Source organism: Pseudochaenichthys georgianus, chromosome 5 (assembly GCF_902827115.2).
Source record: "Pseudochaenichthys georgianus chromosome 5, fPseGeo1.2, whole genome shotgun sequence".
Lineage (NCBI taxonomy): Eukaryota > Metazoa > Chordata > Actinopteri > Perciformes > Channichthyidae > Pseudochaenichthys > Pseudochaenichthys georgianus.
Window position 1 is genome coordinate 41,540,310 of NC_047507.1, and position 65,112 is coordinate 41,605,421.

Here is a 65,112-nt window from a genome sequence, read left to right on the forward strand (position 1 = left end):
CTGAAAGCATCAATTATACAATATATGGCTCTGACAGAGAGTCTCCAGCTTGCAAATGCTGGACAAAATGAATCAAAAGATGTGGTGAGAAAATTAGTTTCATTTATTGAAACAGTGCAAACTGTAGCTTACAAGCCTTTGAAACGTCAGTACATAAAGTGCAGTATCACAATGGACAATGGAGAATGAAAAGGTGCAGCAGGTGGCGGAACACGGGGGATTTGAATGGGACTTGTTAGAAATTAAAATCAATGTTTTGATGGCATAAAGTACCATAAACATACCGTCAGTTTAAATGCTGTTTTATACTGAAAAACCAGAAGTTGTTGTGCACAACCAGTTGTTGAGCTTTTATTCTGAAAATCCTTCATCTCCGGTTAGCATTTAGCATGTGGCTAATATACAATTTCCTATAGAGGTGAATTTAGTAGCGATATGACACGGAGTGTTGCACACCGAAACCTACTGATTTCAACACTACAACTATAGACGTCGAGATATTATTATTGCTGAATATTAAATGAAGGTACAGTTTATTTGAATACGTTTGTTTACAGACGTGGGTAGCATGAGACAACATTCGGAACTACCGGAAATGATACCAGCCGTGAGGTATTTTTGGAGTATTGATTACAGCGTTTAAAATGTATTAAATGAAAAGTCATGAAAGAGATAAGGAGGAGAAAAGGCGTGTTTAGTTATATATTTAATGTGCAATGTCTGAATCCTCTGTAATGCGCAACAACGAACATTGGAGACGTGGAGGGCCGATCCCCAGCAGCGCCAACCGGCCCACAGGGAGGAGCCAGCAGAGGGTATTTAACAGCTGGAAAGGTGGAGCTCGCTCTCTTCCCTTCGCTCACGAGAGCCAGAACACAGCTGTTTTTCTGACTGAACCATCTTCTGCTTGTAACATTACCGCGCTGTTTATTAATTAAAGTATACATTTGAACCTTCTCAGAGACTCAATTAGTCTCCTTTTTAAAGCTTCTCTCCTGGACGCGAGTATAACGAACACAGTTATCAGACTTAATGTATCGATACCCGCGGCTGAAATATCGATACTTTCTCGGAAAACTAAATATCGATATATATCGCAAGATCGATTAAATTGCACAGCCCTAGGCCCAAACTACCTCACCCATTACACCCAATCTGTTTTTCCACCTTCAGCTTCTTTACCCAGGTCCACAACCTAGGAATCATCCTGGCTAGGGATGTCCCGATCACCTTTTTTTGCTCCCAATCCGATTCCGATCATTTGATTTTCACAATCTGCCGATACCGATTTTCCCGATCCGATCTTTATGCAATGCATTAAGAGAAAAAAAAGGAGGAAAGTATTAAAGTTGTCCCTTAAGGTTATTTTTTTATTTAAATGACAGTACCCAACTACCCATTCTATCCAACATGGATATAGCTTCTTTTTTTCACAGCGGCATTGGATCAGTTTAGTTGTGCAGCATTGGATCAAAACAAAATAAAGCTTATCAGTGGTCCACCACAAAATAACCATGTAAACAAATTGAGTGCAGATAGTGCAGTAACAAAACAAAAATAACTCTACTGGAAAGAGGTAGCTTGACTAGCTTCACAAGTTCACATTCAGTCTAGGGGTGCAACAACTAATCGACTTAATCGATTAAAATCGATTACCAAATTAGTTGCCAACTAATTCAGTCGTCGATTCGTTGGTGACGTCATCACGTGCGTTTTACGCGCCGTTAAGCTACAACGTTATCGGTACTGGAGACATTTAAAAAATATATGTCATGTATTATTGATACAAAAACATTATATCGCAGTCTTAGTTTGGCCAGCTCGTTTATAATATGTAAAAAGACAAACAAATGCGTCTATGATGTATTTTCGATCAGACGAGATCTCTCTCCCTGGTCTGTGTGGGAGGGGGCGGGGCCGTTTACACACACGCGGCTGCTACATGCAGCAACACACTGCGGAGGTGGCGGAGAGAACGCCGCTCCGAGGTGTGGTTAAACTTTACCCATCTCGATGCTCGTTGCCAAAAGTGCAATAAGAGTTCAGCATGTAAGGGAGGTAACACGAGCAATTTGTCTAAACATTTAGCAAAAGTGCTCCAGATCCAGACGGAGGAATGCACCGGGTTCCACTGTCTTCTAGTAGCTCTGTAGCCCCATCCACGAGTAACGTTTCCACGTCAGGTGTTATGTATGCTAGCAGCAACACACGGAGTTAACTACATTATATAAACATGGGGTAATGATTTGAAGTAACTGAATTAGTTAGTTTGTTAAAGTTTCAGCTATTCTGTTTACAATTCTGTTATCACATTTATTATTTGCTAAAACACTGTTGTTTCTTTTGATGTGAAATATTGTTTATTTAATTTAAATGAAAAGCAATGTTCATTTTGTAAACAATTTGTTTAGTTAATATAATAATATGTATTTTGTAATCAAGTATTCATCTTTATTGTCTTCATTGTTAATTTCCACATGCCTAAAACAACCTCAAGCTAAATCTAAAAGTTGATGGCTAAATAAGAGCGTTTGAGAAATTGTGCAAGGCATAATAGTCCGAATAGTCGATTAATCGTTTCATTAATCGATAGATTAATCGACTATCAAATTAGTCGTTTGTTGCAGCCCTACAGTCACAAATAATAAAATAAAATAAAAATGTGGCTTAGTGCAGAATTCTAGACTTAAGACCAACTAGTCTAGTATTAATGCAATGAACAACAGCAGCTTAATATTTCTTTGGCCTTTTCACTGTTCTGGGGCAGTTTCTCTTTCCTTTTAAAAGTCTCTGAAAGTGTCGGTTGTTTCAGTGCCGTTACCTGAGTGGCAAATTTGATTTGGTATTGTGGTGCATACATAAAAGTAAAACAAAAATGAAAGACTATTTTAAGAAAACTATAATAACATTAAAAAATACAGTAAAATATAGCAGTATTTACATTGAAATAGAGTTTGAATAAATTATGTGTAATGATAAAAAAAAAAAAACATATTGGGTACATTGTGTGCATTGTCTGCCTCCAACACTCCTTCTCTTTTGCTGCTGCAAACCCACTCCTCCATGCCCTGAACACTTCCAGAATTGACTACTGCAAGTCCATTCTCTACTGCTCATCTCACAAAATCACAATTTAACTTCAATACTTCCAGAACTCCACTACCCGCCTGAATACCACCACTCACTGTAAACACCCTGTAGACTATAAGGACCTTCTCCGCAGCTGAAAACTCCTTCAAGCGTATCAGACGGATAAACGCCTACCATCCAGTATGATGTTGAGCTCTGGTCATGTGTCATTTCTTGGTTACACCTAAATAGTAAGTAGTTCAATTGATCATTTATATATCAAAAAACAACAACATCAGAAGCCTGCTAGGTTTAATACCTTCTTCTGACGATCCTGACTTCTCACATTTTCTTTGACTGAAGGATTATTGGGCCCACTACAGCAGTGCTTCTCAAACTTATACCAGTAGTGTACCCCCTTTGAAACATTTTCTCAGCCAAGTACCCCCTGACCGACCCCGAACATTTTTGATAGAAAAAGCCTATATAAATAATTACAATATAGTGATGTTCCATCAGTGTGTGATTTATTAACTTCTTCATGCATGCATTACAACCAACTAAGGATATTTTCATCTTTATGCATGAAAAAAAAGAACATAACAAAAAAAAAAAAAGTGTTTCAATTGAAGTAATATATGTTTAACAAACCAATGAACAAAATTCTATTTTATGAAAAACTATAAAATACAATACACAAATTTGGCATGTGTATATATATACTCCCTTGGTGGTTTTAGGAATATTTTATATAAAAATGTGTTTTCTATTTAACTTATTGTACGTACAATAGGGGTCCGGTCCGCGTACCCCCATTTGAGAATCACTGCACTATAGGTTGGAATAAATTGTGACCATTGTTTATAAGACCGTTTTAAAGCCAACTGAATCATTTCAAAGGGCATGGCTTTTCAGCTTGCATACCTTAAGCTAGGTAAGGTGCTTTCAGACATCCCTGGAACATTGTTCTGTACTAGTGGAGTCCACCAGCAGCCGAGCAAGGGCTTGAACTTTTAACATGCCTGTCCACCATTCATCTTGGGCTTTCCATAGCAACCCCCTTTTCCCAGGACAGAGGGTCCCTCCCCCAAGGGTGTTTAAAGGGAGTGAAGGGGGGAGGTGAGTCAATTTAGTGGGAGCTGTCTTGAGAAAAAGAGCGTTTCTAGGGTAACTGAGCACTCACTGTTCTCCAAGAGCTTTCATGGTTGCCACTTGGCAACAGTCAGCTGTCGGTATTTCAAAATGCTTCTTTTCACGCTTGCCTGCATGCCTCGGAAAGCCACACACACACACACGAGAAACAAAATGTGGCAAGTGTCACCAAAGCAGATGCCTCTTGTATTGTTGCCTCTGGTGTCAAAAGCCAAAGCTAGCTGCCTGACGTCATGTAAATGATATTCAATTTCAAGCGCGCTTCTAAGTCCATTCATTTTAAATCACAAGCCAGGAGGAATTGGCCACCTGTCTGACCGCGCAATGCAAAGAACAACTCAGCAGAGCAAAAGTGAAGCCCATAAATCTCCAAGTTTCCTAATTAGAAAGAACCACATTGGCTGCATTTCAGGATAACTTCAAAGTTTATTTTCTAAAGGAGTTGTTCGGATGCCGAAGGTTATCTTCCAGATGGTGGACACTCCCTTTTCCGCCACACCCACTCACCTGTCCTTCCTCAGAGGAGACAGAAAAGGAGTCTGCAGTAAACACCAGCTGCTCCCCAACTGATAGACAGGGGAAGAGACACTCTCCCTCCCCCTCTGTCGCTCTCCTCGAGGTACGACGGCTTCACCTCTCTAAACCTCACAATCCCCCTCTCTGGTTGGCCGGTCTTTCCAGCCTCCTCTTTAACAAAAGAAACAAAAGGAGGCAGGGACACTTTTCCTCTTCCCCCCCTGCAGAGAGAAGGGGAAGGGAGAACAAGACCTGCAGACCACCCCTACCAAAGATGCAAAGCACAGCAAAAGGTGTCCACAAGAAATAATGTTGCAAGGCATGCAAACAACTTTCCAGCTTTTGACAGCACCTCTGAGAAGTACATGGAGGAATGTGCAGGTGCTGAACCGTAACCTCCGCTTATGTTGTCTACCGCCACCTTGTTTATACCTTGTTTGAATGAAAATGGTACCCGAGGATGCACGTGTGTGGTATGTTGTGTACTAAAGCTGTGATAACTGGTTGGAGTTTGGACCTTCGGAGAGAGGATGCTTTTGTGGGATGGGGCTTGTATTTTGGCAGCTTTTCCCATGCAGTCATTTTCCAGTGTAAGGCTGTGTGAGGTGGTCACACAGCCTTACACTGTGGGAACTTAAAACACACACAACATGAAGCCATTGTCTCTCGTTGTGCTTTCCTCTCCACTGCTCTTGCCCTACTTACATGAAGAGTTAGTGAAACTAACTTTGGGCTCTGCTCAAGAGGTAATGTCTCGGATACTTTCTGAGGTCGCTGACAGAACTGTTGATTGTGACTATTGAGCAGATGTGTTCCAACATCACAATGACTGCTACAACAACATTAACAGCTATACCATCCATTTCTATACTGCATCTGCATCAAGGAGGTCAACCCATGAAGATCAATGGATGGTCAAATGAAAACCTCCAGTCCCTCATTAGTAATGGAAACTGTAGCCAACGGTTGGATAATAAGAGAGATTCAAAACAAAGATGAAACACAATTACAGAAAATGAAGGATCACCGTGGATACAGAGGAACAAAGACCATAACGTGTTTGAAGTGGCAGTCACTGTTTTGGGCCCACCACCCCTTTCAGTGTCAATGGAGAAGCAGATCACCATCAGCTACACTTCTACCCTTGTTGTCTGCCCCAAAACCACTGACTTGACCTACCAAAACAAAATCACAATATAGTTATAGTTGAATAGATTATTTTTGAAGTGACAAGTGCACGATCCTTATTTCAAACTACAAAATTGGTGATGGAATGTTTTTTAATCATCTTTTTGGTTAACAGGTTTAAATAAGGTTGTTCTTGTATTTTCAGTCACAGTACAACGCCTGAGGAAGAGCTCGGAACCAGTTGTCTTGCCTACCTGCCTGTCAGCCTTCCATCTCGTGCACAAACTTATCCCGTGCCCTCATTGGTCTTGTGTTGGAGGAGGGGCTCTGTAAGGAAGTCTGAAGGAAGGGGCAGATTTTTTCAGTTGCTACTTTCAAATTTTAGCTTACTCCATTCTTAAATACCCTACCGTTAATACAGAACAACCATGTGCATGTCCAGTGTCCCCTCCACCCTCAACGACCCCGGGTGGAGGTCTCGTCTTCTCATCACAAGTGCGTTAACAAAGCTCTTCTCATCAATGTCACCCTATCTCACTAGCCGGGCCTCTTTCTCCCAGAGCTTTTTACAAACGGCTGCTTCAGCTCTGCAGGCAGAAGGGACATGATACGGGAGCATGGGTGAGCATCAATGCAGCAGCGAGGGAATACTGAGAAAATGAGAGCTGCGGGAAGTGTCAAGTTTTGAGCTAGGAGCGGTGAATGTGGAAAGGAAGGATAGGATTGAATTGCTAGTGATGTAAGGAGCTTTTAGAGGGGTGTGAGGATGCATGCAGGAGGTGAGCCAGAGAGAAGTGAAGAGAGGCTGATAGAAGCCACTAGTTTGGGAAGTGTCCCCTAACTACACATTCACATTTCACTATGATGTTATCAATGGAAAACAATAACAGACATACAGGTGACTGCTTTTGGCTTAGTTCTCTTTATCTCAACTTCATTCTTTCTGATTGGTACAACGAATGGCTCTAAATACAACCATGTCCAAGAACCTCAAGGTCAGGATGTAATCAAAATCCCACTCAGATACGCACTTCTTTTAGTACACTGGGTGTCTGCATTCATTGCTGCGGTCACGCGTGTTTGGCGGTGCATACAGTACATGTTAAAGTCATAAATCTTGTGCTAAACACAGACATCCTGTGCAGAAACACACACTGTGTGGGGGGGCGTACATTTTTAGAATTGAGCCGCCCCTTTGTAGATACTATCTCTTTACGTTTTAGTAGAGATGTCCCGATCCGATCACGTGATCGGGGATCGGAGCCGATCACGTGATTTAAAAAAGATCGGGGATCGGGAGAAAAAAAATCGGGGATCGGGTTTCTTTTTTTTCTAGAAATTTTTTTTTTTTTTTATTTAATGTTACAAAACAAAAATGACCATGTTCACGTCTTAAAGTCATCCTGAGGACTTAGTAGCAGTAAGCTAACGAGAGGAAAATGTCAGGAGTTTGGAAGTATTATAAAATTGAAAGCGAAGGCAGTGTAACAGCCAGATGCAATGTTTGCAAGGCGGAGGTTCCGCGTGGTGGAAAGAACAGAGCTACGTTCAACACGACCAATCTAATACGCTACCTGAGAAACAAACACCAACAACAACACGACGAGTACACAGCGGCCACTCAGGTGACGGCACTGAAACAACCAACACTTTCAGACACTTTTAAAAGGAAAGAGAAACTGCCCCAGAACAGTGAAAAGGCCAACACAATAACAGCCAAGATAGCTGAATTCATCGCGTTGGATGACCAGCCGTTATCTGTTACCTTTTTTTTCTCTTAATGCACTGCATAAAGATTGGATCGGGAAAAATCGGTATCGGCAGATTGTCAAAATCAAATGATCGGAATCGGATCGGGAGCAAAAAAAGGTGATCGGGACATCCCTACGTTTTAGTGATGGGAATTCCGGCTCTTGTTAGTGAGCTGGATCATTTGGCTCGGCTCACGAAGAAGAGCCGGCTCTCTCGGCCCCTAAATGGCCATTCATTTTACCACTGTTTACCACGGAGCCTCAGCCCCGGCGCTCGCCCCCCCGTCAAGGCTCGCCGGCAGTACACTTTCCGTCACAGGAACACACTTTGCTGGCGGAAAAAAGAATCCCACCACACTCCTTTGCCCCTCCAACAGAGGGATGTCCTTGTCCTTCATTTCAAGCGATAAAAACTCTCGATCTTCTCTGAATGCCCAGGCGACACGACCACTGACACTGACCTTAGGCAAACACACCCGCTTCATTCATGACGGAACAATTACAGAGCAAACGCACACGCACACACAAAACATGGGCTGCATGTGGTGGGGGCATGCAGCGTACCCTAAGGAGTTAATAATTTACACTTGTACACTTGCTTCTTCAAAGAGAATTCAACACTAATCTATTTTACAATCCTCGGCAGGGCATATATTCTGGGTCCACATTTACATATCTGAATAATGAACAGGCTACCCAGTCTAATTAAGCCCTCAGAGAATCCTGAGCAGCGTTATCACTGTTCTTGTTATCAAAGAAAACCCTCAGTCCAAAGTGAATTAAGCTTTGCTGATTCAGATAACGGACAGAAAAAGACGGGAGCTTCCTTCGGACCAGTTTGCGGCTAAGATTTGCAAAGCAGTAAGCAGAGAGATCTGAGGGAATCCAAATGTGACTTCAGCCAGTCACGTCCGAGTCTCCAGGCACAGCAGAACACCTCGGAGCAGACTACCCAGCACTGAGATGTCTTTAAACAGCCTGAACACTACATCAATATGCAGAAACCTAAATCAACCCGGCGTCCGAGTTGCCTTTTGTATCTCAATGTTTGCATGAATATGTGCATAATCACGCGGCATGAATCTTTCACAAATGTCTTGAAGTACAGAACAAATGTACAGTGAACCACAAAGCATTAGATGATGCATTAAACACACTCAAATGGAAGTCAACAACAGACACTAAGATTCAGACTGCTCAAATTAGGCTATATTTAATAAGTGCTATCTTGAGGTCTCCTACAGAGTGCTGGGGGTATGTGTCGGGGGGGGCTCGTATCAGATTCCATGCCCCTCTTTTATCCCTCGTCTCAAGGTTTGCAGCACCAGCATATTGTCCCTAATCTGTGTGCATCTGTTGGTTCTCAAAGCCACATTAAACAGCCAAAGCACTCTGATAAGGTGACTGACTTAATGCTCAGTGACATCATTAAATTGAGTATGTAATCTGGTCATGGGAGATGAGGAGCTCTTGACCCCCTGGCGGGCCAGAAGAGCCGGGTCTCTGGTCCTTTTGGGGTGATGCTTTCCAACTGGCAAGATAAAAGCTGGCTGCAGAGAATGTTCACCAATATAGAGTTACTGCCAGGTGAGCTCACCTGGTGGTTTCCTGTGAAGCCATCAGAACGTAAGATGTCCGTGGGGCCAAACTACACATCTCTGTCGGTCTGTGATGTCATGTGGGCCGAAACAGATTTAAACAAGGCAGAGGTTGCGCTAGACTTTTTCGCTGCCCGTAGGCAGGATTGTAACATTTCCGTCCGGGGGGGCGCACGCTCGTGAACTGTTATCGCCGTGTTATGCATGCCCACTGCACCTCGCGGGAGCGCTCACAGCGTAAAGCCAAAACGGCAAAGTTAGGTTTGGAAACGGTATCATTTCCTTTTTGGCGGGCATGCATAACACCGGCGCCTCGCTGCGGGGAAACTTTGACGCTGTTCAGAGTTTGTTCTAATCTCTCAAAAATGACAGACTGCTTGCAGATTTTTCCGTCCTTGTTAAACAAAAATCTGTCAGACGGAAAATATTCTTTTAACGCGACCTCTGCAAGGCCTAAACAAAAAAATTCAGATATGATCTGGGGATTCTTGTTCTGCAGTCAGGCCATTTTGGCATCATGCGCCACTGAGCAACTTTGATCGTTAGGAACAGGCCCTCACCGCCAACACTGTTTCCAGTTCTTTACATCCATGTTTCTGGTCCATAGTTATCCTTTAAGAAAATTAAATAACTTGAGATTCTTACAGAATAAAAAAAAATGTGTAAAAGATGGGGTATGCTTAAAAAGTGTAAAGTGTAAGTGTATATTCACCCTTGATGCGATGGAAGTTAAACACTGTTCAACCCAAACACTTTGAATTAAAGCAAACCGTCTGCTTAACACTTGGAGGAACCATGTGGGATGTGTTCCTTTTCATAATGAGACCGTTTATCACAGAGGCAGGTGGAGTAAGCTGTCAGAATGCTTCTACAGCACTTCTTGTCCAATAGTGGTCTGGAAACCGACTCCCCCCACAACAATCTGACATCAGAATTGGTGGGGGCCTATGTCCTGCAATTTCTATTACTTTCAGAGACCAACAATCTCACATTAATGTTAACTTCTCTCCATGATTGAGAAAGGAGCAAGGGTTTTCACAAATACAAAGCTATACAAGTCGTCCAGGACACAACGACTGAAACATCTGCAAAGTTATTCCCACATTTAAACTAATTCCCGTCTCCAGTGTAGCTGTCTGAATATCAATAAACACATTTCGATTTCAAACCAGACACCACCGTTTGAGCCTGACCTCGCAACAACAGCTCTGTCCTGGCTTCAATGTTAACAGCAACTTGGTCAACAACCATCTCCTCCCCAGCCAGTCACACTATCAAAGCCTCAGTCCATCCTTCATGTCTCCCCAGCTGTTTCTCACTAGAATAACTGCATGAATGTCAAATTGGATGCCAAACAACACAAATCCCAGAAGTGTTTCCGTATCCTCTCAGACACCGGGTGCCCTCGCTCGGCTGATGACAGCAGATAACTTCATGTTGTATTAAGGATGTTTGTTTGGTTGGAAAAGGCAGTGATGACAGGTTTGGAAACCACATTCTCCCTGCAGGCCCTCCAGCTACCAGACAGAAATGGACACGTGCACCTTTTGACCTTTGGCCCTTTGACTGTGGCAGAATTTGTGAGACGAGTCTTGTTTATTGCAGAGCCACTTTACCACCTCTGCCGTCACAAAAGACTATCAGTTACACGCTGATATCTGTGAAGGTAGTTGCTACTTATAAGTCAATCGAAATTAGTTCAGGGTTTCCACACAGACTATACTTGGGCGGGCCGCCCAGGTATATTAACGGCCGCCCAAGTATATTTCGCGACCCATTTAGGGTTTTTTTAATTTTTTTTTGTATTCGTCCGTGACGCCATCTGCGATCGATTAACTTGTGGACAATGATCCCTCACTACCTTGCACTAATCTCGCCTCCTTCTGGCCTGTTAAGTGGCCTGCCTCACACAGGGTGACTGGCTGTCCACATGATGTGGCCTGCCGACATGGCCACTGTCATACAGATCATAAATCAAAGCCCTTGATTGGTCTCCGTGTGTCATTCAAGCTCGGGATAAGCTCAGCTCAGGTGAGGTAAAGGACTCTCTGAGTGTTTAGATAGTTAACTTAGTCTAAGTTCTCAGTGGGTCTCAAACGGTGTGGTCACCATTTATGTAAACACATATTTCCATTTGAGAGGGTAGTGATTGGTCTAATCAGCGAGGTGGGCTGAAGATCGGAAGGCTGTGAGTTCAGGAACACCACCACTAGTGTGCCCTTGAGTAAGGCACTTAGCCCTTAGTTACTCCAGGGAGAATGTCCTGTGATCGGTCATTATAAGTCGCTTTGGATAAAAGCGTCAGCTAAATGAAATGTAATGTGATTAGTAATATATGCATGAATAAATAAATAAAAGTTAACTTGGTGAAAAAAGGTAAGATACACTTTTAAAACTTGTTGAGAGAAAACTAGTCTTTGCTGCTGCCTCAAAGAGGAGCAGGGGGGAGAGGAGGGAGACAGGTTTCAGTGTTTTTTTCATATTGGAAATGGTATGTTATTGGTTATGGCCATGATTTTATGATTATTGAAATGTATACAGTTCTGTTTAATATAGGTGTTTCCATAGATCCAGTCTCTTTATTTTGCCCTCAAAATGCACCAGATTGATGCATTTAACTCAAATAAAAAATAAAATCTTACCCTGGACCCCCATAGAGGATTTGAGGTCGACCCCCTCTAAAAATCACATGGATAGGTTCCTAAATACATTTATAAATAAAATAAAAAAATGTAATAGTAACATATTTCCATATGTTCATGTGTGGGTAATAGATTTAAACTATAGGGCTATCATTATGGGCCCTGCTTGTACCTGTTCGCTCTGCCATCGCGCTAACAAGCGACCAACAGAAAGGTTAATGTTCTTGCACGTCACCTCACCCCCCCCCATATACAGGAATGAAAAGTCAATAAATAAACATGTTGTTAACAACTACAACAATAAACTCAACTAATCACCCATGTTATTCCAATGAACTCCGCAGAAGATAATATTACCGTTGTTGATTCTCGAAGAACCAATATCCTTCTTCATTGAACTCGCACCATTTAAAACTAGGGATGCACGATATTGGTTTTTTGAAACCGATACCTTCCTGCTTCTCAAGACCGATACCGATACCATAATATATATATATATATTAAATGTACCTGTAATTTTTGCACACCTGGTGGTAGAAAAAAGAGCAAATGACATGAGTATTACTACTATGAACAAAACAAAGCCAAGAACAGTTTTGACTCTTCAAAGTGACCATATTTATTTTCCCAAATAAACTTCTTGCCTTTTTCAAAAGCCTCGTCGATAGGTAAAAGCCCCGGTGCCTTTGCAGCTGGCTTTGGATTCGCCGTTAGTTTAGCAGCGCAGGCGTCTTCGTACGCTTTTAACACACCATCGTAGCCATGGCGATGTTTCAGGTGACTGATCAGGTTGGAAGTATTATAGCTCGTTGCCTTTTTCCCTCCTCGTGGAACTTCTGCATTGCATGTGTTAATACAAATAGCAAGCGAACTATCTAACTCTGAAACTTTGAAATAGTCCCATTCTACCGACGACATGTTTGTTTACTGTCCTGGCTTCACGGCCGCACACCATTTACGTCACAGCCAGGCATGAGTTAGGGAGCGCTGGATTTGTGAAAAACTCCCCTCTTCCTAAACCACTATACCACACTACTGGCAAAACGGGAGGAGCCGAGTGAAAAACAAGCGCCCCTCATTCCAACCCACACCGCAGTATTTTTTTCTTTTTTTTTACCCAAAAAATATATTGTATATTATCGGGGCTATTAATACTTTTATCGGGTTTATCGGGATGACGTCATAATTCCTAATATATAATTATCGTGCACCACTATTTAAAATGTCCTCTTTTTCCATCTCAGGTCAAGCCTGTAAAAGGTCAAATGTGCACACCATAATGATGGCATTTATAAACGGGGCCAAAGGTCATTAAACAAGTCCAGGCAGCTCTGAGACCTGGGGTCTGACTTTCACCAGGTACAAGAACATGCCGGCAACTAGCAGTCATTCACTTCGGGGGAAATTAAAACATGTGCTCCACTTAACACTCAAACATCCATCTCACTCAATTGCATGCACTCAGATTCTGGCATAAACCACAACCTTCACTTGAGGAAGCACTTGAAAACTGTACTCATACGTGTCCCGCTTGGCTGTTTTTCAGTAGATGCAGCCTATCTTTACTCTAGAACTAGAACAACAACAAACTAGGGATAGTTTCATGTGGGTCCAACACAAAACTAACAATGTGACAATGCACCAAATGACATTCAATGATATTGCTACAAGGGCTCTGTGCTGCAGTTAAAAGAAGCTTAGCCTCCACAACTTGAGAAACTTTAAAAAGGCAATGCAATGGCCAAGTGGATAGGTTCCATACCACATGGGTGAAAATGCCCCTGACTCTCTTTTACCATCAAATGAAGGCTCAAACGGCCCCAAAACTAAACATGTTAAATGAGCTTCCATTAAGATGTGCAGACAAATCATTCAAGTATGCGCAAGAGCACCATGTCTGGGAACAGGCTTACTGTATGTTCACAATGCCACCAACAACCTAAAGTAAATGAGCAATCATCATCATCAACGGGAGGGGATATTCCACATCATTTCCTGGCTTATACTAAGCCACCAATTCTGTTATGGAGGCAAGAGGAGCAGATGGCCATGGGTTAAGAAGGCACTTAAGTGTGAGCAGACCCTCAACCATGGGGGAGAAAACCACAGAGGTCGCTCACTGGCAACCCCTGTGATTACCTTCAACCAGGACACTTGTAAAAGAGTTAACAATGAAATACAGTTACGGTGTTAAGAAAATAACAAGAAGACCCCCACCTGACCTTAGATCTGGAGGAGCATGAGCATGAGCCCAGCAGGAGTTCCACCTGGTCCTTTCTCATTGCTTAATAAACTCACACCAATATGCAATGTTTGCAGTTTAACGATTATGAATATGAGGGTTTAGAAAATGATTAAGTATAGCACTAAAAGAACCTTCCTCCTTAATGGCGATTCTCTACAAATGAATAATGATTTTAAAAGATAAGGTATTTGACGCATTATTTAGATTGTGAACTTATTGTATTAGGATGCTTTGACAAACAGAATATATCTCATAATAAAAGCTGGCCATTTATGTTTTGTATTTTATAGAAAAAGGTTATGTTACACATTTCTTCTCTAGTACATTTTGCAAACAGATGATACAGACATAATAACATGATTTACATTGATGTAAATTAACTAAGTAGATTTACATAGGTACTGTACAATATTGAGGTAATGTTGTACTTCTACTCCACTACATGAATTTAATCCCTTTAGTTACTTCACAGATCTGGATGAATGATGTGAAATATAATCAAGTGTTGAATCAGACTTTAGTTCCACCTGGAGTAAATCCACAAGCTACCCTGCAGTCTACAAAGTACTTCAGACTAGCTGCACCTCCACCAGCTACCCTGCAGTCTACAAAGTACTTCAGACTAGCTGCACCTCCACCAGCTACCCTGCAGTCTACAAAGTACTTTAGACTAGCTGCACCTTCACCAGCTTTGAGAACACTTTCATGATCAATCATTATAAAACATATCATATATATTATTCTGAGATGGACCAATCTGCACAATCACTACTTTACTTTTGGTACTTTAAGTATATTTCGATGCCAATACGTTTATATTTTTACTGCAGAATCCTTTACTTCTAACAGAGTATTCCTACCCTCTGGTACTTTAACTCAAGTACAATATCCGAGTAGTTTTTCTACATCTGATGATTTAAAAAATGGATGCATGTGGCTGGCGCGTTAATCACACAGTCCTGGTTCATCTCCATAGTACATCGCAGTGTGTTGGAGCGGCTGAATGTGACCGCTTTCAAGGAGAAGGCAGCTTGTTTTCGGGAAGGTTCTGTTGGATAGACTGGAGTAAGGATTTGATTTGGTTGTCTGATCTCTGAGCTGTTGTGCCAGTCTATAAAGACATGCTGACCAATGTTGTACTAACAGTATGCCTCTATCAAAGAAGTGTTGAACCGCTTCGCATTACATACCGTCACACCTCATTCTATCAATGATAGCTGGTGCAAGAGCGCCTGGGTGTGTATTGGACAAGTTAGCCAACTATGAGAGGCACTGAGAAGTTCAACAGAAAGTCAGCTAGCTTTAACCAACTCAGTTAATGGAGTTATTCACGCAAAGCCTGGAGGAGAACACAGTGGCAAAGGGTTGGAAAAGCGTCCATTGATATCGTTTTAGACATGATAGAGAAACGGAGCACGTGGAAACAGAGGCAGTTTAATCCGAACAGATAAAAACCTGAGTAAAGCGGAGCGGAGGCGGATACACTACACCGGCCAGACTGCACTCACCTTGCCCGGTGAACAGCTCTCAGTCCCCGGCTGCTCACTCCTCGTTTCAGCGAAGCTACCTCCTCTTCACCGTTTCACTCAGTATCCCATGTATCTGTAACCGGTGCTTGTATGCGCAGACACATTAGCTAAACGTATTTTAAGGTTATTACTCGTCGTTACGAGATAACAGATTCCATTTTCGTTTAGTCCAGACTTGCAACTGTCCACTTTCAACTTTCACTAGTTCACACACCTACCGCCGCCGGGAAAATCTGTGCAGTTATTCCATGCAGTAAAAAGTAGGCTACTGTTAAGTGTAGTTTCTGTCCTCCTGGGCTGCTGCTCCGGCTCTCCCCCACATGTAGTAGCCGGTGAGCGGTGGAAGGTTTGGGGCTGCGCTCAGCTCTCAGCAGGGGGAACGAGAGGGGATATATCAGGCTGCATTCAAGTGCTCCTCGTTTTTTCTATAACCAAGCTAGAAAGTAAAGTAGATATACCGTTTTCTTTTCGAAAAACAGGTAAAATGTGTTTTAAAAATAAAATGAACACGAGTTGTGTTTATATATCTGCTTGTGTGTAAATGCATAAGCTATAATGGTCTAAGATGCAAACTGTGATATATTAATGGCTGTTTAAAAACTGCAGTGGTGTTACCAAGTTGGCAGTAAATACAGTATATTTTGATTTGATCTAAATTTGCCAACAAACCACCGCGAGCACACCTCATGGACCATGGCCATGGAGGGAAACACTAATAATGTAACTTAATCTAATCCACGGAAAGCTTTTTTAGCTCTATTTATTTTCCAAGACTGTTTAGGAAATACGAGCATTTACGGAAATCAGTTCCTTTCATAAGCTTCTACACTTTTCCACTGTGTCAATATGGGCTGCGATGTATCTGAAGTCTAATATTTCCCCTAGCACATGAAGGCAGCATTACCCACAGGAGAAATGGCTGGTGCATGGTAGACCCCTGGTGGACAGCTGGAGACACGCAGCCCACTTTAGACTGTTAATCACAGCTGGGATGGCTTGATTCCCACAGCTTTGTCACTTCACTGACATTTAATTACACGGGCTTACAGTCTTCTACCTACCCGTCCAACAGCATTGCCTTTTATTAAGAGAGATAAATTGTATGCCTCATTAAAAGGGTGAACGCTATGATGTTAATACTGGTTGAATTGATTACCATTAACATATCCCTCAAGCACCCTTGGGGGTGCATGCCCCACAATACATCCCACTGTGAGTTAGCTAAAACAAAGAAACAAAGGAGTCCAACAAAGATAAGGTTTTGCTTTTTTCAAACAATCACCAATCTATAATGCAGGATTACACAAGATTGTTTTAGCATAAGGCTGGGATGGCTGGAATGAACATTTTCTGTACGCCATGCAGTGATGGAAAAACTGTTCACATTTGTTACCTGAGTGATTGTACTTAATCCTGATTGTTTTAATACTCAACTTCAAGTAAAAGTACTGCATCAAGAATCATATCCAAGTAAAAGTATTTAAGTATGATTAGGAAAATGTATTATTTTATTCAAGTAGTCATTGCAGAAAAAAAAACCTTTAAAATATTTTACAATTTTTTTTTAAAAACATTCTAAGCACAAGCAGCACATGTTCAGATTTAAGAAGCTGGAACCGTAAAATAATATTATTTTTGAACAAAAAACCTGTTTGCAAAATGTCCATGGGAGCCTGCCTGCAGACCTCCACTCTCAGGACAGTTCCGGTGCAGACCTCCACTCTCAGGACACCTCCACCATAGATATATATAAACACTAGATGGCTCATGGGAGATTTTCCAGCGTAGCTGACTGGCCGCCATCTTGCTACAGTCAACAGTTACTCTGATTCGCGTTATGGTAGCTGTTGTCAGGTGAGTGATCGGCACAAAAATACTCTTAACTCGCTGAAATCTTGACTGATTTACAAACGGTTTGGTTTATTATAAACATTATTAGCATGGCTATGATACAGGATGCTTGGACATGTTGAAATTGCAGCTTTTCTTTGTGTATGTGGTTGTATTTATTAGCTGGCTAATAACAAGAGGCTGTCAGTGAGACCTAGTATTACAAAGTTGACCCAGCAACTTTACACCAGTGGGAGAGGCAGAACTGCTCTTTCTTTTCAACATAACTTAAGTTACACATGATTTCTTCCAAGTGGTTTGGCTTGTTAAAAACATCTTGCATTATGATACAGGAATTTGCTGGCTTTGTGTTTACAGAAGTACCTGACTATGCCGGACTTTTGTGCAGCCTCCGGATGCTCCAATCGCCGCTGTCTGCAAACAAGAACCCGTGGGATCACCACATATGTTTATGTTTGCTCAGTCTAATAAACCCATAATATGGTTGTGAAATAATACCAAAGCTGAGGCTGGACGATGATTGATTGTTAGTGTGCCATGTGTCACTGTGTGTCTTATTGGTTTTGTGGTATACTGTATTTTATTTTATTGTGTGCAAGACACATTTAAAACAAATAACCTTGAAGCCCCATCTCTCCCCACCTGCTCCTGCTTCCTACATCCCCTCCACACCACACCAAGTTGTTCTTCTTAATAATAATAATACATTTATGTTGGGGGGCCGCCTTTCATAACACCCAAGGACACCTTACAGGGGCATAGGGGCAATATAGGGAACCATTTAAACAGTGGATTTTGTGATATATCAGCCGGGGTGAGTCAAGACAAACCACACATGGACTACAGAAGGACATATGGTACAGTTTATATTATTCTTGGTCTTTTTTCAATAACATATTTCAAAGGTTCTGGATTTGTTTACAAATCTAGAAACTAAATACAAAACTAGGATGATATGAAGATCTCATGTCAAAAATAATTGTGATAAATTAGACAGAACTGGCCTGTCTGTGAGCACATTTTATGTTGGTTTGGTTCTTCTGATAAAGGTGTGAATATCTAAATAATATACCAACATATGCTATTGTCATTAGTTGTGTCCCTGTTCTTCAAGCTAAGGCATTGCTCAATTAACAACTCTTGGTTTACAGAGTGGTAACATGAGACCGATTTTATATATAAAATATAAATGTATTTTAATTTTATAATTTATTTATAATTTATTTTAAATATTGACAATATAATAAAATAAATGGAAATATATACACCGGCAAATATTTAATATAAATACCTTGTGTGTGTGTGTGTGTATAGCTATTGCTTTATCTGATTAATGTTATTTTCATATGAAAGTCCATGATTATAAGTATGCAGTATCATAACTACATCTTTGATGTTTATAAAAAACCAAACCATTTGAAAATCGGTTGAAAATTGAGCAAGCTATGGTTATTTAAATAGTAAACCATAATGTTATGAATGAGAGCACTGCCTGTAGCAAGATGGCGGCCAAGTGGCAACGTCGGTCTCCATTGGCCAGCAGCGCGTGTGAGCCATCTAGTGTTTATATATATCTATGACCTCCACTGTCAGTACAGGAAGTGACGATTCTAACGCGTTTTTTTTCCCGCCCACCGAAGGACTCGTTTGATGGAAGTTTTCAAATCACAATGGAGACTCATCACGGAGGTGATGAGTCCGCCCACCGTGCACTTTGGGTCGGCCTTGGTCAAGCCCTTTTGACCCCCCCAGCCTGGTTCTCGTAAAAGTTTTTCGCTCAAATGACACCATGGAAGAATTTAACGGGAGTTGACAGGGGACTCTGCCTGCATCACGAGTGCCTATTTTCGGACACTTTTTTTCACTTTTCCCCGGTTTTATTATTTCTTTGGCTATTTCACCCGGTTTCTACCGGGGACATTGCCCTCGGGTGTCCCCCCACGGCCTGTGTCCATCCGGATTAACGGATTTTGACCATTTTTGTTGCATTCTTCTCCTCTCACTGATCGAATGGCAAACGCGACCCACTGTCGGAGGGCCTCCACGCCGGCCCGGCCTAGTGCCGGTGCTCTGGCGGTCGGTTCCTCCGAACTGCGGGTTCGACTCTGATGGCCGGGAGGGTGTGCTGCGTTGGGGTGGGGGACTTCCCCCACTCTGCGTGTCTCTTCCTTCCCGGGCCGGCCGATATGAAGCGTGACCAAGACGAACTGTCCCGGGGTCCCACGGGTCCCGCAGCAGGGTAGAGGTTCCCAGCTGGAACCTCCCCACTTCCGCCGCGGTGCACCCGGCAAACACGGTTGTTTCTCGAGTCTTCCACTGTCGTATTTATATATATAAATAAATATATCTATACATATAGATAATAAGTGTCAGTACGATTTTATTTTGTATTTGCGTGCATTTCCTGTTCGGAAAGTGGCGCTGCGGCTGTACTGATAGTAACAACAATACAAGGTGTCCGTATATATCTATATATATATATATATATATATATATATATATATATATATATATATGGATATATACATATGTATATAATAAGTGTCAAGATCCGTCACGATCCGATTTTATTTTGTATTTGCGTGCATTTCCTGTTTGGAAAGTGGCACTGTACTGATAGTGGTGATTTTATTTTGGAATTCTTAGCGTGCACTTCCTGTCCTGAGAGTGGAGGAGGTGTCCTGAGAGTGGAGGTCTGCACCGGAACTGTCCTGAGAGAGGAGGTCTGCAGGCAGACCCCTCTCAAAATGTCTGCCAATTACATTTCTTAACCCACTCATGGTTTTAGTTACTTCAACATACTGTTGTATGGTTTAATCTATAACAAATTATCCTATTTTAAACGGTTTGTTTTTTTCAAGTATTGTGTTCCAAAATCTGAATACGTTTTAATTCATGAATTCTCCTCCATTTACAGAGGACATGTCATGCCATGACATTAATATCAAAAGAGACCACACAGAGATCACAAAGGCTGCTGGTGTATCTTTGGTCTCTCTTGTGAAAAGAAGCCTTTTATCGCCTCGCTTCATTCTCCTGTGAGGAGGACTGACGCTCCATAATCTTCACTCACTTCAAAGTTTACTCAGCCCCCCTCCACTTCAAAGGCAAGGTGACTAAAGGTCTACTCTGGAATGAATGAATATTTTATGATCACACATGTACACAACACACACATTGAAGTTCAACCCATCTTTGTAGCAGCCTTATACGTGCAGAGCCAGGGGCCCAGAGCCTTGCTCAGGGACACCTCGGCAGGCCCCAGGAGGTGAACTGGCAGCTCTCCTGGTTTCCAACTCCCTATAGACTGAGCTACTGTCCTCCTGTCCATCCTCTCCACCGCTGAGAGCTTCTTCATACACACTGATGTAGCTCCTCTCTCATTTTGTTTAACCAGACTCCACTCTGTTTGGCTCCTTCCATACTTTGTACAATTTGCACGTATTTAAACTCACTATCACACTACTGCATTTAAATTAAATGACTAAGTAAAAAAAAACACTTTGCAGAGTAGGACATAATTTATCTATTTACACTGAAAAGAATATAACCGCAACACTTTTGTTTTTGACCCCATTTTCCTGAGCTGAAATCAAAGATCTAAGACTTTTTCTATGTACACAAAGGGCCTTTTTCTCTCAAATATGTTTCACAAATGTGTATAAATCTGTGTTAGTGAGGACTTCTCCTTTGCCGAGATAATTCATCCACCTCACAGGTGTGGCATATCAAGATGCTGATTCAACAACATGATTATTACACAGGTGTGCCTTAGGCTGCTCAATGAAAGGCCACTCTGAAACGTGTACTTGAGTCTCTTCTGGTGTGACCACCGCCTCACACAGTGCAACACGTCTCCTTCACATAGAGTGGCATGTTGGTCCACTCCGCTTCAATGGCTGTGCGAAGTCTCTGGATATATGCAGACCCTCAATGGGTCTCATGTCCTCAAACTGGGATGTTTTCAGCCTCCAGGAATTGTGTACAGATCCTTGCAACATGGGGCCGTGCTGCAACATGAGGTGATGATGGTGGATGAACGGGACAACAATGGGCCTCAGGATCTCGTCACGGTATCTCTGTGCACTCAAAATGCCATCGATAAAATGCACCTATGTTCATTGTCCATAACATACACCTGCCCATACCATCAACCCCCCGGCATCAGCTGACATCAGCAAACCCACAAGGCCCCAATACACGCCGTCTGCCCTGTACAGTGAAGTCCGGGATTCATCCGTGAAGGGGACACCTCTTCACGGATAGAAAGTGGTTTCTAACCGATTGTTGCAGCATCTGACGGGTGACTGGTCTCAGACGATCTTGCAGGTGAAGATGCCCGATGTGGAGGTCCTGGGCTGGAGTGGTTGTTACACTTGGTCTGCGGTTGTGAGGCCGGTTGGATGTACTGCCACATTCTCGGAAAGGCATTTGGAGGCAGCTTACGGTAGAGAAATTAACAATCAGTTCAGGGGCAACTGGTGGACATCTGTCTGTCTGTCTGTCTCTCTATCTATCTATCTATCCATCTATCTATCTGTCTGTCTGTCTGTCTTTCTGTCTGTCTGTCTGTCTCTCTATCTATCTATCCATCTGTCTATCTGTCTGTCTTTCTGTCTGTCTCTCTATCTATCTATCTATCCATCTATCTATCTGTCTGTCTTTCTGTCTGTCTGTCTGTCTCTCTATCTATCTATCTATCTATCTATCCATCTGTCTGTCTGTCTGTCTCTCTATCTATCTATCTATCCATCTATCTATCTGTCTGTCTTTCTGTCTGTCTGTCTGTCTCTCTATCTATCCATCTATCTATCTATCTTCTTAGTGTTCATTATCTAATATTGTATATGGTGTATTTGAACTTGCCTGTGGGTATGGTTGCATATGTCTCAGTGTGTAATATCAGGTATTAATACAGCATATAATATGAGAGGTATAGAAAGCCAGATAGCTAAAAGCAAGTGAAGAAAGCATGATAACCCAAATTCCAGTATCAGAAAACCAAAGGACACTCAAGTACACACTAATGGATACACACAGTGTAAAGCAACTAAGTACATTTACTCAAGTACTGTACTTACATGTAAGTACAATTTGGAGGTACTTACATTTTTTGCTATCTGTACTTCTACCCTTTAATTCAGAGGTAAATCATGTACTTTTCCTCCACTACATGTATTTAATCCCTGTAGTTACTTCACAGATGTGGATGAATGATGTGAAATATAACCAAGTGTTGAATCAGACTTTAGTTCCACCTGGAGTGAATCCACCAGCTACCCTGCAGTCTACAAAGTACTTCAGACTAGCTGCACCTTCACCAGCTTTGAGAACACTTTCATGATCAATCATTATAAAACATATCATATATATTATTCTGAAATGGACCAGTCTGCACAATGACTACTTTTACTGTCGCTACTTTCACTATATTTTGATGAGAATACTTTTCTACTTTTACTTGAGGAACATTTTGATTAGAGGACTTTTACTTGTCACAGAGTATTCCTACACTCTGGTACTTCTACTTTTACTCAAGCAGAAGATAGGAGTACTTCTACCTTTACTTAATTACACATACATTAGCTCGTAATACAACAGGGCGGAGACTTGCCACCATTTGTCAGCTAAATAAAAAACACTCTATGTGGGTACAGACCGTCATAAGAACTCTGTGGGGACCCCTCGGTCTGCAGTGTGTGTGTGTGTGTGTGTGTGTGTGTGTGTGTGTGTGTGTGTGTGTGTGTGTGTGTGTGTGTGTGTGTGTGTGTGTGTGTGTGTGTGTGTGTGTGTGTGTGTGTGTGTGTGTGTGTGTGTGTGTGTGTGTGTGTGTGTGTATATTTCTCAGCACAGGCCTGTATTCATAGCAGGGCCAGGGTGAAGTGAGTCTGAAAAGTGTCCATTCATGTCCATGTGAAAAACACTAAGCCATTCAACCCACCACCCAACACACACCCACTTATTTGAGAGGAGAGGGGGGGGGCTAATAGGAGGCTGGGAGCAGAGGATTGCTGGTTGGCAGTGGATGGTGGGGGGAGGTGTGGGTCAGAGGATAGCAACACCCCCCGCCCTTCAGAGAATCTTCTTCATCACAAACCCGAACACAGTGACACACTCCCCAGTCTCAGCTCTCATGTGCTTTAATACATTACTGATGGGAATTCATTTAAAGGGGCCCTTCAAGAAGCTGTTTCTCACCACCTTCTGTCCCTGAAGCCTCCTGGAGAACTTTATATGGGGAAAAACTTAGTTACAAGCAATACATCAACACATTTCTAAGATGCCCATATAGTTTAAGAAATCCCTAAAAATGCTGGACAAACATCTTGTTAAATTGTAATTAAATCAGGCGATCCAATTTATCGCGAAAATGTATAACACCCTGCTAACCTGTCACTTACCTTCAAGGTCAAAATATACATACATATATATATATATATATCTTTTTTTTAAAGATTCAATAATTTTCCAAAAATGAAAAAGACATTTAAAAAAATCTACCTATATCCCTCAGTTGCTTTTTCCTGTGCTCCAAGCAGATCTGATTATTATATTCTAAACTGGCTGGACGTCCAACACTGTTGAAATGGTAATCACCAACACTACTAAAAATTAAGATCAATAATTCACGTCTCAACAAGAATCCTATAAACATTGAAAAGCTCTTCCAACATGTGGCTTATTTTCTGCCAATGAGTGAGCGTTACCTTCCCCAAAATGCCAGATAAGATCCTATTTTCTTATGAACTAATTTACTTATTATTTGAACGTTCATATTCTGACCTGAAAGTTGAGTTTTTTACCGCGGTGAATTTAGTTTTAGGTTGGATATTCGACGGACATTCGCGGACCCGCCAGCAGCGTCAGTTTAACGGGGAGATCTTCTCCGCGAAACGAGGCTTTCACTTGGGGACCATCAACAAATGACTTTTACAATTACACAAGAAAAATGTTCTTTTTAATAAATCGACAGCTTCTCGATCGAGTGAATGTGAAGCAAATTCACTCTAGAGCATACATTTATTGAACACACCTCTTTTTATTGCATTTTAATACTTTAAATATGTTTTATTAATATTTTGATGGAAACATTTGCATATTGCTTCAATACCTTCCAGGTCATGTGACCTAATCACTCAAAGCCAGTGCTGGGTGAAATAACTACACTGGCTGCATAGGACACACCTCTTTTTATTCCATTTTAATCCTCTAAATATTTTTATATTAATATTTCTGATAGAAAAATTAAGAATATGGCACGACATTTGGTAAAGATGTGAGTTTTTTTTAAACATTTGTGATAGTAAATACATTTGCATTTATTTTAATATATTTTCATACAATCATCTTATATATTGGGATTCACGTTTGGACCGTAGGGTGACGACGAGCATAAGTTTCACTTCACTTTTTTATTTCAATTCCAACTTTGGTCATGAAGAATATGTTTCTCTGTTGTCCACGTTCATAAAGCATAAAGCAACAGCATCCGAGCACGGTGCAGAGTCTCTAGATGCGTTTACAGTAGTCCGCTGTTCTTATTATACATCCATGTAGTCATAGGACACACCTCTTTTTATTACATTGTAATTAAACAAGTGTAAGTGTAATCAAAATAGTGACTTTCAGATCCCTAGCAACAAAAATAAAAAAGAAATGAACATTTGATAATTATGATCAGGACTGAATTGGGTTAAAAGATGTTAGTAATTGAAAGTATAAAAAATATATTAACATATAATATCTTTATTACAGTATTTTTAGATGCGGACATTTTAGTCGTTAGTGTTTTCAGAGTAACATTTTTAAAAGAGATGCACAAGGGTTAAGCTTCAACTTAAAAGCCTCTGGGGCAGAGTCCTGCATGGGTCCAGTTTTGCAAATCCGCACCCACCCGAACCCTCGCAGCTCAGTACCGCGAACCGACCCGTTACACGCAAGTATCTTCAATTCAAATCTGGACCCGACCTGTTGATATAAGACCCACGACCCGACCCGTTAACAGTACCTACTTGAAGCACCTCAGTCCGGACTCCGCGTCGGTCTTCACCCCAGATGACCCTCAACGACTTAAGATGCTCTTTGTTATTACTTTTAAACACTGTAAGTGTAGCTGAGGACCACTGCTCAGGTGTAACATTAACTTCACTAAAACCATGAGAAATGAAAGACCTGGTGATGAAATCTCTACCTCCTGCTTCTTGCCAGAGGTCTAAAGCTTTCTTTTTCTTACCTTTTTTGAAGTGCACCATTTTTAGATCAAACCATGTGATCTGGTTTCTAAAATGGCTTCTATGTCACATGACAGAGAAGCTGTTAAAACAAAATTCAGTGTGACATTCGGTCACATGACAGAGAAGCTATTGAAAAAATAAACAGAATTTTCCATACAAATATTAATATTAACCCTTGTATGGTGGTTCATTATTTATGTTGAGCATACAAGGCATCCCCCCCATTCAAGGCGTCCCCCCTCCCTCACATTGGCCTCTCTGACCACCTCACTGTTCTGAGGTTTCAAAACAGGTACGGGTGTGGTCAGAGGACAGCACAGCTGCACTCAGAGACTGCTTTGACACTACAGACTGGGACATGTTCAAGCAGGCAGCCACATACAACCATCACACCAACATACAAGAATTCATAGAGACAGTCATGGGCTTCATCACCAAATGCATTGACGATCACCATCCGGGCTAACCAGAAGCCATGGCTGACAGGGGAGGTCCACATGCTGCTGAAGGCCTGTAACATCGCCTTCAGAGCTGGAGATCCAGCTGGGCTGAAAGCAGCCAGGACTGACCTGTCTCGTGGCATCAGGAAAGCAAAACAAGTATACACCCAAAAAATGACAGGACATTTCAAGGACAGCAGGGACTCACGGAGCCTGTGGCAGGGTATAAGGACCCTAACGGACTACAAACTACCGCCACAGACCTGTGACAGTCACACCTCCCTGCTCAACAACCTCAACTGCTTCTTTGCACGCTTTGAAGCACAGAACAACACACCTGCGCAGAAAACCAGCCAGTGTGAGGAGCACACTACTGAGGATTAACCCCCGCAAGGCTGCAGGACCTGACAACATTCCTGGTGGTGTGCTGAAGGACTGCGCAGAAGAGCTCACAGATGTCCTCACAGACATGTTTAACATCTCCCTGAGCCAGGCTGTTGTTCCCTCATGCTTCAAGGAAACCACCATCATTCCAGTGCCAAAGAAGTCATCTCCATCCTGCTTCAACAACTACCGCCCCGTCGCACTAACTTCTACCATCATGAAGTGCTTCGAAAGGCTGGTCATGAAGCAGATCAAATCCAAAGAAAACTGTGACCATCAAACAGCAACAGGTTACAGATGAAATGGATGAAGTTTCTTTCCCCCCATCGCTGGACCCATTTCAGTTTGCCTACCGAGCTAAACGGTCCACAGAGGATGCAATCTCCTCCGCTCTCCACCCAGCCCTCACACACCTGGACACTAACGGCCCGTCCACACAGCGGCGTGCATTGCTTGCCGCCAGGGGGGGAAAGAAACTCGACCAACAACCAATCACATACATTTCCTTACGGCCCGTCCACACAAGCACGCGGTTTGATTGGCTAGAGCTTGTACTGGCATATGATTCGATTGGCTGACGCTTCCGCTGAAGCTTCAAAAGTTGAACATTGCTCGATTCGCTCCCACAATGCAGTTCGGCGAAGCGTGACGTTACCCCATTCAAAGTGAATGGGCAGAAGCGTTGAAGCTTCAACGCACGCCGCTGTGTGGACGGGCCGTAAGGACGGGCCGTAAGGACTCATATGTTAGAATGCTATTCATAGACTTCAGCTCAGCATTCAACACTATCATCCCCCAGCAGCTTGTACAAAAACGTACAGACCAGGGGCCTCATTTATAAAGGGATATACGCTCAAAAAATGGCGTACGCCAGTTTCTACGCAATGTTTCCGATTTATAAAATACTAACTTGACGGGAAAACGTGCGGTCCTCCACGCAAACTCTAACCCATGCGTACGCACTAAGCACAAAAACGGGAGAGACGAGAAACTGCGACACCGTTGGCAGAAGGAAGAATGGAGAGAAATATGTGGAAATAATACAGTAAATAAAATGTTACCTCTCATTTATGATATATGAAGAATTCATTTTCACAAATTGATTAAAGCCAATCTTAAAATGATTAAACAAACGCCTGTTTGCGACTCCTCAGTGCACACAAACACATAACTTGGAGAAATAAATACGGATATGTTATTGAAAACCACCTCGAATATGTTGTGCTAATGTTATGAAATGTTTTCTCATAAATGAGTAAGCAGGAGGACAGAATTACGTCTAAACTGACGCCGTTTTGCATTTCAGGTTATAGATACGAGCATGGTTTTATATACTAGCCTATCATGTTTAATCGTGTTTTATGCCGTTTGCCAAGACTTGATAAGTCGCTCGTAAAACACAGGAAGCTAAGAACACCATATGTGGTAAATTGTACAGCTAATATAACACAACACATGAGTTGTATTTCCTTTAACTGGTGGATATAGGGTTGCTGCGGGGGGTTGAGACGCACAGGCTGCAGTGGAGACGCTGCACACAGCTGATTGACAGTTGGAACACAAACCACCAAATACAAAAACATAATTCAGATCCAGTCGTCATGACTCCACACCGGGGGGATTCCCCGTTCACTTCTTACAGTTTCTCATCAAGGGGGGGGTCTCAAACACACTGCCTGAGGAAGGCTATGTGTATTTATTTTGTCATTAACCTTTTTCGAGCCATTTATTTATTTATTTTGGTGATGATCCGACCTCCATGCTGCTACTCTGGTTCAAACTGCAATCACCAAACAATATGATTTATCTCGACCTCCCCAAAATAACCAAAATCTGACACGGTGTGAGATGTCTTTTTTAGCTGTTCTGTCGTCATTTCCTGCGATCTTCTTCATGCAGTCAGTCAGAATGAATGAATGAATGGGCGTTTCTTTGACTATTTATAGGCAAATATGGGCGTTACGTGAAGCCCGCAAAAGCTGCACCGCATTTCGAGTCGGTTGTAAACCGGCGTAGGAAGTGCTGTACGCACTTTCCTCGCCGGTGCGCAATCTTTGGTGAATCGGAAAATGTCGGGAAATTTCTGTACCTATTTTTTTTATTTCTACTACGTAAGCAACCTTCCCACGTGAATCCTATGCACGGCGTTATAAATGAGGCCCCTGGGCCTCAGCCCCTCTCTTTGCAACTGGTTGCTGGACTTCCTCACAGAGAGACCACACCAATTGCAAAGAGAGGGGCTGAGGCCCAGGGGCAATAACAACACCTCAAACACCCTCATACTGAGTACGGGGGCCCCCCAAGGATGTGTGCTCAGCCCCCTTCTCTTCACTCTGCTGACCCACGACTGTAAACCCAACTTCAGCTCCAACCACATCGTGAAGTTTGCAGACGACACTACTGTGGTGGGTCTCATCAGCCACAACGATGAGACTAACTACAGGAAGGAAGTGAACCAGCTGGCCCTGTGGTGCCAAAATAACAACCTCTTCCTCAACCTGGAGAAAACAAAGGAGATACTTGTTGACTTCAGGAGAACCCACCGTCGACCCCCTCTCCCCCTGACCATCAACGGCGCTGCTGTGGAGCAGGTGACACGCACACAGCCTCCGCTCGAGCTCCACCATGCTGAGGAACAGCTTCCTCCACCAGGCGGTCAGTCAGGATGCTGAACTCTCTCCCCTCCCTCCCTCCCTCCCTCCCTCCCTCCCTAAAGATCGCCAAAAGATTATCTGCTCTGAAGCTGCTGACTCTCTCCACCGTAGTCCCATTGATGGCGATGGGGGCGTGTCCCTCTCTCTGCTGCTTCCTCTAGTCCACTATCAGCTTCTTGGTTTTGCTGACGTTGAGATGGAGGTTGTTATCCTGGCACCAAGATGTCAGGTTTTCGACCTCCTCTCTGTATGCCGTCTCGTCGCCGTCGGTGATCTGGCCGATGACGGTCGTCTCGTCAGCAAACTTCACGATAGTGTTGGAGCTGTGTGTGGCCACGCAGTCGTGAGTGAGGAGAGGGCTGAGCGCGCAGCCTTGAGGGGCTCCGGTGTTGAGGATCAGGGTGAAGGATGTCATGTTTCCAACACGCACTGCCTGGGGTCTGCCCGTCAGGAAGTTCAGGATCCAGTCAGAGGGTGCTGTTGAGCCCGAGGTCTCTGAGCTTGATGACCAGCTTGGAGGGCACAATGGTGTTGAAGGCTGAACTGTAATCAATGAATAGCATTGTCACATATGTGTTCCTCTGGTCCAAGTGTGAGAGGGCAGTGTGGATGGTGAGGGCTATGGCGTCGTCTGTGGACCTGTTAGCTCTGTAGGCAAACTGCAGGGGGTCCAGAGTGTCAGAGAGAGAGGAGGTGATGAATGATTTGACTAACCGCTCAAAGCACTTCATAATGATAGAGGTGAGTGCTACTGGGCGGTAGTCGTTGAGGCTGGTGATTTTTGTCTTTTTGGGGACAGGAAATTGGAATGATGGTGGAGTGTTTAAAACATGTGATCTTACTAATGTAAAATGGTAAATATTAACCATTTGTGTTGTTTATATTGCTTGTAATTTGGATAAAGTAAACATCTGTTGAGTATTTTAACGTAAAATAGTTTGATTGTGTTGAATTGAAACCCAAAAAGGCAGCGGGTCCACCAGACCCACGAACACTGGTTGAATAACAAAAATATGAACACCACACAAGGGTTAAATAGAGGAAGTACTAGAATCCAATCTAAATACCTGTGTCTATTGTGTACAGACTAGTATTAAATTCAAAAAGTGATTTGAAGACATTCGGTCACATGACAGAGAAGCCATTAAAAAAAGAAACTGAATATTCCATACCAATATTAATATTAAATAGAGGAAACTTGTACTAGAATGCAATATAAAGAGGTGTGTCAATAGCGTGGTGCAGGGATGACGTATTTTTGAAGGCCGACCCGGATATAAACTGCACATGGGTTCCCTCGACAAAAAAGCAAAGGGTAAGGATTTTGGAAAATACACTGAACAAAAATATAAATGCAACACTTTTGTTTTTGCTCCCATTTTTCATGAGATGAACTCAAAGATCTAAAACATTTTCTATATAAAAGTCAGCCGAATTAGTGTTGATACTGAGTATCAACACTAATTCGGCTGACTTTTATATTTGATCCAATTGGTAGATAGGCTGTATTTACACCATAAAGGTGCACAGCTGATATAAAGGGACACCTAGTGGTTAAAGCATGTTATTGAATTTCATTATTTTTATTATAAGATATTAATAGGATCCCTATAAAGTATATTCATTACTCGTTATTCTCTACTAATAGTTAATTAAAGACTGTATATAATGACTATTTTGCACATCCCTTTCAAGATTTCAAGATTTTCTAAGGTTTATTGACATATCATATAGGCCTACACAACTGTGGTGTAGTTCTGCACTGAATGAAAAGCTTGGGTCGCAGGTTCCTCAATAGTGCATTACAAGACATCTATCAATATGTGTGCATACCTCCAGCAATGTTAACTATGTTGAAGCACTTATTTTAACTGATATTATACATAATGTATTATACTCTTATAAGATGTATGTAGATATTTCATCTCCGGCCTTGTCAGGTATTGAACAATCAATAAATAAAGAACACAGAATTGTTAAATATAAAACACAGAATTTGTGTGATTATACTAAATGACTTACAAATAAACACCACTGCATATTTACAACTGTTACACATGCTGATGTAACGCAAATGTTCCAACTTGGGATCAATAAAGTATATCTTATCTTAAGCTGATCGATGGCTACTGCCATATTAGCAAAATTTGCCTCTGAACCTTGACAAGTGCATGTTTCAGGCTTATCAATTAATGTAATGTTATCAATTAACAACAGGGGTCCCAGACATAAGACCAGCTGTTAAATAAAGCTCTTCTGACCTTAGCTGTCATGTGGGTATATATATTAATGCTGCCCATTATGGGCACAAGCAATTTTCACCCATTTATTAATTATATGTTTTAAATGTGAGTGTTTCCTATCCCCTAAACCTCGAGGGATGTACACAGTTTAATACACGGCAACTTCTTATTATTGGAAATACGAAAACGTCTTTTAAAACTACAACTCCCAGTAGAGACGTGCCATAGATAGAGAACATGTTGCGAAACAGAATAGCCAGCATGTGTGGTTCTGGGGACAGGGTGGGGGAGGGGGGGACGCGGTGGACCTGTTCAAATCCAGTTTTGCCGTGGTTCCATCCCATTTCAAGTGCTGTTCAAGGCTCGGCGTAACCCTCGGAGCACACTCTCCAATCACAGAGCTTGAGGACTATCACGGGGTTTGTCAAATAGAGCACATGGTGTAGTCCAAACGATAGCTGGGGAAAAAATATTTGTTTCTCCGAATCGAAGGGGAAAAATACAAAAGCATTGCACACAATTTAAACCAATCAATGTTGTGTAATTAACAAGGATAATCTGGTGTTTTTTAGTCGATGAGTAGTGCAGATATCACTGTAAAATCAATCGACAGTAAGGGGAATACTTACTTCCGGGTGTACAATTCTCCGTTATCCAATGAGAATGGACGCTCACATTGCCTTTAAGGGCAGCCGACACAAACGAATGCCGTGCTTCCATGAGCGTCAAATCCCGCCGCAGATGGGAATACATTGCAATCAGTTGAAAGCTATTTGCTCCCTTTATGAAGCTGAAGGAGCCTAGGAGCGTCACAACTGCACGCCACGGACACTGACCAAACGTCGCCCCTGGACGATTATGGAGTGAGAGTGTGTTGCTCCATAGATATATATAAACACTAGATGGCTCATGGGAGATTTTCCAGCGTAGCTGACCGGCCGCCATCTTGCCACAGTCAACAGTTACTCTGATTTGCGTTATGGTATAGCTGTTGTAAGGTGAGTGATCTGCACAAACATACTCTTAACTCGCTGAAATCTTGACTGATTTACAAACGGTTTGGTTTATTATAAACATTATTAGCATGGCTATGATACAGGATGCTTGGACATGTTGAAATTGCAGCTTTTCTTTGTGTATGTGGTTGTATTTATTAGCTGGCTAATAACAAGAGGCTGTGAGTGAGACCTAGTATTACAAAGTTGACCCAGCAACTTTACACCAGTGGGAGAGGCAGAACTGCTCTTTCTTTTCAACATAACTTAAGTTACACATGATTTCTTCCAAGTGGTTTGGCTTGTTAAAAACATCTTGCATTATGATACAGGAATTTGCTGGCTTTGTGTTTACAGAAGTACCTGACTATGCCGGACTTTTGTGCAGCCTCCGGATGTTTAATGGCGAATCGCTACCACTAGGAGCATATATCGCCACCTACTATGTATTTATTAAATCTTCATGTTCCATGAGACGCAGCACTATGTTCCCCACATATGTTTATGTTTGCTCAGTCTAATAACATGGTTGTGAAAGAATACCAAAGCTGAGGTTGGACGATGATTGATTGTTGGTGTGCCATGTGTCACCGTGTGTCTTATTGGTTTTGTGTTATACTGTATTTTATTGTGTGCAGCTGGTCCTTATCTCCAAGACACATTTAAAACAAATAACCTTGAACCTTGAAGCCCCATCTCTCCCCACCTGCTCCTGCTTCCTACATCCCCTCCACACCACACCAAGTTGTTCTTCTTAATAATAATAATACATTTATTTTGGGGGGCCGCCTTTCACCCAACGACACCTTACAGGGGCATAGGGGAAATATAGGGAACAATTTAAACAGTGGATTTTGTGATATATCAGCCGGGGTGAGACAAGACAAACCACAAATGGAGAAGGACACAAAAGGACACATGGTACAGTTTATATTATTCTTGGTCTTTTTTCAATAACATATTTCAAAGGTTCTGGATTTGTTTACAAATCTAGAAACTAAATACAAAACTAGGATGATATGAAGATCTCATGTCAAAAATAATTGTGATAAATTAGACAGAACTGGCCTGTTTGTGAGCACATTTTATGTTGGTTTGGTTCTTCTGATAAAGGTGTGAATATCTAAATAATATACCAACATATGCTATTGTCATTAGTTGTGTCCCTGTTCTTCAAGCTAAGGCATTGCTAAATTAACAACTCTTGGCTTACAGAGTGGTAACATGAGACCGATTTTTATATATAAAATATAAATTTATTTAAATTTTATAATTTATTTTAAATATTAACAATATAATAAAATAAATAGAAATATATACACCGGAAAATATTTAATATAAATACCTAGGGGAAAGCTGACGCTGCTGGCGGGTCCGCAAATGTCCGTCGAATATCCAACCTAAAACTAACTTCACAGAGTGAGTTTTTTTATGTTTTCTGTAAGATGTGAAATATGACCAAGCCAACAGTTTATGTTGTAACCCCCTGGGTGAAAATGGCATTTAAAAACAGTCATTTAAAAGCCAAGATATTAAAATAAACATTAAAAGAAAAAATACATGGATACAAGTTACAGTGTAGTTAGATATGATTATGAATAGTTCAATTAAAAGCAGTGGCAAAAAGAAAAGTCTTCAGCCTCGATTTAAAAATAGTCAGAGTTGCAGCAGACCTGCAGGTTTCTGGTAGTTTGTTCCAGATATTTGGAGCATAATAACTGAACGCTGCTTCTCCATGTTTAGTCTGGGGACAGCTGACCAGTCCCAGAAGACCTGAGAGTTCTGGATGCTTCATCATTTAGCAGGAGTTCAGAAATGTATTTCTGACCATTCAAAGCTTTATAAACCAGAAGCAGTATTTTGAAATCAATTATTTGACAGACTTCAGAACTGGAGTGATGTTATTATTATTATTATAACCTTTATTTAACCAGATAAAAGCATTGAGATAGAATCTCATTTGCAATGCTGACCTGGCCAAGAAGGCAGCAACGTTACACATAACACATAACACAAACATATAAAATACAGAGAACATAACTAAGAAAACAAAAGATAAAAAAGCAGTCACTACATTGTGCACATTAGGACAGTACGAAAGGTGCACTACTTATTACTGCAAGAGCAGCTGGTGGTAAGGACTTCAGACAACTTTAATTTAAAACATGCTATTGAGACAAGTGCCCTCAGTTTGAGGCGTGATTGAAGGTCATTCCAAGACCAAGGACCATAATAAAAAAGACTCCTTTTCCCAGCCTCAGTCCGCACAGCAGGAACCTGGAACCGTATCCAGGCACTGGATCTGAGGTTGTAAGAGTCACAAACTGGAGCAAATCTGGCACATATGTACAGTGGAAGCTTACCTAAAATGGCTTTATACATTAATAAAAACCAATGCTGCATCCTACGCATAGTAAGTGAGGACCATCCAGTTAGGCTATACAGTTTGCAATGGTGAGTCCTATAGGGTGCATTTGATATATATCGCAGTGCAGCATGGTAGAGTGGGTCAAGTTTGGCCAAAACAGTGGGACAAGCAAATCTATAAATGGTATCACCGTAATCCAGCTGGGACAGGAATAAGCCAGAGACCAACCTTTTACGGGATGAAGTTGAAAAACAACATTTAAGTCTGTAAAGGAAGCCAAGAGTGAATTTCAATTTCTTAGTTAGAACTTCAATATGGTTTGATGTGATCCACTTTCTTAGTGTTAGTGAGGACTCGAGCAGCGGTGTTCTGAATTAGCTGCAGCTTTTGTTATGAACTTGGATACACAAGGGAAAAAAGGACTCAAATGCACGACCCGGGAGCCAGAGATAAAGTACAAGTAATATACTTTATTTGCCAAAAAGGATATTAAAAAAAGATAACGGCACTCTTCACAAGGCGAACAAAAATAGGTTTCACAAAGGCACAACAAAAAATCACTCACAACGTGAGGAACAAACTTACAATAAGTTTCAGGAGCATGAATAAGGCATGTAACAAAACAAGCGCAACCGTTGATGAGCAGAGTTCTGGCATGAGGACAGGACAAGACGAACTGACACTGAACACTGGGAGACTGGGGGATTTAAACACTCAACAACAAGACACAGGTGAAAACAATCAGGGGCAGGGCTGATGCTGATGAGCGTGGGAGAACACATTAGGAAAGGGAGTCAAGGAACCTGAAATGAGACGTGACAAAACAAAACGAGAAGTGAAAGATAACACAAAAATAACAACATGAAACATGACTGATTAACAGCTTTCTAATTGATTTTTTAGTGAGACCTGTAAAGACACCATTACAGTAGTCCAGTCTACTGAAGATAAAAGCATGGACAAGTTTTTCCAAATCCTGCTGTGACATTAGTCTTTTAATCCTAGATATGTTCTAGGTCTGGGGTCTGCAACCTTTTTGACCAAAAGAGCCATTTCGCTCCTTTTTCCCCAAACATTTTTTGTCTGGAGCCACAAAACATATTTCATAGTTTTTTATTGTTATATCTGACAAAAACTACAGTTTTTTTGCATTTATTAGGCTATTTATTACATGATATAAAACTGTTAACCTCTAATAAGAAACAAAGAACTTTTATAAGGAGAATTAAAAATACACAGGCCTACTTTAAAATAAATTAAACACAGCACTTGGGGAGTCCTCTGCACATTTGAAGGAAAAAAAATATTATTAAAATGGGCCCACTTTGAAATAAAACAAAACATATATCTGCACCCTAAAAAGAGTTAAAGGTAGGGTAGGTAAGAATGGAGAAACCAGCTCGAGTGCGCTAGAATTTGAAAATACACAACCGGAAAAAATATGCCTCTTCCTTCAGACTTTCTTACAGAGCCCCTCCTCCAACACACACAAACGCGCACATGACCAATGAGGGCACGACATAAGTTTGTGCCCAGATGGAAGGCTGACAGGCAGGTAGGCCATCCAGTTATCTTAGCCGGGCCCTCAGATGATTGGTCGTGCTTTTTACAGTGCTACGGCTTCCAGAGATTAATTTTTGTATGTATTTATTGTCAAAGCATTTATTATATTCATTGCTATCGGGATGGTAAGAGCATTCCATGGAATATAACAAAAAGTGTTTTCTGAAATAAATTACATACCCCATTGAATTATGACTGAAGATCGTCAGCTGTCTTCCTCTCCCGTGTTGTTCTTTGATACGTAAAGGCTGCAGCACCTTTGACAACTTCTCTCACATATCAAACATACCGGTAAACCAGCATCGTTTGCTGTGAAAGCAGATAACTCTGTTCACACAGAATTAAATCCTGTGTTCCTCCGGTACTTTTCTTTGATTTATCCATAGTTCGCTCATCGAGCCGGGGGTCAGGTTATTCGCCTCCAAGAAAAGGCGCTCGCGCGGGACCGGAGCAGGATGTGACGCATATTTTAGTTGACCTAATTCAAACCGTTTTGTTTTTTATTTATGTGTCACAGTATCACCTCAAAATGCAACATACGAAACATTTTCAACCATGCAACAAAATATAAATAGTCCTACAAATACTTTTATTTTATTTCCTTCTTATTTTTGTCTAAGCTCAAGGGAGCCAGAGCAGAGGGCTTAAAGGGCCGCATGCGGCCCGTGGGCCGCGGGTTGCCGACCCCTGTTCTAGGTGATAGTAGGCTGATTTAGTAATTGTTTTAATGTGACTGTTGAAGCTCAGGTCAGAGTCCATGACTACACCTAGATTTTTGGCTTTATCTGTTGTTTTGAACATTGCAGGCTGAAGCTCAGCACTAACTTTTATACGTTCTGCCTTAGCTCCAAAAACCATTACCTCAGTTTTATCTTTGTTTCATTGGAGAAAGTTCTGACACATCCAGTCATTGATTTGTTCAATGCACTCACTCAGTGTTTGAATTGGACATAGTTTCCTGGTGAAATGGTTATGTAAATGTGTGTGTCATCCGCATAGCTATGGTAACTTATTTTGTTGTTTTTCATTATCTGAGCCAGTGGTAGCATGTAGATGTTAAAGAGAAGAGGCCCCAAGATGGAGCCTTGAGGTACCCCACATGTCATATTTGTCTACTCAGGTGTGTATTTACCTATAGAAACAACGTTTCTTCTGTCCTTTAAGTAGGATTCAAACCAATTTAGAACTGTTGCCGAAAGTCCCACCCAGTTTTGTAGTCGGCATAAAATATTAGAATTACACAAATTACAATTTACAAAATGACCCATCCAGATGGACCACAATGGGTAGGCCTACAGTTACAGTATTCTTTTCAAATAAGTGTAGCATGTTGAAGTAGTAGGGGTGTAACGGTATCCGTATTCGTCCCGTACCGTCACGGTTCGGACGTCAGGGTTTGGCACATGCAGTCACACGATGAATACGCCTTTTTTTTACGAGTGGGAAAAAAGTCTGTCATTCAGGGCAGTATCCATTACACTATTTATAATCCAGGGGGCGGTATTGCGCCTAAAAGCTGTTTGCCAGCCGCCCTTAAACAACAAATGAAGAACAAGAAGAAAACACAACAAAACGAACACAATACCAGAAGAAGAGAAGTTAGTATGGCGATTTCAGATAACACACAGGAGCTAGAACCCACCTGCTTCTTTTAAATCAGCTGTGTCGGAACATTTCGGGTTCCCTGTGGACTACAATAACGATGAAGTGAGCGAGTGGTGGATCGGACGAGGACGGTGTGTCGGCGTTGTTCGATAGCGGTGCGGTATGCTAATGGTAACACACGCCAAACATGCTAAATCATATCAGAAGGCATCACCCAGATTTGCCAATCACCGGAGCCCGGCAAAAGACAACAGCAGTTCAGCAGCTTATCCCCGCTATTTTTAAGAAGCCAATAGACATGAAAGCCGTGAGACCAAAATAAATAACGGAAGCTTTTGGTATATATATTTCAACGACTATGCGCTCTTGAAACACTTTCTTATTATTTATGATGTAATATTTTCAAGACATTCTTTTTAGTTTTACAGCTTGATGAAACCTTTTTGTTTGACATCAGCCATTATAGATAATATGGCCATCTGAGTGTGTGTGGTACTGTTTGTGGTTTATTTTTAACTGTTTAATGCAGTTAATTATTAAAAATGTCAGAGTTCCTTATTTATAAACTGAAACTTGCACTACTGTTCAAAAATAAATAACAACAAACCTGGAATTATGCATTTGGGACTTTCTTTTGCTTTTTCTTGTTGTACCGAACCCGTACCGAACCACGACCCCCAAACCGAGGTACATACCGAACCGTGAATTCTGTGAACCGTTACACCCCTAAGAAGTAGTATTACTGAGATAACAGTAATGCAAGTAAAAGTATTCCATTAGAGATTTGTATTGTTATTGTTATTACAGTTTGTGTTACAGTAGTTGAATAGTCTAACTAAGAAATAGCATCCATTAATAATTAGTATTATTGCACACAAGTGATATTGCACAACACGTGTTAAGGTGTCAAGTTACTTTAAAACTGTGTTTGGCTGTGTGTGAGGTAGGCTTTTAGTTAGCTTTAATTCTGGCCCCTCTGAATATTTACATTTTGTTTAATAATTAACCTTCTGTGCGACCGTATGGCAGAGCACTCTTTGAGTCACTATATCTGATGTAAATTTCTCCTATTATACTATTTCTTTTAAAAAACATGTTTATGAAGTGTTTTGCTCAAAATACCAAACAGATACCAAACTAGAACCTATTCTAGCCATGCCTCATATCCCTCTATTTCAGCCCTGTTACAGAAGTGCTGAGTCCGTAGCTTTATAACAAAATTAAATAAAAACAAGAGCCGAGACGAGAGCTCATTCAGGAGAATTCTACCCAGATACTCAGCTTAATGCTGCCGTGATTAAATGCCATATTATGTTCTAAACCACATCTCTGAAGAACCAGGACCTTACCGTGGTGGAGAGGTTTGTGTGCCCTGATGAACCAGGGGGCTGTGTTGTCTGGAACCTTGTGTTCCTGGTAGGGTCTCCCATGGAAAATTGGTCTCAGGCAAGAGGCCAGACTAAGATTGGTTCGAAGACCACATGAAAGACGACACAAGAAGTGAGGATACCCGGCCCCTACACTCTAAAAACGAATGCAGGCGACCTTTCACCTCCACTTAATTAAATGCATGGTTGCAAGATAAAAATGTGAGTTAATTGATTTAGATAAACATTTTAAGTTGCAAACATTAATTTATAAATTGTGTTGACGTAATAATGTTGGTAATTACATCAACTTAATATTGTGTGTAATTTGAACTCTGATTTCTGCGTTAATTGACTTAAAACAAAATTCAAGTTGTAGTAAGTAATGCAATTGGCTTGATAACTTAATGGTTCTACACCTTGAGTTAAGGATTTCAAGTCCACTCCCACTTAACATGCCTGGACAAGTTCCCTACAGTTAAGACAAATAGAAATATACAAAGGACATTTTAAGGTGAGTGTCATCTTTTGTCATTCAAATACAGCAGATAGCCTTGTAGTTGCACTGTATAGGCAAATTGCTGTTTGGCCAAAATTAGCAGCCTTTGAACTGTGAATAGTTCTGTGAGAGGGTACAAAGTAGTAGAGGCTACTGTGAGAGTACAAATACTTTGGTTACTATTGTGATAACGCTTTTTATTAAAAATGAATCTCGTGAAGCAGATCAAGGATGCTTCTTGAGGTAGGATCGTTATTTAGAGTTGTCATTGAAATGCAAGTTGTTGGCAGTCACCCATTCAGAATATATTCATTTAGGTCATTTCTCTTTTCGTCCTTTTTCAAAAATAGCACAATACAATTGAAGTACGCAGAGAACTATAGCCATCCGCTGCCTTGTCGTGTACCTTGGAGAAAAGGAAGAGGACCTTTTCAAGGAGTTTAGCGAAGTAATTAAAAATCTTGAAGTAAAATAAAAATCCACGGGCCCAGTGACACAGGACAAAAGCACTGCTCTCTGTCAGTTACATTTTGAAGCATATTGCACTTTTGGCCACACCCCAACCAATAATATCTTAGAGACGTTCAGCATGGATAGGTGTTGACAGCGATGGCATGGGAAAAGGATTGTGTAACATTTGAGAAGTGGCTTCTGCTCTTCTCTTAACCAGTTCACATATTATATGGAACCTGCAAAAAAGATGAGAAGATACACTGAAACTTGCACGGTTGTGATTGACTAAATCTGTCCACATGCATTGAAACACTAGGCAAAGTACTCAAAAGCACCTCTGTGTGTCTTCAGGACCACATTGCCATGACGACACACACATGCAGACTCAATAGGGGAAAACAATAGCAGCGTTGCTTTAGCAGCTGGTAATAATGGCTCTGAATTCGCTAAGAGTTTAAAAAGTATGCAGTTCCCTAATTCATTATATCTTATGCGCTAACCTATTATTTAATGTGCTTCAAAAGGACATGAATATCGCCTTCATCAGTGACCGGTCCACCCAGGATCTGACCATACGATGCAACCATCATGGTCGAGGGAAACACATGAATGAGCAAAACTAGTAAAAAAATCTACCCCTTTCCAAACATAACAAACTAATCCCTTCTCATCCTGCACCTGTCCGCCGTAACCTTCGTTCCCTCTCCCCCTCTACCTTTGCCTCATCGGTGCTCTCAGCCCTCCCTTCCTCTGACTCGTTCCAATTGCTGCCTCCAAACTCTGCTGCAGAAACTCTCCTCTCTACTCTCTCATCCTCTCTGGACTCTCTCTGTCCTCTCACATCTCGGCAGGCTCGTCAGTCCCCTCCTGCTCCCTGGCTAAATGATGCACTGCGTGCTAATAGAACCGTCCTTCGGGCAGCAGAGCGGAAACGGTGGAAATCCAAACACCGTGACGACCTCCTAACCTATCAGGCTCTCCTCTCCTCTTTCTCTGCTTCGATCTCTCAGGCAAAAAGCACTTTCTTTCAAGATAAGATCCAATCTTCCTATTCCAAACCCAAAAAACTATTTTCCATCTTCTCCTCCCTCCTGGACCCCCCAAAGCCCCTTCCCCCTCCTCCCTTCTGTCAAGCGACTTTGTTAACGACTTTGAAAAAAAGGTTGATGATATTCGCTCTTCTTTTTCTGACTCACCTCTACTCACCGCTGGGTCACCAGACCCTCCTTTCACCCACACACTGACCTCCTTTTCCCCTCTCTCTCCAAGTGAGGTTCTTACCCTCATTACCTCTGCCCGCCCTACCACCTGTCCTCTGGACCCTATCCCTTCAAACCTTCAGACTATCGCTCCTGATATTCTACCGTTTCTCACCCATTTCATCAACACTTCTCTAACTTCTGGTCACTTTCCAAACAGTCTCAAGGAGGCAAGAGTAAACCCTCTCCTAAAAAAACCCATTCTCAACCCGTCAGATGTTATAAACTACAGGCCTGTCTCTCTCCTCCCGTTCCTGTCTAAAACACTTGAACGCGCTGTCTTTAGACAACTCTCCTGCTATCTCCATCAGAACAACCTTCTGGATCCGCACCAGTCTGGTTTCAAGGCAGGTCACTCCACAGAAACTGCCCTCCTTGCTGTCACTGGGGAACTGCACACTGCTAAAGCAGCCTCCCTATCCTCTGTCATCATCCTTTTGGACCTGTCTGCTGCATTCGACACAGTGAATCATCAGATCCTCCTTCGCACTCTCCAAGAACTTGGAGTTTCAGGCTCTGCACTTTCCCTCCTCACCTCATACCTCAAAGACCGCACCTACAGGGTTACTTGGAGAGGGTCCGAGTCCGACCCTTGTCAATTAACTACAGGGGTCCCTCAGGGCTCTGTTCTTGGTCCCCTCCTCTTCTCCTTGTACACAAACTCGCTCGGATCTGTCATTAGCCCGCATGGTTTTTCATACCACTGCTACGCTGACAACACCCAATTAATTCTGTCCTTTCCCCGCTCAGAGACCCAGGTCGTCGCACGCATCTCTGCTTGTCTAGCTGACATCTCTCAGTGGATGTCTGATCATCACCTCAAGCTCAACCTTGACAAGACTGAACTGCTTTTCCTTCCCGGGAAAAGATTGTCCCACTCTTGACCTGACAATCAACATTGTCACCTCTGTTGTTTCCCCGACTCAGACTGCAAGGAATCTGGGTGTGACCCTAGATAACAACCTGTCCTTCACTGCAAACATCGCTGCTACAACCTGCTGCTGCAGATACACGCTTTACAACATCAGGAGGATGCGTCCCCAGCTGACCCAGAAAGCGACGCAGGTTCTGGTCCAGGCTCTCGTCATCTCATGCCTAGACTACTGCAACTCCCTCCTGGCTGGTCTACCTGCATGTGCCATCCGACCTCTGCAGCTCATCCAGAATGCAGCGGCTCGTCTGGTCTTCAACCTTCCTAAATGTTCCCACACCACGCCGCTCCTCCGCTGCCTTCACTGGCTTCCGATAACTGCTAGAATCCACTTCAAGACAATGGTACTTGCGTACCATGCTGCGAATGGATCTGGCCCTTCCTACATCCAGGACATGGTTAAACCGTACACCCCAGCACGTGCACTCCGCTCTGCATCAACCAAACGGCTCGCTGCACCATCGCTGCGAAGGGGACCCAAGTTCCCATCAGAAAAAACACGTAGGTTTGCTATCCTGGCTCCAAAATGGTGGAATGAGCTCCCCATTGACATCAGGACAGCAGATAGCTTACACAGCTTCCGGCGCAGACTGAAAACTCATCTCTTTCGACTCCACTTCGAGCGATAGAACTATTAACAAAGCACTTGTATACTAATAAAGGGCTGGCTTATCGAAAGCCAGTTGAGTAGCACTTGAAATGTTTTTGCTCTATGAAACCTGATGAACTTATATGATTCTGTTTTCTTCAAGTTTGTATTTTGTTGGTCGAACGCACTTATTGTAAGTCGCTTTGGATAAAAGCGTCAGCTAAATGCAATGTAATGTAGTCGGAACAACTTAATCTTTTGAGTAATCAACTTCAAAACTTGTGTTTATGCTACCAATTATTAAGTAAGTGGTAATTAAAAACACCTCTGATTGTAGAGGAAAAGCCTTCTCCCCTAACTCAAATAACTTTGTTGTTTTAAGACAATTTCGTTAGAAGTTGAGTTAACTCAATAAACATTGATGCAAACTGTTGCGTTGATTTTCTTTGTTGAGCCAAGGCATTTGTTTTAAGAATGTAGGAAGCCCGGGGTCCCCTTCTGGAGCCGGGCCCAGAAGGAGGACTCGTCGGTGAGCGTCTGGTGGCCGGGCTTGCCACGGAGCCCGGCAGGGCACAGCCCGAAAAGGTAACGTGGGCAACACCTCCGCTTCTCCGTCCCGCGGGCCCACCACCTACGGGAAACAGCGATGGGGTCGGGTGCGCTGCCAGAAGGGTGGCAGAGAAAGTAGAGGGTCTCGACGGACCAGACCCGGGCGACAGAAGCTGGCGTTGGGGACGTGGAACGTCACCTCTCTGGGGGGGAAGGAGCCGGAGCTTGTGCGGGAGGTGGAGCGTTACCAGTTGGATCTGGTTGAGCTCACCTCTACGCACAGCGTCGGCTCTGGAACCTTACTTCTGGATAGGGGTTGGACTCTATTCTTCTCCGGAGTTGCCCAAGGTGTGAGGTGCCGGGCGGGTGTGGGAATACTCACAAGCCCCCGGTTGGGTGCTTCTTTGTTGGAGTTTACCCCAGTGGACGAGAGGGTCGCCTCCCTACGCCTGCGGTTTATGGGGGGGAAAACTCTGACTGTTGTGTGTGCTTATGCACCCAACAGCAGTTCAGAGTATTCGGCCTTCTTGGAGACCCTGGAAAGAGTCCTGTATGGGGCTCCTGAAGGGGACTGTTTAATCTTGATGGGAGACTTCAACGCACATGTGGGCAATGATGGAGACACTTGGAGGGGCGTGATTGGGAGGAACGGCCACCCTGATCTGAACCGGAGTGGTGGTTTGTTACTGGACTTCTGTGCTAGTCATGGATTGGCCATATGACTTATGAGCCATTATTGCTCATAAGTGTACGTGGTACCAGAGCACCCTAGGCAGAAGGTCTATGATCGATTTCTTTATCGTATCATCGGACCTGAGGCCGTATGTTCTGGACACTCGGGTAAAGAGAGGGGCGGAGCTGTCAACTGATCACCATCTGGTGGTCAGTTGACCACTTCCCCCGTTGAGTGGCGAGGGAAGCCTCTGGACAGACATGGTAAGCCCAAACGTGTAGTGCAGGTGAACTGGGAGCGTCTGGTGATTATGATTCAGCCTTGGGTAAGACTTTTATAGTCTATGGCTAATGCTAAACGGGAGCAAATGTTAAAAGGGGACCCAATTATCCGGCGTCCTGGAGATCAAGGAATGCAGCGAAACGCGGACTTGGTTCGTCTGCAGCCCGCTGTAGTATTAGCTAAAGAAATTATGTTGAACAAGGCTTATTAAGTGAGCATGAGCATGTGAGCATGTTAGCCTAGCTTGGTAGCTTCAGCTAGATCGTGAGCTTGGAGCCCCGCCTTGTGCTTCAGCAGCAGGTCCCGCTTCGGCTCCGCCTCTTTGCCCTTATTTGGAAAAAAATAACAGTCACTTCAATAACTTTGAGTTCAGCCTCCTGACAGCCTGGTGGAAAAAACTGTTCTTTAGTCGGGTGGTGCTCGACATTAGGCTACGGAACCTCCTCCCTGAAGGCAGGAGGGTGAAGAGGCAGGTGGAGGGATGCGTGGGGTCACCAGCAATGCTGAGTGCTCTGCGGGTGAGGCGGGTGTTGTAGAGGTCCAGGAGTGACCCAGCTAGTGGGGAATGTTCTCACAACTTTGGCTAACATTACCTACAGGTTCTAATAAGGTTTTAAAGAAACGTTTTAATCTGATGTTCAAAGAACCTTTTTAGGATGTTTATTTTTTCATATAATGTTCCTATAAGGTTTAAGGTTAACTAAGACATCATGTTTTAACTGCAACATTCAGAGGATGTTTTGAGGATGTTATTGAGGCCTGAGATGACAAAGTGTTTTATAAAATGTTCCTTTAGTGATATGTTAACAAAGGAACTAAGGATGTGTTTTGGACGTTGTCGGGTTACACATTACCCAACACATTAAAGATGTTCTTTATACAACGGTCCATCAATGTTACATGATAACCAAAGAAGAACATTTTGAAAGCAACATTTGGATAATGTTTTCAGGAGGTTATTCTTTCTTTATAAAACGTTCCTGTGATGCGAAATATTAACATGGTCATGGTCAACGTCCGATTTATTTGTAGTGCGCTTTAAAAAACAAACTTTGTTTGAAAAGGATGTCACCACATTTTCCTTTTTAAAAAAAAATAAAACAAGCATGCAATTGATATTGCACGTTTGCGTAGGCATGTCTGAGTTCCCAGCTAGACATTGTTGGTTCTAAAAACATTCTGAGAATGTTACCATTCATTGTTCTCGGAATGGTTTCATCGAGAAGTTTTATTTGGGTTCCTAGAATGTACTTCTGAAAGGTAGGATAACGTTCTCTAAAAACATTCTTAAAATGTTTGGTGATAACATTGCTCGAACATTATACCCCAAGTGTTTTTGTTGTTTATGCACATATCTCTATTGTCATATGGATCGAATAACACTTAGAAAACCAAAGACAGACATATAGAAGAACGGACCGACTATCACTGCCCATCCCTGAAACCCCTGAGGCCTGTACTACGAAGCAGGATTTTCGCTTAGTGGGCTAACTTCAGGGAAAACTCGGGGTTTCCGGTCCTACGACGATGGTTCTCTTTTTAGCGGGCTAGATCTCCATGGTAACTTATGCTGTGCGGCTAACCTGCTCCGGAGCAGGTTAGGTTGCAGGCTAAGAGATCAACTCAGTGAAAGCACGGCCTGCTGACCAATCAGAGCTCCGTGTGCAGAGTTTAAAGCGATCAATTCATATTACAGGAGAAAGGAAATACAGTTTAGACTGCCGTTGAAGGAAAGACGGCCTGCAAAAATCACCGGCTGTGTTTGTCCCATTATCATTCATATCACATCATAATAGGCATAGGCTATATTTCCTTATCTGAGTCAGCTTCTTGAGCCGTATCTGGCCGTGCAACACTCACAGTGTCACATTCAAACACTTTTTCTTTTACCAGCTGTGTTCACCTTGCAGGTGCAGCTATGTGGCTTTTATCCTGGATAAAGTGTTTTTAAGTCATGGATGTTTAAAGTTTAATATCTTCATATTTGACTAATATTAAAGTTCACTTTTCATTCAGGAAGTATGACGCTGCGCTGTCAGTACGCTTCTCCATGTTTGTGATTGGTCGAATGCTCCAAATACCACCCCTTTCATGTGAACGCGCACCTAACTAGATAGGACACGGCTGGCTTGAGCGATCCACTTGATAACCAGCGTCGTAGGACCGTTTAGCGAGAGCGCATATGTTTTGGATTAGGCCAACCGGCTAACTCAAACATATCCAGGTTAGGTTGAACCGGCTTCGTAGTACAGGCCTCTGTTAGTGTTTGTATGTGTTTCTACTGTGTGTCTCTCTCTCTCCCCCCACCTGCTTGCTGGTCTGCTCTACACGGCTGGGAGCAATCTCCAATCAACCACACCTGCAACCTGCTCATCAGCCACACTATGAAAGCCTGCAGCCTGCACGCATTCCCTGCCGGTTTGTTGTGTGCCACTCTAGCTTTTTGCCAGCATATTCTTTGACAACTTTGCCTACTTTTGCCTCACACTCATGTTTGTGTCTCTCCCAGGAGGAATCCAAGGCCTTCCACACTCCCAAGACCAGCCAGACCTCTCCACCCTGGAACAACTGTTTCCCACTGCTGCCATAACCAACCTCCACTCCCAGCTCCCCTTTTCTAATAAACAAATGTTACTTTCACCAGCTGATTCAGATTCATCCTTTTACAAGTGTTAATAGTCAAATTCCAATAGTTAAGTAAACTATCAAAATCATCCTAATGACCAAAGTGGTCAGTCCACTTACCCAGGATTTTTTAGTTGAACAATTACAGGAATATTATGTAAATTGTTACCACAGAAGATTTGCATAATGTTTTATACATAAAGCATGTTATCCTTCTCTAAAATAATAACATTATGGCAACATAGAAACATCTAACTTGCAGCTGAAAACGTTTTAAGAACAGTAGGGCATAATGTTCTTACAATGTTATCAAAAACATTGTAAGAATGTTTTTAGAGACCGTTATCCTATACCTTTCAGAAGAACATTCTGGGAAGCAAAATAAAAGCTTCTACTGAAAACGTTTTAAGAATAGTAGGGCATAATGTTCTAACAATGTTATCGAAAACATTTTAGGAAGGTTATCACCAAACATTTTAAGAATGTTTTTGGAGAACGTTATCCTACCTTTCAGAAGAACGTTCTGGGAACCAAAATAAAACTTCCCGCTGAAAACATTCCTAAAACAAGGAATGTAACATTCTCAGAATGTTTTTAGAACAAAAAAATTCTAGCTGGGGAGGCACCGATGATCCTCTCAGCAGTGTTCACGACGCGCTACAGGGTCTTGCGGTTCGATGCTGTGCAGCTTCCGAACCACACCGTGATGCAGCTGCTGAGGATGCTCTCAACGGTGCCTCGGTAGAAGGAGAGGGGGAAGCTCCTGCTCTCTTCAGTTTGCGGACGAAGTAGAGGCGCTGCGAGGCTTTCTTGGTGATTGTCGTGTTGTTGTTGCTCCAGGAGAGGTCCTCGGCGATGTGCACCCCCAGGAATTTGACAGGAGGGAGCCTCGTTGAGCTGCGAGTGTCACTCCACAGAGTTTACTCCGTCACGGAGGGGTAGTGTGTAGGGGTAGGGTGTAGGGCGTGGTTTGGGATTGGGCCTTCTTCATGGCCAGCCTTATCCTTTTTAATATTTTGATTCATTTTCAGAGGTTGGAGAAGTACTCAGAAGTTGTATTTAAGTAAAAGTAGAAGTAGGCTTCAGAGTGAAGGAATACTCTTACTCTTGTACTTATGTAAAGTTGAGTAAATGTGCTTAGTCATTTTACACCACTTATTAGGCTATTTCTAACTCTTAACCTTAATTTCCCTTTATTGTTATTTGTTAAAAAAAAAGATCACTCGTCACCGGCTTGGTCTTCAATATCAGGATACATGTATTTATTATCCTTGCAAGAATGGAAGTAGTCATCACACACAGGGCTGCGTGGGACAAATAGTTCCCAGAGTAGTGTCCTTGACATGCTTATAAGAGAGTGTTACAGTCAACAAGATGGAAGAATACTGGTTCAAAGCAGTATTCTGACATTAGTTAAGATTAGCTAAGGCCTGCATAAGCAATAAACATGACAGTCATATGCCTATCTCTCTAGAGGCTGTGTCATCATGCAAATCTTAGGAACATAGCTATCATAACTTCAACACAGTGTCTCATGAGTGCCATCCATGACCATGCAGTCATACATCCGGCTACGTACACAGCTATGTAGGGCCTCTGTTATCATGTGCTACTCTGATATAGAAGGAACATTCAGTATTTTCCCAACTCGTTTTAGAGAATTATGAAAATCATATAATGTGATTAAAATGATCGGTTTGACCTTGTCTCGATTTTCAATAAGAGGGCCTGGAAAAGCTGGAAATGGTACAGTGTTTATTTTGTGTTTAACATGGAGCAGTTCGATGCAATGGTTGAGATGCTTTGGTAGGCCAGCAGTGTTTAAATAAAGTACAGGAATTGTCCTTTGATGCTTTAATCCTTCTAACAGGTGCAAGTAATGAACCAGAAGAGAGACTTTACTCAAATGTGGCTGTAGGTACGGTCAAGTACAAAATATTTGTATACTTATATATACACATACATTTACTAGAAGCTTTTATTGTGTGCTGTGAAACTTGCCCGTTTATTTATTTGATACTACCACTAAGAGTCAGCAATGATCAAATCCACCAAATAGAGCTTTTTGTTGTGCATTTCTATGTTTTTTTCATATACAGCATGTTGTTTTACAGACATGTTTTGGTTTAATGAAACATTACATTGGCATTTCATTATAACTTAAACACAACTTGTCACGAGTGGTGATAGGAGAACATGACGATACACACTCTTGTACAGTAGGTGGCGGTATGCACCTTAAAGTTGTTTGCAATCCACCAATAGCTGAGAGAAGAAGAAGAAGAACTTCTTCGACGGACACGCTCCACCGTACGTGCGCGCTTCCGTGAATCTATAACAAAGATGGCGACCGCCTTATCAGGTAAGCAGACTTCTCCGACAGTTCAGTTACTATTTTTCATCTATTTTGCTTACGAGGTACAACCCGCAGCATAATATATAAGTTAATAGTTTCGATTTTCCAAAAAAGAGTCCAGCTGCAGTGCAGTTTTACTGCGACAGGACTCTGTCTGAGATAAAACGCTGTCTCTGACGATGCTAGCTAGCTCATTAGCTAGCTGCGCTGTCCAACAGTCCATGATCCACACGGCTTCTGCAACCACTACATTTACAATTATGAGACTAGCAGGCAAAGAAAATGCTACATGTGGGTTCAGTGCACTCCACAGATCACATTAGACTGGGCTGCAGTGTGTTAACGTCACTCTGTTCGCTGGGCGGTGCCCGGGACTAGCTTGATGGGTAAATAACTTAGCTTTCCGGAAGAAGTGTTCAGAATAAATAGTTCGTCACTAAAACTGACCCACAAGCAGAGTGTAAAGGATTTAGTTCTGTATTTGAGTACAATGTTGAGGTTCTTGTGCTTTACTTGAGTATTTCCATTTTATGTTACTTTGTTCTTTCACTCCAATACAATTTAGAGGTTAATGGTGTACTTTTACTCCATTAAATGTATTTAATACCTTTTAGTTACTTTACAGATGTGGATTAATGATGTGAAATCTAATCAAGTGTTAAGTCAGACTTTAGTTCCACCTGGAGTAAATTCACAAGCTACCCTGCAGTCTACAAAGTCATTCAGACTAGCTGCACCCTTGCCAGCTTTGAGAACACTTTCATGATCAATCAATATAATCAGAGACTATTCCTCCTACGCTCTGGTATTTCTTCTTTACTTAAGTACAAGATATGAGTACTTCTAACATCTCTGCCCACAAGGTAATTTACTTGACATCATACTCTTACAGCTTGTGTAATGTCAACAGCTGTACTAGTAAGCGGTATGTTTCTACATTTAAAGGTTTAGGAGGCAATTCCTTAAACACTACGTTTTAATGTGTGCCACCCCAAAGCCAATGCCTCCTAATGCCAGCGCTGGAAATTAACTAACTACATTTACTCAAGTATTGGAGTTTTTTGATATATTTGTACTGCACTACATTTCAGAGGCCAATATCCTACTTTTTACTCCATTAGATGTATTTAACACTCCCAGCTTCTTGTTACTTTGTACATATAAAAACACATGCTATGCCAGGGCTCGACATTAAGGACTGCCCGATGGCCCGGGCAATGAAGCCTCACCTGCTGGTTGCCCGATCGGGCAATCTATTATGCCAGTATCATGCAGCTCGCGGATCAGTAATGAGTGACCCGACAGTAAAACTAAACATATCTATAACTAGTTTACGTAGTTTGAGAGGTAATTAAAATAGCTACGTGTGATATTCTAACCTGAAGTGTGTTTTGTCCGCTCACCGCTGCATGTGATCATGCAGAGCTGAGTGTCCACTCGTCAGCAGCAGCTGATCTCTCTCTCCCGTTAGATTAGACTTCACTCGCGTTTATGTCCATATCGATCAGATCCAGCTAGTTCTAGCTAATGATATGACTACCTGCTTATTAAAAGACACCTAAACAATAAGTGTGGCTATGCAACTGGGTGAGGCCACAAAGTATAACGCAGCATTATGCATTTGTTTACATGCCCACCGGAACCCAGAGGCATTACCAACAGATCAACGCACAATCAACCCATACAGGACGTCTCTTTCTCCACATTAAGTGTTAGACATTAGAGTTGACTATTCTTGTCTGTCACATACTCTTCTTGTCTGTCACATAAGTGGCGTAACTGAAGCGGTATTGCTCTAAAGGGAAATTATTTTGACCGAAGTGATTTAGATTTGGCTGTCACTACCCAATCCGTCCCCCTAGTAGTGACAGCCGGCTAACGGGAACTCTGGCGTCGCCATTTTGTGTGCTTTGCGGATGCGCTCGGCTCCTCTCGACTGCTGCTCGGGTCTGCTCGGTCAGCTTCCGGATAAGGAGGCATTCGTTCGACCAACTTACAGTAGATAATATTACAAACATTTTTAACAGGGGCCATAATAGTGTAAATAATAGGGATGCACGATATTGGTTTTTTGAAACCGATACAGATAACTTCCTGCTTCTCAAGACCGATACTGATAATAATATAATATATATATTAAATGTACCTGTAGTTTGTGCACACCTGGTGGTAAAAAAAAGACTAGTAGTGAGCAAATGACATGAGCATTACTACTATGAACAAAACAAAGCCAAGAACAGTTTTGACTCTTCAAAGTGACCATATTTATTTTCCCAAATAAAGTTCTTGCCTTTTTCAAAAGCCTCGTCGATAGGTAAAAGCCCCGGTGCCTTTGCAGCTGGCTTTGGATTTGCCGCTAGTTTAGCAGCGCAGGCGTCTTCGTACGCTTTTAACACACCATCGTAGCCATGGCGATGTTTCAGGTGACTGATCAGGTTGGAAGTATTATAGCTCGTTGCCTTTTTCCCTCCTCGTGGAACTTCTTCATTGCATGTGTTAATACAAATAGCAAGCGAACTATCTAACTCTGAAACTTTGAAATAGTCCCATACTACCGACGACATGTTTGTTTACTGTCCTGGCTTCACGGCCGCACACCATTTACGTCACAGCCAGGCATGAGTTAGGGAGCGCTGGATTTGTGAAAAACTCCCCTCTTCCTAAACCACTAATACCACAGTACTGGCAAAACGGGAGGAGCCGAGTGAAAAACAAGCGCCCCTCATCCCAATCCACCCACACCGCAGGATTTTTTTCCTTTTTTTTACCCAAAAAATATATTGTATATTATCGGGGCTATTAATACTGGTATCGGGTTTATCGGGATGACGTCATAATTCCTAATATCGGACCGATAATTATCGGGCCGATAATTATCGTGCATCCCTAATAATAATAATAATAATAATAATAAAAAAATACTGTGAAAAGAGCCATTCTGCATAATGACTACTTTTACTTTTGACACTTGAAGTACATTTAGCAGGTAATACTTCTGTACTTACTATTATTCTGAAATGGGTCATTGTGCAGAATGAGTACTTTTACTTAAGAGTCATTATGAAATCAAATATTTACTTGTAGTAGAGTACTTAAAGACCAAAGTTGTTGTGCTTTTAGTTCAGAAAAGGATCTAAGTACTTCTTCCAACACTGCCTATGGTAAGTTGGACAAACTATAACAAATTGCGTCAGTCTGAGGATAACTCTGCTGCATAAAAATAAGGCTCATTATACAGCCATTTGAAACACTAAAACACACAATCTAAGAAATGTAACCTAGTAGTATTCATTATTATAGACTCTGGGAGACCTAGATCAGAATAGATACTGTCAATTAGGGCTGTACCCGAACATTCGTTCGTTGGATTACTATTCGGGTTTCAATTTCGTTATTCGTTTTTTGAATTTATTGAAAACTCCAATATCAACGTAAGAGCTTGTGCCTCTCGGGGGGTGCTAACACTTAACCATACACTTTATATGTAGATATGACGTTTCTCCGTTAATCTCCGTCACATTGTTTCCATAGCAACAAGAACTTCCTGTCAACAGCGCTAACTCTCCTTCAAAATAAAAGCATGTCCATACAAAATAGGAAGCCAAGCCAAATTACTCTTAAGACATACAACTGCAACGAAAGTAACAAACACAATGCAATATCCTTTTAAATTTCAAAGAACACAAATTGGGTTACATTAACAAATAACTATAAAACAACAATACTGTAGAATAACAAAATGAATGCCGTGAATACACCGAAATACACGTGTTGAAGCGGTTCGCTGCTGATTACTACCGAATATCCGGAGCTCGAAAAATGGTATTCGGGACAGCCCTACTGTCAATTCAGACTTCCTTTTAGTGGATGCCTCCTCAAGTCAACTTTTGGAATAGGATTTTTCAATCGTTTACTACTTCTTTTTTCAGCTGTTAAAAAAAAGTTCTACCTGTTCAGATGTGCCAACATGGATCACACACTTCTTTCAACTTCCCGGCTCTTGCAATTTTGCAGAAAACTCAAATATTTGGTCTGTTTGAGAGTGATACATATTAAGACTCTGATAGTTTAGCTTTAAATCAGGACCGTCTGTTAGGCGAAATTATCGAGTATGGTATGCCGTTTCTGCGTGACTTTTTCTCCCATTGTGAGAAGTCATTAAATGTTCCTTTTTTGTGCCCTTGTGTGTGTGCATGCTTGTGTTTTGCAAGGCATCGTAGTTCCCCGCAGCTTTCGTCTGCTGGAGGAACTGGAGGAAGGTCAGAAGGGAGGTGGAGACGGCACGGTGAGCTGGGGCCTCGCTGATGATGACGACATGACGCTAACTCACTGGAACGGCATGATCATCGGCCCAGCCAAGGTGACCACCCCCTGAGTTTACAGCACCAATACATTACTCTGCTCTTCTATTCAATGGCCAATGGACTTTAAGCATTGCATTCGTATAAAACAGTGTTAAAGAAATGTCATTGTAGGAAAGATATTCACCACCGACCACCGAATCATTATCAGGAATACCTAACACTTAGCAGCTGCTCTAACACATTGGTTTATTAGATTTTTTTTAAACTACAGTGAAGTGGTAGTTTTCAACAAGAGTAAACCGGTGTCATTGAAAGGGAGTGTTATGACACTCTGGCCAGTACACAGTCATGTGATTCATGTCCGCTCTATAATACATTTTATTTCTATAGCGCTTTTCTTGAACCCAAAGACGCTTTACATTTGGGAGGGAGGGTAGACAAACAAAACAAAAACAAAGCCTAACTATTCCAACTATTATCAAATAGTGCCTTGATTACCACGCAGACTTCACTTATATTCTCAATATAATATATAATTTTAGACAAAGTGGTCTGTTACATTTACAGTAGCTATTGTTTCTATTAATATTTTTCTTGTGCTTTTATGATCATCATGTCCCACATCCCAATTTTAAGATAACAGATAAACAACACAAAATGAATCAACAACCACAAGAAGTGAAAATGACTGAAGTTTATTGTTAAGAAACAATCTTCTAGGGCAGGGGTGGGGAACCTTTTTCCTCTCAAGGGCCATTTCAATTTTTACAATATCCTCCGAGGGCCGTATACAAGTTATTGACCTCTGCTTAAAAATACTAAAATCACAGATTCATTTCGGGATTTTTTTTTTAAATGTTGAAGTTAAAAGCATCAATCTGGTGCACTTTGAGAGCAATGGATACATCTCTCAACATCCATATGAAACGGAACTGTAAACAGATTTCTTTTTCTTTATGGATATTTTACAAATCACTCTCCTTTCAAACTGTATTCTTGTTTATTAATAACAACTTTTTTTACTGTCATATAGTATTTTATACCCGTTTACTTTATTCTCTTATTTTTTTTATAACTATAATGATCATATAAAGATGTGCCTTTACCTCACTGGTTGTAGAAAAGGCTTCTTAAATTCGTTAGCATAGCTAGCTAACCAGATGGTAATAACAACAAAGTTATTGACTGTATGACAGGTGCACAGATCGCCACTGGGCTTTCAACTAAAGATACAGGCACGCAAAAACTGCAGCATCTGCAACTGCAATTTCTGGAAGTGCCGGAGTGACGTTCTGGTGCTCTCAGTCAGAACTGCACCCCTGTCAGACGAGACATATACCCATGCATATACCACGTGTGGACACGTTAGGCTCGTGTTGTGTTCAAGGACCCTGACCTTGGCTAGGAAAAACAGGCACTCGCTTGTTTAATTTGTTTGCGGTCTAGATTTCTCTAATTTTTTTCTTTTTTGCTTTTGTTTATAAATTACCTCGAGGGCCGTACCAAATTGTCGGGCCGTATACGGCCCGGGGGCTGGAGGTTCCCCACCCCTGTTCTAGGGCATTAATTTGAAGTAATTGTAGTTTAACTAACACTACATTATATATTTTAACACGGTGTTGCTAGCATTAGCTAACTATTTTTATAATCTTACTAATATTACGCGTTATCATATTGTATAGGTTATAACTAATGCTGGCTTAAAACGTACAAGTGGTCAGCTGTCGTGTTAAAATATCAAAACGTGCATAATTTCATTACCTCCCCAGCGAGTGTGCTGTGAAACACTGTAAAACGAAGGATGTACTGTTTAGAGCTTGAACTATCATGCGCACATCACTTTTGGCTTCCCATTACTACAGAAGTTGAGGCTTTCGTAAAAGGCACTGTGGTAAACCTCATTGTTATAAGTTCTGTTGTTGCTCTCATAGGGATCATGTGCAGGTAGATCAGCTGTGTGCAAACTGACCATAAGAGGGCTGCATGTAATTCTGCCTGCTGTAGGATAGTTACATAAGGCGCGTTCACACAGCAGTACTTTTCCCACTTTAGTTCCGATATAGTTTCGAAATGTTGCGTTAACCAAAAAAATCCGAAACTAAAATGAGTTAATGAGAACCGTTTCACCCCCTTTTCCGTCCCTGCTAGAGAGCCGGGAATTTCGTGGGAGAAGAAGGTTCCTATTTCTGATTGGCTGGGCGGATTGCAAACCACGCCCCGTAAAACTCCCAAATGGTTTTGTGAAGCCGCCATTTTATTATCCTCGCATTAGCATTATTAGCATTAGCATTAGCCCAGCGCAGAAACGCAGAGAGACTAACTTATGGCAACACAAAATAAAACATGGGAGCGGTGGAGATGAGGAGGTGTCGGTGTTCTGGCGATTTACTCGGAAAGCTTCAGTAGAAGCTGCTGGGACTCCCAGCAGCTTCTACTGAAGCCAGTCCCCAACTCCGGGGACTTCCGGCCGGGGACTTCCGGCCGGGGACTTCGGGCGGCAGTATACGCCGTGAAGTGGTTTGCGGCCTGCCAGTAAACCCAAAGCAGAAGAAGAAGTGACGTCAGCGGCTTCATTTGCCTAATCTACCCCCAGGGAACTTATTCCGGTGTGAACGCGATCTGAACTTAGTTCTGATGAACCTTTGTGGGAAAAGTACTGCGGTGTGAATGCGCCGATAGAAACTGCAGCAGGAGCTTTCTTTTTGTGAATAGAAGCTCTGTGATGGAAGATGTGTGATGTTCTTAGAGCTACATTTGTTTGTCTTTTGGTGGGACTTCCATGATTTAGCCTACTTTCTGGAGGGTTAAGAGAATGTAGTACTTTTTGCAGTATTGAGCCAAGCATCCTTCTGATGGCAGTAATATTGTCTCTAAGGTGACTATTGCATTTGTAGCTGTAGCTGTCTAATTTCCAATACACTCAGCTTTCTCTTTGCAGCCGCCTTCACACACTCATAGATAACATCTGCCTTACTGTTCCCACAGCTGACTTCTCAGGCTAACCCAAATGTCATGAGCTGACTTCTTTAGAGATACGTGGTTCTCAAAGGATAGCACAGCTACACACAAATCACGACCTGAGGACACACTGCACTGTGGATAAACTACCAAACAATATATTAAGAGTATTAAGGAATATCCAATGAGTCCAACTCTTAACGGCAGTCAAATGCAAACACATATTTATATATATATATCAATATATATATATATATATATATTGATATAAAAAAAACATCATGTATGAAAGTAAAACAATGAACATTTTACTGCAGAATGAATAGCTTTACCTTTTGCTGATAATACTTGCATGCCTTTAGCGCATTCAAGTTTTGAGTGTAGGACCTTAAATTGTACTGTTTTCACAATGCGGTACTAATACTGCTGTCAAGGATCTGAATACTCCTTTCAACACAGTTAAATATTCATCATTCTGTAAATATTCAGATGCGATTAGGTAAAGCTATAGAACAAGCATGTCAGGACACATGAGTGGACATTGTTATATGTACTATACTGTTTCTGTTAGGGATGCCAGTGATTATTCGATTATTCGAATATTCGTTACAGTCTCCATAATCGAATATTATTTTTAAAAATCGATTTTATTTATATATTTTTTTATTATTATTTATGTATTTTTTTTTTCTGGCTTAGTTTCAACCCAAATATAGACTAATGCTAATAATAGTAATAGTATTAATAATTGTAAATGGCCATTGGTCACACCACCAGTTTGTTTTACAGTAAACTTGGAGGAAGCCTGCGTGCAGAGCAGACTGCTGCTGCAGCCCGCAGCTCTATACCGTTATATGAACTGTGATACACTGTCATTGTTATATTAACCACTGTTTACCCCAGAGGAGCTCAGGTGAGTGACACTTCCATGACCAGAGCTAACCCGCCGTCTCTCTTTGATTGCAGACCGTCTATGAAGGCAGGATATACAGTCTGAAAATAGAATGTGGAAACAGATACCCAGAATGCCCCCCCCATGTCCGCTTTGTGAACAAGATTAACTTGAGCTGCGTACACAGTTCTAATGGTTTGGTAAGTATCCACATGTCCCTATAGATGCACTCTCACCTATTAAGTCAACATTTCAAATGTGATCATTAATTTCAAGTGTTTATTTGTGTTTGTGGACTGAATTAGAACCGTGCAATATACTCGGTGTTCATACTGGTTGTGAGAGATTATGCCGGCTGGACCCTAGGACCGAGGCACTGAAATGTCATACATTTTAAAATAATACTCTGGTGCAGTTTGAGGGCAACATAAGGAGGTTATTTATTAGAAAGAATTGTGGTTTGTAATGATGTGCTCTCCAAACGATTACATCATAAACACATTGTAAATATAAAAGATTAAATCCACTATCCCTGCCTAAACACGCACACACGACATCCCAATGCAGCCTGAGCAGGTGGGGAACGTACGGCCAGATGAGTAGGACAAGTAAACGGTATCACCTTGTCCTAGCTGAGAAAGGAGAGCGCCTGTCCCCGCTCCATGAGCGCACATTCCTCCATCCCATTACCGAGACAGAGCAGTGCTCCGTCTCAAACCACTCTCAGGTTCTAGGGCCTGGTTCAAATGTTCTAAACATGTTTTTTGGAAACTACTTTTAGACCAAAAAGGTAGGAGTCATCAAGTTAGGACTTTGATATGACCCATTTTTTGGCTTTGTTTCTAATTTGGCTATTTAGGGCGACCTCTAGCTTCTGAAATGGTTCTAAATCTATTTTGTTTTAAATAGTTTGAACTCACTCCCAACATGATCATTGGATAATATATACAACCTTAGCTTCCTTGATGAGGCCGGAATAAAAATACCTCCTCCTCCTCCTCCTCCTCCTCCTCCTCCTCCTCCTCCTCCTCCTCCCTCCTCCTCCTCCTCCTCCTCCTCCTCCTCCTCCTCCTCCTCCTCCTCCTCCTCCTCCTCCTCCTCCTCCTCCTCCTCCTCCTCTTTCAGGTGGACTTAAAGTCGCTGTCAGCACTGTGCAGATGGAAAAACTCCCACAACATCCGGATAGTGCTGCAGGAGCTCAGACAGCACATGATGATGAAAGAGAACAACAGGCTCTCCCAGCCACCCGAAGGCCAGGTGTTTAGCAACTGAGGCGCGCGCACACTGACGCACACACACACACACACAGTGACACACACACACACACACACACACACACACACACACACACACACACACACACACACACACACACACACACACACACACACACACACTGACACACACACACTCACACTCAGTGACACACGCACACTGACACACACTGACACACACACACTCACACTCAGTGACACACGCACACTGACACACACACACACACTCAGTGACACACGCACACTGACACGCACACAGACACTCAGTGACACACACACACACACACACACACACACACACACACACACACACACACACACAGCGACACACACACACACACACACACAGCGACACACACAGCGACACACACAGCATAATACTGTGCTACTTTCAAAATATACCACCATCATGTTTCCAAGACTCCTCTCCCACTTCCTCCCTCAGAACCCTCCCATTGGACGTAGAGGGATGTGCACCCGGTGCCCATTAAAATAAATAAAATAAAAACCAGAGCAGACATTGCAAAACAAAAATAGCGTGCATCTTACTAATGTTCTTTTTATTCTCTTCATGTGTGTTCTACATCCAGATGATGACATGTCACAGATCCTGATTGAGTCCACCAGTAACGTGTGTGTGCTGGACTCGTCACGAGTGGTGTCAGTTAGTCCCTCTTATATGGGTGTTGTGGTGATGGGTTTGAATCAGCAAAACAAATGTACTTCTGTCACTCCCAGCAACATGTTGAATGTGGGCTCGTTCTGCAGCGTACCTCGGCATCTCGCAGAGTGCTGAGACCGGTTCCCTAGAGACGGAACCCTGCACCCACCACGATGCTTTGCTTGGGCTCCCAGGCTGCATTAGTATGTAACTCCCCAGCTTCCGCAATCCCGACGATGTGAATTCCACGGGCCTTCCTTAACAGTGCATGTCCGGTACATGGGAGCAAACTGCTACTAGACCTTTAGCAACGTGTGTATCAACAGCACTGCTGGCTCATCACTCATGTTCTCAGACTTGTCCTCTGTGTGCCATATGGTTCATAGTGCTTTGTGATTGATTATTAGCAGCCAGTGGGGGGGGGGGATCAGGATCACCACTGTACTGTGGCCTGAGCCGAGCAGGAGGAGGGGCTGCGATTTGTTGTGTTTTTGGTTTCTTCAATTTCCAGGCTGACCTTCCTGTGTATACTCCACTGAACGCAATGTACGGCTTTGGATGTTTTATTTTATAACAGGCTGAATCTAATCAGGGTAATGGTGACCTGTTGCATGGTTTTATTTGAATTAAACGTTATTACTTTTGCACGTGTTGTGTCGTTATTCTCAAGGGAAACATTTCAGTACGCTTTTTGTTTAAGTCCATCTTAAAACAATAGTTGGGTGTCCATATGAGTGTGGAAAGAGTTTTGGGATGCTGATGTCATTCTTCCTGGAAGAAGCAAGATTTCCTGACATGCATCTCATATTGGGACACAAGGTCCGACAGTACTAATACAAAACACTACAGTACACTCCATACCAGTTAAATATATATATGTCTTAAAAACTCTCCACTTTGTGTAATATATTGGCTTTCTAAAAGAGGGATCTTTTTTCAGATATATAACAAAGCTAATCCAGTGCAAAGAATGTATTCAACTGTTACAGAACAATACACTGACTTTAAAAAAATATCCACATCCTATATTTCAACTCTGAAGTGCTTTGTAATTTTACTTAAAATATCAATGGTAACTAGGTTTAGGTAACACAATGCTACCTTCATGCTAACATCCACTGATATGCACACGGCCCGTAATGTGTTGGGAAAGCCAAACCCAGGCAGGCGATCCCACTTGCTGCTTTCTGCTTCTGATCTGCATCTCCGCACTTTCATTCGTGTTTCAAGCCTAAGTAAGAGAGACTAGAGACCCGGCAGAATGAAACGGTCCCATCCATCACTGACGGTAAAGTAAGCTGTGGAGTTAAACGCTTCTCGTCCGTCAAACTGCCCTGACAGCACGATGCTGCTCTGAGCGGAACCAGACGCAGCTCTCCACCCAGCAGCTGCTGGGGCTCTGTTGGCCTCCTCTCTGCAGGGAAACAAAGGGTGGCACGTGACCTGAGGCTGGGGGGGAAAAGATGAATCAATCACTGGCTGATACAGCTGGGTGCCCTTCACTCCCTTATATACCACACACACACACACACACACACACACACACACACACACACCCTCTCTCTCTCTTTAAACCATCAGCTAGATGCAGTGCTGTAAACAACCAAACTGAGTACTGAATGTCCCATTTGATATATGAATATGAAAAACTTTAAATCTAATCTTTTATCAATGACTTTTGTTATGTTTAGCAGGTGACATGCTTGCTGCCTGGGACCATCCTACAGTGAAGCCTCTCAGAGTTTCACGTCAATCGTTCTTTGTGTGTTCAAGTCAGAATGAAATGAGTCCGGTGCCTCGATGCATGAAAATGAATAGTCTCATGCACCAGTACGAAGCAAAAAAGATCACCGAGTATTTTATAAGAAGAAGAGACGGGGGAACTCTTGCTTTTATCTTCTGTTTGGAGTAGATAGCGAGCTGGGTGGTGAAGGTTTGTCATGTTTCGTGATAGTATTGGTGTGTGTGCAGTCAGTAGATACTTGAGTAGAAGATAATCACAAGTCACTCTTTTTCTAGTAGGACATAGAATTAAAGAGTTCTCCACTAACTTAGTATGTTTCGACTGCAAAGTTGGACATGATTTAAAAATAAGAGCAGGCTGAGATATCCTGACTTTTAGTCTCAGGTATGGGACATGAGAAATACTCTGGATCCTATACTTCCCAAAATGCAATGCATTCATTCTTTGAAGGGTACTTTTTGCCAAAACAAATGTTAAGTCATTTTGGTTTTTTTAAGGACAAAAAGTTTAAATTGTCTTTATTATTGTCACACCTATTGTGCATGGGAGTGGGCATGCTTGGCCAGTGTGTGTGTGTGTGTGTGTGTGTGTTGTTTGTGTGAGTGACATTTGGACATGTCCTCAATCTCTCTAATCATATCTGCTGTGATGGACGTGTCCTCAGTCAGCGTCCTCCACCTGACACACTGAGGCTAACACGTGGATTCTTAAACGCTCAGCAACCTGTGTCGCTCTACAATCCCAGAGAACTATTGTTCGAGGTCTGTAGTGTTTCATTAATGTTCTGTGGTTTATTCAGTTAATACAGCAGAAGGACACTGACCTCCTGTCAGGAACACCCGTTGAAACACTTCATTCCACAATATGTGTGTGTCACACACCAGTAGGGATGGTGTTCCCATAACACGTCACACAGAGCACAGCTCCTGCTCCTTCAAGAACAAACCGGTGACATGTACAAGCTTATGGATCTTTAAAGCAAAATAGAATAGAATATCTTGTTCCCTCAGGACAGCATCCTCTTTTCACAAGTGTTCAGATATTTCCCCTAAAACAGAATGTCTTGTTCCCTCAGAATAATAGAACTACCTCTTTAGATGGATCTTGGATCTACCTCACTTCCTAAATAATCCATCCATCATCATCTGAACCCATTATTCTTAGACTGAGCCGTAAGCAGCACATGAGTTGTACACCCTACTGTGCAACAACATCCACATTAATATCTGCTTAAGTCAAAATAATATTAATAATACCTTATTCTAGGAGTAACAGGATTTTTGCTCCGCAACAATTACTGGTGATTAATAATGTTGAGTGTTGAGTTGTTATTAAGTTTCATGGATGAACTAGATAATGTTCAAGGCAGATATTCTGTGGCACCATTTAGCACCGTTCAACAGATCAGTCATGAGTCAGAAAAACAAGTTCTCCCACTGAGCCAGAAGACACTGAACCCAGCAGACCAGTTCTCCTGCATGCAGCTTTAAGTTCATAACAACACTGTGCTGACACCTGCATTATGGTAACACCTGTATGTGGAGCTCTGTCCAACATCTGCTGCAAAAGCCCTGGTTTTCATATGAAAATAAAGAATGATGAACACTTCAGAAAAATACAACAATCATAATGTTCCTTAAGTAAAAAGTAACATCAAAATAAAGTTAAACTGAATCATAATTATGGTGGAGCATATTCTAAGTACTTTATATATTTATTCCCAAAAACACATCATCCTTTATTATGATGTATACTATGAAGCTAAAGCGGACTTTATTGGACTCAGAAGTTAAGCAGGATGCAGTGAGGTAGAAGTATTATACTAAAATTATACTTAAGTACAATATTTGATTAAATGTACTTAGTTACTTTCCACCACCGTGAAAAGCAGCATTTGCATACCATCTCGATAATTAACTCCATCGGCCGAGTCTCACTCCATTTGTTACACTCACATAAAGCACGGAGGTGTCAGATGGCCGCTGACACACACTCCCACATCCATTCTCTGTGCAGCGTGCAGGAGCCCATCTGCTCCCAGGGTCAACACACACACACACACACACACACACACACACACACACACACACACACACACACACACACACACACACACACACACACACACACACACACACACGCACACGCACACACACGCACGCACACTGAGCATGCCAATTAGTAAAATGAGACAGATTTGTCCTGTTCATTTGCATTTCTTATAGCGAGCACATGGTTTCAGTTCTCACATTAATGGACTGAAATAAAAAATGTAAGAATCTAAATTTAAAACATAGATTCTTACACTATTGGCCACAGATAAAGCCTCATTTGTTTTATGCTTTTATTTATGTTTTGAATGGAATATAATCTTATATTATATTGAAGAAGAAGAAGATTCAAGTTATTGTCCTGACGTAGTACAGGTACTATGTAACGAAACGGTTTCTCTGCATTGACCCGTCCTAGTGTTAGGAGCAGTGGGCTGCCATTATGTACGGCGCCCGGGGATACATACATATATTATATATACTTCAGTTTTAAGGAAGACGCCAGACTGTTGTACTGCACAGTGCACAGTATCTGCAGTAGCAAGTTTAGCATACTGTGAATCACTTTAATGGTTTTATTCTTACTTTACACACTTTAAATTGTACTTAAGAATAATACAAAAAAGGTCTGTCTCTTCACTGCACTGTATTTTCAGCTTTGTATTGAACATTATGCATGTAGGTGTTTCCTCACGTCCTCCAGTAGCACCAGTCTGTGCTCCCAGTGGAGCCGGCTGTTCACCAGTCTGACAGCTGAGCTGGTGACGCTGCGTTCACTTTCATCAGGACTTTATCCTCTCTGCTCTGGCGTGTGGAACAAACCACCTGAGGCAGAGGCAGAAGAGCTCAGAGAGGAGGGGGACATTGGTTGAGAACATTTCGAAAACGCGTTATAACATTTGAAATGGAGCTAATATTGGTTGTCAGATTGCAGCAGTACACATTAGTAGTACATTGCAGGTCAACCAGGTATTAATACTATCTGTGAAAATAAAGTCCACTGAGATTTTCTAGCCATGTGGATAATGTTGCCCTTGGTCACACTCACCACATATACAGACACTTTACGAAGTCTATAGTCTGCATAAAGATACATCTATAATACCATGATACTTTGATGTAAATGGACCATTCATATAACTATGTTTCACCATATAAGAAGAAACGATCAAACGGCCATTTGCATTTAGACACCTCTGCAAAGTTCCAAAATGTTGATGCTAGTCGAATCAGAAGAACGTTCTCCGGGGTCAGAGCCCGGCATGTCCTACAGCAATCCACCCTACCTCCACCCTACCTCCACCCTACCTCCACTTTACCTCCACCCTACCTCCACTTTACCTCCACCCTACCTCCACCCTACCTCCACTTTACCTCCACCCTACCTCCACCCTACCTCCACTTTACCTCCAACCTACCTCCACCCTACCTCCACTTTACCTCCACCCTACCTCCACTTTACCCTCCACCCTACCTCCACTTTACCTCCACCCCTACCTCCAACCTACCTCCACTTTACCTCCAATCCTAACCTACACCCTACCCCCTACTCACACCCCTACCTCCACCTTACATCCACCCTACCTCCACTTTACCTCCAACCTACCTCCACTTTACCTCCACCCTACCTCCACTTTACCTCCACCCTACCTCCACCCTACCTCCACTTACTCCAACC

At 42.1% G+C, this 65,112-nt stretch overlaps 2 protein-coding genes across 2 annotated transcripts in view; one reads left to right on the forward strand and one right to left on the reverse strand.

Moving 5' to 3' along the window:
• Positions 1 to 16,014, reverse strand: part of plxnb1b (plexin b1b) — a 135,867-nt gene extending 119,853 nt beyond the window's left edge. The window contains 1 exon segment of the mRNA XM_034082633.2: positions 15,610 to 16,014. The gene's annotated coding sequence lies outside the window, so the exon portion shown is untranslated.
• Positions 16,015 to 49,448: 33,434 nt separating this feature from the next.
• ube2v1 (ubiquitin-conjugating enzyme E2 variant 1) lies at positions 49,449 to 60,283 on the forward strand. The gene is made up of 4 exons (XM_034083364.2): positions 49,449 to 49,556; positions 53,762 to 53,910; positions 57,779 to 57,904; positions 58,830 to 60,283. The coding sequence occupies exons 1-4, from the start codon at positions 49,538 to 49,540 to the stop codon at positions 58,974 to 58,976; spliced, it is 441 nt and encodes a 146-aa protein (XP_033939255.1). The 5' UTR covers positions 49,449 to 49,537; the 3' UTR covers positions 58,977 to 60,283.
• Positions 60,284 to 65,112: the final 4,829 nt, after the last annotated feature.

Excerpts from the sequence above, each read along its gene's own strand:
- ube2v1 (XM_034083364.2), top strand. Across the intron at positions 53,911-57,778 it reads TGATCATCGGCCCAGCCAAG|ACCGTCTATGAAGGCAGGAT; the intron begins GTGACCACCCCC and ends CTTTGATTGCAG. Across the intron at positions 57,905-58,829 it reads TACACAGTTCTAATGGTTTG|GTGGACTTAAAGTCGCTGTC; the intron begins GTAAGTATCCAC and ends CTCCTCTTTCAG.